Consider the following 72089-nt stretch of genomic DNA (forward strand, 5'->3'; position numbering starts at 1 on the left):
GCTGAACAATTAATCAAATGGCCACCCGGACTAATTACATTGACCCCCCTCCTTTTGTTTTTACACAGCTGCTACTTACTGTTTATTATCTATGCATACTCACTTCACCCATATCTACATGTACAAATTACCTCAACTAACCTGTGCCCCCTCACATTGACTCGGTAACGGTACCCCCTGTATATAGCCTTGTTTTATTTGATTTCCTTTCTCAAACAATTTCTCAAACAAATGATCAATCTTTACTCCATTTACCAGCTGCCCTTGCTTTCCGTGCCCAAATGAGTAGATCTTATTGGAGGGCCCCACAAATGCTAAAATATTTCTCAACAGTTAATTCTAAAAAGGTCTTATGCTAAGATGAAAATAACCAAACAGATATTAGATATATCAGGGGTCTCCAGCTACAGCCTGAGGGAGCTACTGGGTGTGAAGGCTTTCGTTTAAACACAGCACACGTGTTTGAAACAATGTACTGTTCATGGTCTTCGGTCCGGACCTTGATTTACTTAAATATATTTAACTACAGACAACATATACATTGTATAATGTATACTGTACCTGTTGTGTGCCCTAGTCCCAGTTGCCCGGCGGTGTTCTTGCTCCAGCTGAACACAGCTCCAGAAAGGGACAGAGCAAAGTGAGAACATTGCACAGGATTACACTTGTTGAAAGGTTAGACCATTTTGGTTAAGTTGTATTGTGAAACTTGAGTGATTAGTGGTGTGTTCATGGTCATTTAACCTGTGTTAGTGAAATTGAATGCTGGTCTCCACATGCAACCTGAGTTACCTGTCGGTTACATAGGTTATCCAATGGTCTGATAGAAAAAAAATAATTAAAGAAAGAAACTGATGAATCAGATTAGCTGGCCCATTTGAATGAATTAAATGACGAATAAATAGTTGTTATACTTTAGCTATTTGAATGTGGGGGTGGCTAAAAGGTCAATCAAAACATTGACACAGAATTACTATAAGGTATTGCTCACATTTTTTAGGGTAAGCTATGTATAAATGCATCATTATATGGAATGGATCCCACCTGGGAATATTGGCTTTGTCCAAGCAGAGAACCCGGCCCTCTTCAGACAGTAAACCGGTATGAGAATCGCCGCAACTCAGAGCCCGAATCATCTCCTTGCAGTTCACAATCTCTAAAGCACATAAAACATATGATTCCGCAACTCAGAAAAATATTTTATAAAAATTGATTGGAAAGGAGATTAGACCTACTCAGTTTCCCTATGATTATTATCCCATCTTGGTCCTCTTGAATCCGCGCGACTGACACGTCTCCCATTATTTCTGATAAACGAGACCACACAGTTACCTGAGGACAGATCCTGAATTTTAGATTTTAGATTGAGGTGTATAAAATCAATGCAACTAATATCAGTTTTGGTCGTATCTAAACCATTCGGCTTCACTAAACCAAAGCCAGTATGACTATCCTCTCCCCATGAAATCACTGTTGTGTTATATTCTTAAACTAGTCCATATAGTTTCTAACACTTGAAGGACAGCACTTGGCGATGCTCCGTCTCAATGATGGGTATGTGATCAATATCATGCCAAATGTATTCACAAATGTAAATCACCAATCCACAAATGTAAATCACTTTCCACAAATGTAAATTAAGCATTTCACTGTAAGGTCTACCTACACCTGTTGTATTCGGCACACGTAAGCTTTGATTTGAATCACCAATCTACAAATGTAAATCACCAATCCACAAATGTAAATCACCTTCCACAAATGTAAATCGCTATCAACAAATGCAATTCACTATCCACAAACAAACACCTTTTGATTTGTATTTGTAAATCGATATATTGCATTTGATTTTTTTTTACAACTGCAGATATGCAGGTCATTTCCAAAGGCCTTCTCACGCATAGAAAAAAAGTTATCACGCATAGAAAGCGATTTGTATTCTTTGAAAAAAACTTTTGTAGCCATTGAAAGCGATTTCAATGGATCCTGCAGGAATTATAGTATGGTAACTATATGGGGTGGCAGGGTAGCCTAGTGGTTAGAGTGTTGGACTAGGAACCGGAAGGTTGCAAGTTCAAATCCCCGAGCTGACAAGGTACAAATCTGTTGTTCTGCCCCTGAACAGGCAGTTAACCCACTGTTCCTAGGCCGTCATTGAAAATAAGAATTTGTTCTTAACTGACTTGCCTAGTTAAATAAAGGTAAATAACGAAAGTATATTTGCAAACCAAAATTGCGGTATACACTCGTTAATCACCCAAATAGTTGAATTAGCTGGCCAGTGTGATATCACCACTAAATGTGAAGGATATGTCATACATTTTAAGTGATTATAATCCATCCGCTGTCTCATGTTGCACAGACCATTAATAACGCTTGAAATAGTCGATACCTATTACCTATATGCATTTCAACTGGCTGCTTCACATTCTTTATGCTATCAAGCATTCTGAACTGAAAATTGTTTCTGTTACGTACACGCTGGGAGTCGGGAAGCAAGTTCAGGAAGTGACTTTTAATAATAAATAACACAAGGCACAAAACAAAAACACGAGTAGCGTACAGACATGGAACAACGGAACAGAAACAATAAGGCCTAGGGAGAGTACGAAGGGAGTGACATATATAGCGAAGGTAATCAGGCAGATGACTTGAGTCCAGGGGAGTCTGATGAGGCCCGGAGAGGGAGAATATGTTATACGTGACAGTTTCGGAGTTTGAAAAGAGCCATGCCTCAGAGACCTTCAGATTTGCCGTGTTTTCTTGTTTTTTTTTCTTCAGATGTTATAATAATTACCAAACTTAATTTTTAAGCTCACGTTTATCATGATTATTTCTAAAAAGGTCTGTCAGCAGTGTTTTGCAGAGGGTGTTGTACACTGACTGGACCAGGCAAAGAGTAAAGAAAATACTAAAATTGCTTACATTTTTGGGGTTATTCTACTTTATACCAGTGTGGCAGTTGTACTAAACTTCTAAGGCATAAAAGTTCTTAAAAAATCCATGTGCATAATTAATTAAAATGACAATTGAACAGGTGAAGAGGTATATGATAACCTATGCAGAAAATAGGGATGGGAGATTGAAATTATTTTATTATTCGAATAGTATCATACATTTTATTTTCTTATATCTGGACATGTGTTTTTTTTTAAACATACGTTTAAAAGGGAGAAGGGAGAAGCTGGCACTTTATTGTTGCAGCTGGAAAGAACAGGCCAAGAGAGAATTCGGAGGGAGAGAGAGACGCCAATGGAATTCGGCTACAGCCAAGACTAGCTAGCTAATTTGCAGCAGCAACGATATTATTTATTATCATTCTATATAACAGTGCCTGTCTTGACTGGAGTAGCCTATTGGATTCGACAACACTTCCTGTAGCTACTTACCCCAACGCAGAATCCAATGGGCTGCTATAGCATGCTGACGAAAATACCAGTCATTAAAAACTAGCAGTATTTCAATCTTCTCGATTTGACAGTTGGGCCGTATCTCATCCCTCAATTGAGGTTTCTGAGACATACAGTGCCTTGCGAAAGTATTCGGCCCCCTTGAACTTTGCGACCTTTTGCCACATTTCAGGCTTCAAACATAAAGATATAAAACTGTATTTTTTTGCAGTATTTAGCAGTATTTCAATCTTCTCGATTTGACAGTTGGGCCGTATCTCATCCCTCAATTGAGGTTTCTGAGACATACAGTGCCTTGCGAAAGTATTCGGCCCCCTTGAACTTTGCGACCTTTTGCCACATTTCAGGCTTCAAACATAAAGATATAAAACTGTTTTTTTGAACGACATTTATTGGATATTTCAAACTTTTTTAACAAATCAAAAACTGAAAAATTGGGCGTGCAAAATTATTCAGCCCCCTTAAGTTAATACTTTGTAGCGCCACCTTTTGCTGCGATTACAGCTGTAAGTTGCTTGGGGTATGTCTCTATCAGTTTTGCACATCGAGAGACTGAATTTTTTTCCCATTCCTCCTTGCAAAACAGCTCAAGCTCAGTGAGGTTGGATGGAGAGCATTTGTGAACAGCAGTTTTCAGTTCTTTCCACAGATTCTCGATTGGATTCAGGTCTGGACTTTGACTTGGCCATTCTAACACCTGGATATGTTTATTTTTGAACCTTTCCATTGTAGATTTTGCTTTATGTTTTGGATCATTGTCTTGTTGGAAGACAAATCTCCATCCCAGTCTCAGGTCTTTTGCAGACTCCATCAGGTTTTCTTCCAGAATGGTCCTGTATTTGGCTCCATCCACACTTTTTATGGATATCTTTAAGAAATGGCTTTCTTCTTGCCACTCTTCCATAAAGGCCAGATTTGTGCAATATACGACTGATTGTTTTCCTATGGACAGAGTCTCCCACCTCAGCTGTAGATCTCTGCAGTTCATCCAGAGTGATCATGGGCCTCTTGGCTGCATCTCTGATCAGGCTTCTCCTTGTATGAGCTGAAAGTTTAGAGGGACGGCCAGGTCTTGGTAGATTTGCAGTGGTCTGATACTCCTTCCATTTCAATATTATCGCCTGCACAGTGCTCCTTGGGATGTTTAAAGCTTGGGAAATCTTTTTGTATCCAAATCCGGCTTTAAACTTCTTCACAACAGTATCTCGGACCTGCCTGGTGTGTTCCTTGTTCTTCATGATGCTCTCTGCGCTTTTAACGGACCTCTGAGACTATCACAGTGCAGGTGCATTTATACGGAGACTTGATTACACACAGGTGGATTGTATTTATCATCATTAGTCATTTAGGTCAACATTGGATCATTCAGAGATCCTCACTGAACTTCTGGAGAGAGTTTGCTGCACTGAAAGTAAAGGGGCTGAATAATTTTGCACGCCCAATTTTTCAGTTTTTGATTTGTTAAAAAAGTTTGAAATATCCAATAAATGTCGTTACACTTCATGATTGTGTCCGACTTGTTGTTGATTCTTCACAAAAAAATACAGTTGTATATCTTTATGTTTGAAGCCTGAAATGTGGCAAAAGGTCGCAAAGTTCAAGGGGGCAGAATACTTTCGCAAGGCACTGTATCTGTCGCTGGCTCCGCGCTGTCTTGATCATGGCATAGCCGCCTTCCGACTAGAGAGAGAATGTAATAAACGCCTCGTCGGATTCTGGCTAGGCTACAATGCCTTCAGAAAGTATTCATACCTTCTGACTTATTCCACATTTTGTTGTGTTACAGCCTGAATTCAAAATTCAATAGATATTTGTTTTCTCTCACCCATCTACACACAATACCTCTTAATGACAAAGTGAAAACATGTTTTTAGAATTTTATTGCACATTTATTGAAAATTATATACAGAAATATTTAATTTACTTAAGTATTCACACCCCTCAGTCAATACTTTGCAGAATCACCTTTGGCAGCGATTGCAGGTGTGAGTCTTTCTGGGTAAATCTCTAAAGAGTTTTCCACACCTGGATTATGCATCATTTGCCCATTATTCTTTAAATAATTCTTCAAGCTCTGTCAAATTGGTTGTTGATCATTGCAAGACTACAATTTTAAGGTATTGCCATAGATTTTCAAGTAGATTTAAGTCTAAACTGTAACTTGGCCCCTCAGGAATATTCACTGTCTTCTTGGTAAGAAACTCCAGTGTAGATTTGGCATTGTGTTTTAGCTTATTGTCCTGCTGAAAGGTGAATTCATCTCCCAGTGTCTGGTGGAAAGCAGACTGAACCAGGTTTTCCTCTAGGATTTTGCCTTTGCTAAGTTCCATCCTATTTATTTTTCATCCTGAAAAACCCCCAAGTCCTTGATGATTACAAGCATACCCATAACATGATGCAGCCGCCACTTAAAAATATGGAGAGTGGTACTTACTAATGTGTTGTAATGGATTTGCGTTCAGGAAAAAAATTGTAATTGCTTTGCCACATTTTTTGAAGTATTGCTTTAGTACCTTGTTGCCAACATGATACATGTTTTGGAATTTTTAAAATTCTGTACAGGCTTTTCACTGACAATTAGGTAGTATTGTGGAGTACCTACAATGTTGTTGATTCATCCTCAGTTTCCTCCTATCACATCCATTAAACTATGTAACTGTTTTAAAGTCACCATTGGCCTCATGGTGAAATCCCTGAGTGGTTTCCTTCCTCTATGGCATCTGAGTTAGGAAGGACACCTGTATCTTTGTAGTGACTGGGTGTATAAATACACCATCCAAAGTGTAATTAATAACTTCACCATGCTCAAATGGATATTCAATGTCTGCTTCTTTTCATTTTTATCCATCTACCAATTGGTGCCCTTCTTTGCAAGGCATTGGATAACCTCCCTGGTCTTTGTGGTTGAATCTGTGTTTGAAATTCCCTGCTTCAACTGAGGGACCTTAAAGATAATTGCATGTTTGGGATACAGAGATGAGGGAGTAATAAAAGACAGTACTGTGCAGCCGTCTTCATCGACCTTGCCAAGGCTTTCGACTCTGTCAATCACCATATTCTTATCGGCAGACTCAGTAGCCTCGGTTTTTCGGATGACTGCCTTGCCTGGTTCACCAATTACTTTGCAGACAGAGTTCAGTGTGTCAAATCGGAAGGCATGCTGTCCGGTCCTCTGGCAGTCTCTATGGGGGTGCCACAGTGTTCAATCCTCGGGCCGACTCTTTTCTCTGTATATATCAATGATGTTGCTCTTGTTGCGGGCGATTCCCTGATCCACCTCTACGCAGACGACACCATTCTATATACTTCCGGCCCGTCATTGGACACTGTGCTATCTAACCTCCAAACGAGCTTCAATGCCATACAACACTCCTTCCGTGGCCTCCAACTGCTCTTAAACGCTAGTAAAACCAAATGCATGCTTTTCAACCGTTCGCTGCCTGCACCCGCACGCCTGACCAGCATCACCACCCTGGATGGTTCCGACCTTGAATATGTGGACATCTATAAGTACCTAGGTGTCTGGCTAGACTGTAAACTCTCCTTCCAGACTCATATCAAACATCTCCAATCGAAAATCAAATCAAGAGTCGGCTTTCTATTCTGCAACAAAGCCTCCTTCACTCACGCTGCCAAACTTACCCTAGTAAAACTGACTATCCTACCGATCCTCGACTTCGGCGATGTCATCTACAAAATTGCTTCCAACACTCTACTCAGCAAACTGGATGCAGTTTATCACAGTGCCATCCGTTTTGTCACTAAAGCACCTTATACCACTCACCACTGCGACTTGTATGCTCTAGTCGGCTGGCCCTCGCTACATATTCGTCGCCAGACCCACTGGCTCCAGGTCATCTACAAGTCCATGCTAGGTAAAGCTCCGCCTTATCTCAGTTCACTGGTCACGATGGCAACACCCATCCGTAGCACGCGCTCCAGCAGGTGTATCTCACTGATCATCCCTAAAGCCAACACCTCATTTGGCCGCCTTTCGTTCCAGTTCTCTGCTGCCTGTGACTGGAACGAATTGCAAAAATCGCTGAAGTTGGAGACTTTTATCTCCCTCACCAACTTCAAACATCTGCTATCTGAGCAGCTAACCGATCGCTGCAGCTGTACACAGTCTATCGGTAAATAGCCCACCCATTTTTACCTACCTCATCCCCATACTGTTTTTATTTATTTACTTTTCTGCTCTTTTGCACACCAATATCTCTACCTGTACATGACCATCTGATCCTTTATCACTCCAGTGTTAATCTGCAAAATTGTAATTATTCGCCTACCTCCTCATGCCTTTTGCACACATTGTATATAGACTCCCCTTTTTTTTCTCTACTGTGTTATTGACTTGTTAATTGTTTACTTCATGTGTAACTCTGTGTTGTCTGTTCACACTGCTATGCTTTATCTTGGCCAGGTCGCAGTAGCAAATGAGAACTTGTTCTCAATTAGCCTACCTGGTTAAATAAAGGTGAAATAAAAAAATAAAAATTCAAAAGTCATGTTAAACACTATTATTGCACACATAGTGAGTCGATACGACTTATTATGTGATTTATTAAGGACATTTTTTACCTCTGAACTTATTTAGGCATGCCATAACAAAGGGGTTGAATATTTATTTTTAATTTTGTATTAATTTATTTAAAAAATCATAGAACGCAATTCCACTTTTACATCATGGGGTATTGTGTGTAGGCTAGTGACCAAAAATCTAAATTTAATACATTTTAAATATAGGCTGTAACACAACAACATTTGGAAATAGTCAAAGGGTGTGAACAATTCTGAAGGCACCGTAATTGAGGCCACATAATGCGGTTTCTCCCCAGACCAATTCAGATAAAACAACAGCCTACCAGTTGGTTGCTCGTTGTAGCCTACTCCTCATTTCATCAACCTTTCTTCTTATATATATATATATATTTATTTTTTTACATAGAATTAAGCATAAAGATTATGGCTCATAGCAAGAAAGGGTATGTGTGTATGTGAGAGAGAGAGATTATGTACAGTATCTAATAGAGTGGAAGAGGAAGAGGAAGAGAGGAAGAGGAAGTGTTATACAGTCCTCTGAGGAAGTGAGACCATTCAAAGGACTGTTAAACAAGTTCAGAAGGTGAGATTGAAAATCTAACAGATAATTATTTGGATATTCAATTTCTTATGGGTATTTCCGAATCAATGGAATAGTGCAAAGTTCTCTGTATCGAGCATAGCAAAAGCTTTCTCAAACAAGGAAATTAAATAGGCTAGTGGCAACTTAAGAAACAATATTAATGTGTCATGCAATCAAGGTATGCACTTAAGGAAATATACTGCTAAAGTATCTGCTGACAAATTAACAATATGTTTGCAGTGTACATGATTATTCTGTAGCATAATTAACTGTACAGCAACATTATATTTTAGCAACCTTTGACCAGAAATAAGAAGCAGGAAGTAAAGTTCTAGATGTGGGGAGACTACAGTAAAGAGGAACTATAATGTTTCAGGAACTTGGGTGGTTTTCTTAACCTGATTTGAGTTGATTCTAGTGACTAATTATAGAGTCATAATGTAAGGTAACATTGTAATATACAGTGGGGAGAACAAGTATTTGATGCACTGTCGATTTTGCAGGTTTTCCTACTTACAAAGCATGTAGAGGTCTGTATTTTTTTTAATCATAGGGTACACTTCAACTGTGTGAGACGGAATCTAAAACAAAAATCCATAAAATCACATTGTATGATTTTTAAGTAATTCATTTGCATTTTATTGCATGACATAAGTATTTGATACATCAGAAAAGCAGAACTTAATATTTGGTACAGAAACCTTTGTTTGCAATTACAGATGATCATACGTTTCCCGTAGTTCTTGACTAGGTTTGCACACACTGCAGCAGGGATTTTGGCCCACTCCTCCATACAGACCTTCTCCAGATCCTTCAGGTTTCGGGGCTGTTGCTGGGCAATACGGACTTTCAGCTCCCTCCAAAGATTTTCTATTTGCTTCAGGTCTGGAGACTGGCTAGGCCACTCCAGGACCTTAAGATGCTTCTTTCGGAGCCACTCCTTAGTTGCCCTGACTGTGTTGGCCAAGATCTCACGATACATGGCCCCATCCATCCTCCCCTCAATACGGTGCAGTCGTCCTGATGTTTCCACCACCATGCTTCATGGTTGGGATGGTGTTGTTGGGGTTGTAATCATGCTTCTTCTTCCTCCAAACACGGCGAGTGGAGTTTAGAACAAAAAGCTATTTTTTTTGTCTCCTCAGACCACATGACCTTCTCCCATTCCTCCTCTGGATCATCCAGATGGTCATTGGCAAACTTCAGATGGGCCTGGACATGCGCTGGCTTGAGCAGGGGGACCTTGCATGCACTGCAGGATTTTAATCCATGACGGCGTAGTGTGTTACTAATGATTTTCTTTGAGACTGTGGTCCCAGCTCTCTTCAGGTCATTGACCAGGTCCTGCCGTGTAGTTCTGGGCTGATCCCTCACCTTCCTCATGATCATTGATGCCCCACGAGGTGAGATCTTGCATGGAGCCCCAGACCGAGCGTGACTGACCGTCATCTTGAACTTCTTCCAATTTTTAATATTCAACAATGAGCGGTTTGTAAGGAATCAGTGCCTAACTGCAAGCATTGCAAAGCAATTATTAGCCTGCTATTCAGTGGAATGGCTGTGTTGTACCAAGTCTAAGATTAAGGGTCTCTCCTAGTTTAAAATGATAAACATTCAACATTTGTGCCACGCTCAAAACAACTGTTAACTCGGAGCTGCAAAATCTGACTTTAGTGAGTTCAAGACAACTGGGAACTCGGGAAAAACAAGCTACGACTTTCGAACTTTCATCCAACTCGGAATTGTAAATCCGGGACTTGGGCCTCTTTCTAGAGCTACAACCTGAAGATCACTGACTTCATCATGATTTGACCTTTTTTTCTTCTAGTTCCCAGTTCTTTTGAAAGCACCATAAATCCAGAGAATGGCAGACTTTGATGACAAAGTTTGATGACAAAATTTGCCCACAAAGGACTGCCGCGCCACCTTCCTGTTCAAGTGAGCACCTCAAGGTGAGTCCAAACATGTATTGTATGCTGCTGCATAAATTATGTAATATGCCAGGGAGATATGTATACTGTAGCTAATAAAGTAATACTAAGTGTATGTTGTGTAGTAAGCTGTTGGTAGCCCATGTGCCTCACCCAAATAATTTGGTATTTTTTCACCACTTAATTTCGCCTACGGTTCTGACTTGGTGGTGCACATGTAGCCTATAACCTGTTTTTGAGAAATGTAATCATAGAATATTGTAAGAACTTTAATTGTCTGCTTAAATGCCCCCTTTATTTCTCCTGCGCTTCTGACTTTGTGTACAGGGAGAATAATCTAAGAACAGCCCATGTGCTAAATTCTGTCTGTCTGTACATCTCAAAAGTGCTGAACAAATAGTTTTATTGACTACGTCCTTCCTAGCTCACTCATTGTCTTAATCGAAGTTACGGATTGCCTCTTATCCGCTTGTCATCCCCTTATTTCATAGTTTGTACATCTCAATTGTCTGTAGAAACCACATTTGTTTAAGCAAGTCAGCCATATCAGCTATGTTTTTTGAAAAGGCAGTAAATGAGGCTGAATGAACTGTTTCGCTGTCAGACAAAGCTCCACTGATAGCCAGGTGTAGCAGTGGTAAGGTGTTGGGACTGCTGTTGGAACTCTGCTGTTGGGACAGCTTTATGTAGGCCCTAACAGTTTGTGGGCACCGTAAAACAGTGCCCACAGTAAAATGTTTGGATTCAGGTGGATTGCTGTGTCCTCACCTTTGTTCTGATCATTTCCTCATAGTCTCCAAAGTGTTCCGTTTCAGTTTTTATTATGGTTATGCGTAGGCATCTCATATTTCTTCAGTTAAAAACATTTCAATTCGGCCCTCTCCATATAGGCCAATTCCCATGAGTGTAAAGGGTTAAAATCAAATAAATAATTTTTAATTTTTAATAATTTTAAATAATATGTTCAACTACTCTCTATTCTTTAGATTACTGCTGTGGTAAAGCAACTGGACATTGCTCCTAATGTAGTGGATGACCAGTATATTCAATGTCGAGAGCAGATGCTAAAGAAGGGCGTTTATTGAAAGCAGAGCTGAATGCCAGTATGGAATATCATGCTGCATGGGAGGCAAAGCAATGTACAATGTTAATCCCAGGAAGTGTCAAGGAACACACGGCTGCTTGGTGGCTTACGGACACGGGGAAAGGATTTACCAAAGACTTTCAACGATGCAGTGGAGACTCAGGGTGGGAGTGTCAATCTCTAAAACAGTGACTTCCGGTTATAATCCCTCCATTTCCTGCTGATGGATGCCATGAGGCTTTTGAGGACAGAGAACCTAAAACTGTATTTCGTTGCTCAAGCCAAAAGTATGAGGCACATTTAAGGTCAGAAGTGCGAATTGGGAGGTTTACCTCAAGCGAGGCCAAACGTTCCAACTCGGAGGAAACTGCTACAGACAACGGGACCCTTTTCAACATCACTTCCTGCACTGTAGTCGATGTGGATGCCCACACTTGTGACTCAGAATGCACTGAGCAGCTGTTTTCTCCAGCAAGGGTCTTTAGTATGGCTGAAGTATATGAAGTAGTGAACAACAATGATGAGGAGAAGTACAGCGAGATTGTTTTTGACAAATTCAAAGATTCACGGCAATCACAACTGCTACCTCTTTTCCAGGTAAGACCCGGCTTAGTTTCTAGTGTGTGAAAGGTTCAGATTCAACTCTGTTCAGCATGTACAGCAATCTTGCTCATTGGAAATGAACCCCCTTCCATAACCCCCAGGTCTCTCTCTCCCTCTCTCTCCCTCTCGTTCTCGCTTTTATCTCTTACACCAGGTCTTCTTTAAGCTCTGAAGGCTCCTCTAATAGGTTGCTGAGCAATGGCTGCATTTCTCTGTTTTCCTGACCGTTGGGACTGACCTATAACAAACTGAAGGTTTGCAAGACATGCATGCATGCACACACAAACAAACAATTGCGTGTATGTAGATTAGGTACTAATTCACAGACAATTGCATTTGTATTTATTCCGGATCCCCATTAGCTGTTGCCAAGGCAGCAGCTACTCTTCCTGGGGTCCAATCGCAATTACATACAATACAACAATACATAACACAAGACATTATTACACGCTACTCTACCATAACACATCTTCAATACAAAATCAATATTACAGCAAAATGACAATATTAAAATGTATGTGTGCACAGTGTTCAGTCATCAGCATACATATACATAGACACACAGGCTTCACTCAGTGCCAGTGGCAAGTGTGTTAGCGTGTGTTTGAGAATGCTGTGTGTGTGCCATTGTGTGTCTCTTCGTAGTCCGCGCTGTTCCATCAGAATCCATCTGATTTTACTGCTTGACTGAGTTACGTGATGTAGTCATGGCTCTATCTAGTACTGCGCATTTCCCGTAGTCTGTTCTGGTGGCACATCTTGTGGGGCATGTATGGGTGTCTGAGCTGTGTGTTAGTCACTTAAACAGACAGCTCGGGGATTTCAACATGTCAATACCTCTCACAAAGACAAGCAGTGACGCAGTCAATCGTTCTTCCACCCTGAGCCAGGAGAGATTGACATGCATATTATCAATGTTGGCTCTCCGTGTACATCGAAGGGCCAGACGTGCTGCACTCTTCTGGGCTAATTGTAATTTGCATGTTCCTCTTTGTGGCACTTGACCATATGTTTTTTTGAAAAGGCAGTAAAGGAGGCTGAATGAACTGTTTCGCTGCCAGACAAGGCTCCGCTGAGAGCCAGGTGTAGCAGTGGTAACGATGGTGCTGAAAGGAAAGCTCTGCTGTTGGGCCAGCTTTATGTAGGCCCTAGCAGTTTGTGGGCACCATTTGTCACCGTTATAGTGCAACTAATGTGATGTTTAGTGTTGTGTAGTGTAGTGGCTTTGCTGGCATGCATCCTCCATTTTAATTTATTTTTTTGCCCCACCAAGAATCACATTCTAAAATGCGCCAGTGCATAACACACGTTTTTCCAGCAGCAGACTATGATCGATAATATCAAAAGCTGCACTGAAGTCTAACAAAACAGCTGCCACAATCATCTTATTATCAATTTCTTTGTCCGAGTGCCGTACATGTTGAATGCCCTTCCCTATAAGCTTACTGAAAGTCTGTTGTTATACTGAACAAAAATATAAACGCAACATCCAAAGTGTTGGTCCCATATTTCGTGTTTCATGTTTGGAGCCAGTAAAGGGTGCTGTTGTTGGCAGAGAGGTTTGCAACTCTCGTTGTTATTGGTCCATTCACTTATCTACCACCTGGTGAAGGAAATTACGTGAACGTGTCTCGTCATTTTTGGCAATGCAGACTGCTGAAACAATGAGATGAAATGTCATTCTAAGCAGAACATTAGTTGTATCCAGGTTTCCAGGAAGTGTCTCGTTCGTATGTGGAGTTTGTCTGTAGGTGATTGCCTGGTAAATGACGTGGGAACAATAGTTGCTTTCTGGTACCTCAGAGAACAACTGGTAACTACCTGGTTCCAAACGATGCCCAGTGGTGCTTGTTTAAATGAATTTAAAGAGTAATTGATGACTAAATATTATGTAATAACCACTTCAGAATGTAATTTCTTAGTAAATATCAGGTAAACAGTGTAACTGATTAATCAATTCCTTGCAGGGGTAACAAATCAAATTTTAAAAAGTAAAATTACATGCACCAGCTTTAAGTTGCTGGGACCTCCTAATAACGTTTGATTCTATTTGACATCTCGATAAAAGCAACGGCTTCACCCTGCCTCTTGTTATTATTGGTTGCGTGCGTGTATGTGTGCGTGCGTGTTGGTGTTGTGTATGTGTGTGTGGTATTTTCCGAAGAAGAAGACAAGAGAATCGATGCAGTGAGTCCGAGAGCAGTTCTGGTGTTTCCTCAACATTCTTTTTTTTTAAACTTGCAACATCAACAAAACGAGTGAGTCAGGATCACAATGCAGCTGTTTTTCACATCAATAATTAGATAATTGAAGTAACAATTAAGTAGCCTACCTTACTGTAATAGTTTTCTAGTAAAATGGTCAAAATAATCAAAAATAGCAAAAATTTTAGCAACAACCAAAAATCTCACCAACATTTAAACAAAAATGGATTGCAACAATAACAATGTTACACATTAATACAGGGACATACCAGTGAAAACAATGAATAAATTAAATAGTAGAACACCCCTTCCCCCCCTCCAAAAAAATAATAATTCAGGACATCATTTATATGTGACAAGGCAATGAGACATTTAACAGACATTCAGAGACATGACTTCTAATAATTTTTCAAACTTTTTAAGTTTCACAAATAAAATTGTACAAAAGAAGGAATTGTTCCACCCCATTGACATATAAGTATTCCTGTCACGTCTGCCCTCGCTTTCCCTCGAGCGCCAGGCTGCCCTTCATTATGCACACCTGTCACCATCATTATGCGCATCTGCGCTCATTGGACTCACCTGGACTCCTTCAAGTTTTGATTGCTTTCCCTATATCTGTCTGTTTCCTCTGTTTCATCCCCGTGTCAGCATTATTGTCATTTTGTTTTCCCCTGTCAAGACGCTGTCCGTATTCTGTTCCTGTCCGTGTTTCATTAAATGTTCACTCCCTGTACTTGCTTCTCGTCTCCAGCTTCTGTCCTTACAATACCCAACATCAGGCTGTAATCATGGATGACACACTGACACTCTATAGTGGTTTATTCGTATAGGGGAGAGCTTGTTGGGGGCCACTATAGCGTGAGCAATGATTATAGGGGAGAGAGTGTTGAGGGCCACTAGAGCGTGAGCAATGATGATCAACTGTATAGACTGGTGTGTGACATTGTGTTGAAATACAGTAGCCTTGCCTTTGCACTTAATTAAGAGCTTCTCGAAGCAGATCTCAATAACTAGTAGTTCTTCATAGTCCAAATGGACCTCTCAGATATGCCATTTGGAGCAGTTTGGAGAAACATCATCACCCACGTTCCTGTCTTTTCTTGAACAGTGAATAAATCAAGTGAATGATGAACACCTGAAAAATGAGGAAGTGCAACTTTTTAAAGTAGGGATTGAAGATAGTGTTAAATCACAAGCATTGGACAACAAACACCTTTATTCAATCAATGCATACTCACACAGTAGCCAGCATAGGCAAATAGACTAGAGGCATTCTGTAATTAAAAAATAGCAGTTTTAACAATTATTTGCACAATTTATATACTTGGGTACATTCATGAATATGCAAGCTAGCATGAGTTTTACATCAAGTGTCTGTGTATGAAAAATACATTGATTGGTGCTAAATGACAATTTTGAGAAAATACAATATTATCCAAATGCTGTTGTGCCTCTTTAAATAAATGTAAACATTGCAATATGCACACTGCCTTAAAAAGCCAGTAAACACTATATGATTGAACTCTGCACCCATCAAAGCTGCACAACACAAACTTGAACATTTCTGACAAAGCATTACAGTAGCTGAACCTAAAATATTCACTATAATGAAGACAAACACATTTTCTTTTCAAATAACCTTGAAAATAAAGTCTTTACAGATGTTACGTTTTGGAAAATACATGCACTTTTTTTTTTTTTTTTTTTTTTTTTTTTTTTTTGTAGCATTACTTTACAATCATACGTGTAGAGAACGAGAGAGAATCAGAGACAGGAATGTGAGGAAGAAAGAACCTTCATATCTATACTGCTTGTTGAGCATCTCATTCCAAAATCATGGGCATAGGCCTCCCTAGTGGCGCGGTAGTCTAAGGCACCGCATCACAGTGCTAGCTGTGCCACTAGAGATTCTGGGTTCGCGACCCGGGAGACCCTTGGGGCGGTGTACAGTTGGCCCAGCGTCGTCCGGGTTAGGGGAGGGTTTGGCCGGCAGGAATGTTCTTGTCCCATCGCGCACTAGCGACTCATGTGGCGGGCTGGGCGCAGTGCATGCTGACACGGTCGCCAGGTGCACGGCGTTTCCTCCGACACATTGGTGCGGCTGGCTTCCGGGTTAAGTGGGCATTGTGTCAAGAAGCAGTGTGGCTTGGTTGGGTTGTGTTTCGGAGGACGCACGGCTCTCTCTACTTTCGCCTCTCCCGAGTTCGTACGGGTGTTGCAGCAATGAGTCAAGCCTGTAACTGCCAATTGGATACCAAGAAATTGGGAAGAAAAAGGGCTAAAAATAACAACAACAAAAAACATTTCTGAATGGACCTCACTTTATGCACAGGGGCATTGTCATGCTGAAACAGGAAAGGGCCTTCCACAAACTATTGCCATAAAGTTGGAAGCACGGAATCATCTAGAATGTCATTGTGTGCTGTAGCGTTAAGATTTCCCTTCACTGGAACTAAAGGGCCTAGCCCGAAGCATGAAAAACAGCCCCAGACCATTATTCCTCCTTCACCAAACTTTACAGTTGCAACTATGCATTGGGGCAGGCAGCGTTCTGCTGGCATCCGCCAAACCCAGATTCATCCGCCAGACAGCCAGATGGTGAAGCGTGATTCATCACTTCATAGAACATTTCTACTGTTCCAGAGTCCAATGGCTGCAAGCTTTACACCACTCCAGCCGACGCTTGGCATTGCACATGGTGATCTTAGGCTTGTGTGTGGCTGCTCGGCCATGGAAACCCATTTTATGGGTTTGGAACTTGGTAGTGAGTGTTGCAACCGAGGACAGAGGACTTTTACGCGCTACGCTCTTCAGCACTCTGCGTTCCTGTTCTGTGAGCTTGTGTGGCTTACCACTTCGCAGCTGAGCCGTTGTTGCTCCTATAACTTTCCACTTCACAATAACAGCCCTTACAGTTGACCGGGGCAGCTCTAGCAGGGCAAGAATTTGACGAACTGACTTGTTGGAATCCTATGACTGTGCCACGTTGAAAGGCCATTCTATGCAAATGTTTCTCTATGGAGATTGCATGGCTGTGTGCTCGATTTTATACACCTGTCAGCAACGGGTGTGGCTGACATAGCCGAATACACTCATTTGAAGGGGTTTTGTGTAATATATAGTGTACAAAAATAGTAGGGGCGTGGATCAGAAAACCACCATCTATCTCATGCAGCGCATCTCATTCACACGTCTCCTTCACATTGAGTTGATCGGGCAGTTGATTGTGGCCTGTGGAATGTTTTCCTGCTCCTCTTCGATGGCTGTGCGAAATTTTGAATATTGGCGGGAAATGGAACACTGTCGTACAAGTCAATCCAGAGCATGCCAGACATGCTCAATGGGTGACATGTCTGGTGAGTATGCAGGCCATGGAACAACTAGAACATTTTCAGCTTCCAGGAATTGTGTATAGAGCCTTGTGACATGGGGCTGTGCATTATCATGTTGAAACATGAGGTGATGGTGGCGGATGTCAGAAAACCCGCCCGCCCACACAATGCCATACACGTGGTCTGCGTTTGTGATGCCGGTTGGACGTACTGCCAAATTCTATAAAATGTCCTTGAAGGTGGCTTTTGGTAGAGATTGGAACATTGAATTATCTGGCAACACCTCTAGTGGACATTCCTGCAGTCAGCAAGCCAATTGCATGCTCCCTCAAAACTTGAGTCATCTGTGGCATTGTGTGATGTGACAAAGCTGCACATTTTATTGTGGCCTTTTTTATTGGGTTCAACTCATTTGGTAGGTGAACCTAATATTTGGTCTAATCAGTGTATCAGTGGAGGCTGCTGAGGGGTATAAGGCTCATACTAATAACTGGAACAGAGTGAATAAAATGGCATGTATTTGATGCCATTTCACTTATTGCTCTCCAGCCATTACTACAAGCCCATCCTCCCCAATTAAGGTGCCACCAACCTCCTGTGCAGTGTACAGTATATCTGACTTGACTAGTACTTTTTCTGTTAGACTCTGCAATCATAACCGGTCAACCCTTTAATACGTAACACTGCAGGTTAAGCATGACCAATAACTAGCAGTATTTTGTAGTACTACGCCAGAAGGACCTATATTGCCAATTGACATTACAGTGATAATCCCACTGCACAATAAATAACTGCAGCATACTTTCACTGGCATTGTGTGTGTGTGTGTGTGTGTGTGTGTGTGTGTGTGTGTGTGTGTGTGTGTGTGTGTGTGTGTGTGTGTGTGTGTGTGTGTATATATATATATATATATATATATATATATATATATATATATATATATATATATATATATATATATATATATATATATATATATGTATATATGTATATATGTAACCATGTATATATGTAACCCACGCGTGGGTGTGTGTGCGCTTGCCCATGCGAGTGTGTGCATGTCTGAGCGTGTGCATGTGTGTGTCTGCGTTTATCCCTCAGTGATTAAAGTGCTAAAAATTGCCTTAACCACAGTAAGTATACACCACTGTACAGTGGGGAGAACAAGTATTTGATACACTGCCGATTTTGCAGGTTTTCCTACTTACAAATCATGTAGAGGTCTGTAATTTTTTATAGGTACATAGGTACACTTCAACTGTGAGAGACGGAATCTAAAACAAAAATCCAGAAAATCACATAGTATGATTTTTAAGTAATTAATTAGCATTTTATTGCATGACATAAGTATTTGATACATCAGAAAAGCAGAACTTAATATTTGGTACAGAAACCTTTGTTTACAATTACAGAGATCATATGTTTCCTGTAGTTCTTGACCAGGTTTGCACACACTGCAGCAGGGATTTTGGCCCACTCCTCCATACAGACCTTTTCCAGATCCTTCAGGTTTCGGGTCTGTCGCTGGGCAATACGGACTTTCAGATCCCTCCAAAGATTTTCTATTGGGTTCAGGCCTGGAGACTGGCTAGGCCACTCCAGGACCTTGAGATGCTTCTTACGGAGCCACTCCTTAGTTGCCCTGGCTGTGTGTTTCGGGTCGTTGTCATGCTTCTTCAATGCTCTTACTGAGGGAAGGAGGTTGTTGGCCAAGATCTCGCGATACATGGCCCCATCCATCCTCCCCTCAATACGGTCCAGTCGTCTTGTCCCCTTTGCAGAAAAGCATCCCCAAAGAATGATGTTTCCACCTCCATGCTTCACGGTTGGGATGGTGTTCTTGGGGTTGTACTCTTCCTTCTTCTTCCTCCAAACACGGCGGGTGGAGTTTAGACCAAAAAGCTCTATTTTTGGTTCATCAGACCACATGACATTCTCCCATTCCTCCTCTGGATCATCCAGATGGCCATTGGCAAACTTCAGACGAGCCTGGACATGCGGTGGCTTGAGTAGGAGGACCTTGCGTGCGCTGCAGGATTTTAATCCATGACGGCGTAGTGTGTTACTAATGGTTTTCTTTGAGACTGTGGTCCCAGCTCTCTTCAGGTCATTGACCAGGTCCTGCCGTGTAGTTCTGGGCTGATCCCTCACCTTCCTCATGATCATTGATGCCCCACGAGGTGAGACCTTGCATGGAGCCCCAGACTGAGGGTGATTGACCGTCATCTTGAACTTCTTCCTTTTTTCTAATATTTGCACCAACAGTTGTTACCTTCTCACCAAGCTGCTTGCCTATTGTTCTGTAGCCCATCACAGCCTTGTGCAGGTCTACAATTTTATCCCTGATGTCCTCACACAGCTCTTTAGTCTTGACCATTGGGGAGAGGTTGGAGTCTGTTTGATTGAGTGTGTGGACAGGTGTCTTTTATACAGGTAACGAGTTCAAACAGTTGCAGTTAATACAGGTAATGAGTGGAGAACAGGAGAGCTTCTTAAAGAAAAAATAACAGGTCTGTGAGAGTCGGAATTCTTACTGGTTGGTAGGTGATCAAATACTTATGTGATGCAAAAAAATGCTAATTAATTACTTAAAATCATACAATGTGATTTTGTGGATATTTGTTTTAGATTCCATCTCTCACAGTTGAAGTGTACCTATGATAAAAATTACAGACCTCTACATGCTTTGTAAGTAGGAAACACTGCCGATTTTGCAGGTTATCAAATACTTGTTCTCCCCACTGTATATCACATAGCAAAAAACAATCCTCGCTTACATATGACATATGTCTCATATATTTAAAAAAGAAATGTCACTGTATACTTCGTATAACGATAAAAGCAGCTTATGAGACAAATTTTAATAACAAAATGGAACATCCTATCATTCTCATTTATACTCAGGAAATTGCGGGCTGACAGAGAAACACTGAATACTCTATATTTCCCCAGGTGCCTCTCTCTCTCTCTTTCTCTCTAAAAACAATATAATATCAGGACATACAGTTCACAGCTATTTCCAGCTGTGTGGTATCAGTCTTCTGAACTGACGACAAGCTGATAAAGGATGTATGATTATGGTACAGAAAGACACATTAATAAACAATCTTCCCTTTTCATTATTTTGTGTTATATACACTACGGCTCAAAAGTTTGGGGTCACTTAGAAATGTCCTTGTTTCCCATGAAAAGATACATGAAATGAGTTGCAAAATGAATAGGAAACATAGTCAAGACGTTGACAAGGTTATAAATAGTGATTTTTAATTTAAATAATAATTGTGTCCTTCAAACTTTGCTTTTTCGTCATAGAATCATCAATTTGCAACAATTACAGCCTTGCAGACTTTTGGCATTCTAGTTGTCAGTTTGTCGAGGTAATCTGAAGAGATTCCACCCCATGCTTCCTGAAGTACCTCCCACAAGTTGGATTGGCTTGATGGGCACTTCTTACATAAGCTGCTCCCACAACAGCTAAATAGGGTTGAGATCCGGTGACTGTGCTGGTCACTCCATTATAGACAGAATACCAGCTGACTGCTTCTTCCCTAAATAGTTATTGCATAGTTTGGAGCTGTGCTTTGAGTCATTGTCTTGTTGTAGGAGGAAATTGGCTGCGCCGTCCACAGGGTAGGGTATTGCAAAATGGAGTGATAGCCTTCATTCTTCAAGATCCCTTTTAAATCAAATCAAATTGATTTATATAGCCCTTTGTACATCAGCTGATATCTCAAAGTGCTATACAGAAACCCAGCCTAAAACCCCAAACAGCAAGCAATGCAGGTGTTGAAGCACGTTGGCTAGGAAAAACTCCCTAGAAAGGCCAAAACCTAGGCAGAAACCTAGAGGAACCAGGCTATGAGGGGTGGCCAGTCCTCTTCTGGCTGTGCCGGGTGGGGATTATAACAGAACATGGCCAAGATGTTCAAATGTTCATAAATGACCAGCATTGTCAAATAATAGGTCTGGGACAGGTAGCACGTCCAGTGAACAGGTCTTGATTCCATAGCCGCAGGCAGAACAGTTGAAATTGGAGCAGCAGTTTTGTACTGTGTACAAATTTCCAACTTTACCACCACCAAAGCACCCCCAGACCATCACATTGCCTCCACCATCCTTGACAGATGGAGTCAAGCACTCCTCCAGCATTTGTTTTGCATCTCACGGATGTTCTTCTTTGTGATCCCAACACCTCAAACTTAGATTTGTCTGTCCATAACACTTTTTCCAATCTTCCTCTGTCCAGCGTCTGTGTTCTTTATCCCACCTTAATCTTTTATTTTTATTGGCCAGTCTGAGATATGGCTTTTTCTTTGCAACTCTGCCTAGAAGGCCAGCATCCCGGAGTCACCTCTTCACTGTTGACGCTGAGACTGGTGTTTTGTGGGTACTATTTAATGAAGCTACCAGTTGAGGACTTGTGAGGCATCTGTTTCTCAAACTAGACACTCTAATGTACTTGTCCTCTTGCTCAGTTGTGCACCGGGGTCTCCCACTCCTCTTTCTATTCTGGTTAGGGCCAGTTTGCGCTGTTCTGTGAAGGGAGTAGTACACAGCGTTGTACGAGATCTTCAGTTTCTTGGCAATTTCTCACATGGAATAGCTTTCATTTCCCAGAACAAGAATAGACCGAAGAGTTTCAGAAGAAAGTTCTTTGTTTCTGGCCATTTTGAGCCTGTAATCAAACCCACAAATGCTGATGCTCCAAAGAAGGCCAGTTTTATTGGGTCTTTAATCAGAGCAGTTTTCAGCTGTTTTAACATAATTGCAAAAGGGTTTTCTAATGATCAATTAGCCTTTTCAAATGATAAACTTGGATTAGCTAACACAACGTGCCATTGGAACACAGGAGTGATGTCACGTTCGTCATAACGAGGAGACCAAGGCGCAGCGTGATTAGAATACATTCTTCTTTATTTACACGAAGGACACTAAACAAACTAACAAAACTAATGTGAAGCTATATAAACCGAGTGTTGACACGCAACTACACATAGACAATAACCCACGAAATACCCAAGGAATATGGCTACCTAAATAGGGTCCCCAATGAGAGACAACGATAAACAGCTGCCTCTGATTAGGAACCAATCTAGGCAACCATAGACATATAAATACCTAGATATACAAAAAACCCTAGACAATACAAAAACTACACAAACCACCCTCGTCACACCCTGACCAAACTAAAATAATAAAGAAAACAAAGATAACTAAGGTCAGGGCGTGTGATGGTTGCTGATAATGGGCCTCTGTACGCCTATGTAGATATTCCATACAAAAATCTGCCATTTCCAGCTACAATAGTCATTTACAACATTAACAATGTCTACACTGTATTTCTGATCAATTTGATGTTATTTTAATAAACCAAAAAAAGTGCTTTTCTTTCAAAAACAAGGACATTTTCTAAGTGACCCCAAACGTTTGAACAGTGGTATATATGCCAAACCACCAACCCCTCCTAACAATCTTTCAGTGGGAGACTGCCTGAGGCAATAGCCAGTGAGTAATAGATGTGCGCACAAACACACACACTGGTAACTACTGGTAAGCTCTGCCTTCATTGCTTAGTCCAGATGTCACAAATCTGCCCACGAATCTGCCTGTTGAGACAGCAGCCTACCAGATGTCCAGTCAGTGTCGTGAGATGGGGGTGCGGAAATGAGAAAAGGCAGGAATAAATGCTTTTGAAAGCTAAGCAAATCGGGGGAAAAAATTGAATGATTCTCACTGCATCAAAAAACAACTGCGTTTGCAGCAAACTCAGAGAGAAATACTTGTGTTTGGTAAAATAAAAAAATATGTAAAGGCTTGCTTGGAATGTTTGAGGGACAGTTCAGAGGGCGAAACGTTGACAACGACTTTCCAAACCACTCGTGAACATTCTAGAAGTTGGTTGTGGTCGTCATCAACATCTCACGAGAACTGATCGTCGGCCACATCATCGGGGTCACTGCAAAGGTTGGACTTGGCTACCGCCGGTTGGTTGCCATGGGTACCATTATTATCTCCGTTAACACTGGCATTGCCATGGCTGCTGGAGACGGCCTTTTTGAAGCTGTGGTGGCGATGGTTGGGAATGTTGGTCCTGGTGTTCACGCGGGAGAGGGTGCACATGCTGCCCTGGTGACCGGATTGGTGGCGGGTGGTGTTGTTGCGCAGCTCCAGCTCGTCATAGCTGGATACCCGGACGAACGGGCACCAATAGAATACCCGCTTGAAGCCCGCCCGGAACCTTTATCCAAACCACAACCCAAACCAGACAGATATACAATGAATGCATGGTCAGATATTTGACATTTGAGGGGTGGCTAATGAATTCTAAAGAAGGTACACTGGTAGTTTTCTCATCTGGTCTCATCTGTTCAGTAGGCACAAAGAAGAAAACATTTTTAAACTGAAAATCTAAATGAGTTATGGGTAAGGCTTAACTTCATCGTATGTTTTAGTGCCTACTGAACAGCACTCAGGTGCTAGATCCTACCTGCTGTTGAGGCAGCAGTAGATAATGGGGTTGTACATGGTGGAGCTCATGGCCAGCCACAGCACTGACAGGTAGACCTGCTGGATGGACTTCCACCTTATCAGAGCCTTGTTGAGGCCCGTCGCGATGAAGTAGACATGGTACGGCAGCCAGCAGAGAGTGAAAGTCACCACCACAATGATCATCATCTTCACCACCTGGGAGTTAGCAATGGAGATAGTAGAAGGATTGGAGGAATAGAGAGACAGGGAAGGAGGGGGAGACAGGGAGTTGGAGAAAGCAATGAGAAAAAGAGAGTAGAGAATAAGAAGAGAGAGAGAGAGAGAGAGAGAGGAAAAATAAAGTGTATTGTCTTTATTCTGTGTAGCTTTGAGACTCGATCAAAAATCAACAGCTGGTCGGCCACCTCTTGCCAGGTTTCACAGAGAGCCTGTTTCTGAGATGGACAGAATGTGTGATGCTCAATATATTCTCACAAGCGTGGGCACCATGATTGATTCATCATCAGGTTGGCATTTTCATTCCGTCCTGGAAGCCACAGCAATTTAGGATATATTTTTTTCATCACGACAACCCCTTTCAAAAGAGCCATTCACACAACCTCAAAATATAATTGCTTCATTTGCACATAAATGGTCAGGACAACCATTGGTGGTCCAATGGTCCATACATTGGCGATGGTAGAGCCACAATAGAATTAGGTGCATTCTATAACCTGACAATCTAGAGCCATCACAAAGGAAGCAGCTCACTTCAAAGATCCTGTGAAATTCTTGAACTGATTGTGTCAATTAAAATCCTCCAAGAGCATTACTAAACTTGAAATCAGATCTGCATTCGCAAAACGTTCGCACTTTGTTGCCTTGTATGGAGGAGTTCTGACAAATTTCATCGAATAGAATTTGACTTTTGTTTCTTTACACCGAATATCAAAGCTCAGACACGCCTGAACCATGCAAACTGCTCTTTGTCCATCTTGTCAGTGACGAAGATTTCTGTCCATGTACAGTTGAAGTCGGATGTTTACATACACCTTAGCCAAATACCTTTAAACACAGTTATTCACAATTCCTGACATTTAATCCTAGTAAAAATTCCCTGTTTTTGGTCCGTTAGGATCACCACTTTATTCTAAGAATGTGAAATGTCAGAATAATAGTGCACAGAATGATTTATTTCAGCTTTTATTTCTTTCATCACATTCCCAGTGGGTCAGAAGTTTACATACACTCCAATAGTATTTGGTAGCATTGCCTTTAAATTGTTTAACTTGGGTTAAAGGTTTCGGGTAGCCTTCCACAAGTTTCCCGCAATAAGTTGGGTGAATTTTGGCACATCCCTCCTGACAGAGCTGGTGTAACCGAGTCAGGTTTGTAGGCCTCGTTGCTCGCACACGCTTTTTCAGTTCTGCCCACAAATTTTCTATAGGATTGAGGTCAGGGCTTTGTGATGGCCACTCCAATACCTTGACTTGGTTGTCCTTAAGCCATTTTGACACAACTTTGGAAGTATGCTTGGGGTCATTGTCCATTTGGAAGACCCATTTGCGACCAAGTTTTAACTTCCTGACTGATGTCTTGAGATGTTGCTTCAATATATCCACATAATTTTCATTCCGTCATGATGCCATCTATTTTGTGAAGTGTACCAGTCCCTCCTGTAGCAAAGCATCCCTACAACATGATTCTGCCACCCTCGTGATTCACGGTTGGGATGGTGTTCGTCAGCTTGCAAGCCTCCCACTTTTCCTCCAAACATAACGATTATGGCCAAACAGTTCTATTTTTGCTTCATCAGACCAGAAGACATTTCTCTAAAAAGTATGATCTTTGTCCCCATGTGCAGTTGCAAACTGTAGTCTGGCTTTTTTATGGCGATTTTGGAGCAGTGGCTTCTTCATTGTTGAGCAGCCTTTCAGGTTATGTCGATATAGGACTCGTTTTACTGTGGATATAGGTACTTTTGTACCTGTTTCCTTCAGCACCTTCAGAAGGTCCTTTGATGTTGTTCTGGGATTGATTTGCACTTTTCGCACCAAAGTACGTTGATCTCTAGGAGATGGTGTTTATACTTGCAAACTATTGTTTGTACAGATGAACGTGGTACCTTCAGGCATTTGGGAATTGCTCCCAAGGATGAACCAGACTTGTGGAGGTCTACAATTTTGGCTGATTTCTTTTGATTTTCCCATGATGTCAAGCAAAGAGGCACTGAGTTTGAAGGTAGGCCTTGAAATACATCCACAAGTACACCTCCAATTGACTCAAATTATGTCAATTAGCCTATCAGAAGCTTCTAATGCCATGACATAATTATCTGTAATTTTCCAAGCTGTTAAAACTTCTTAGGGCTGAGATCCCGTTAACAGGATCAAAATGACAACAGCCAGTGAAAGTGCAGGGAGCCAAATTCAAAACAGAAATCTCATAAATAAAATTCCTCAAACATACAGGTATCTTATACCACTTTAAAGGTCATCTTGTTGTTAATCCCACCACAGTGTCCGATTTCAAATAGGCTTTACAGTGAAAGCCCCACTAACGATTATGTTAGGTCAGAGCCATATCACAGAAAAACACAGCCATTTTTCCAGCCAAAGAGTGGAGTTACAAACATCTGAAATAGCGATAGAACTAATCACTAACCTTTGATGATCTTCATCACTAGACACTCATAGGACTTCATGTTACACAATACGTTTTGTTCGATAAAGTTCATAATTATATAAAAAAATCTCAGTATACATTGGCACGTTATGTTCAGTAGTTCCAAAAACATCTGGTGATTTTGCAGAGAGCCACATCAATTTACAGAAATACTCATTATAAATGTTGATGAAAATACAAGTGTTATACATGGAAATATAGACAAACTTCTCCTTAACCTCTTGCTCCTACTTGAGACGCAGATGTCCCAACTAGAGCTCTGGAAATGCAAATGCGCTACGCTAAACGCTAATAGTATTAGTTAAAACGCAAACGTTCATTAAAATACACATGCTTGGTATTGAATTAAAGCTACACTCGTTGTGAATCCAGGCACCAAGTCAGATTTTTAAAATGCTTTTCGGCGAAAGCATGAGAAGCTATTATCTGATAGCATGTAACACCCCAAAAGACCCGTAGGGGATGTAAACAAAAGAATTAGCATAGTCGGCGCTACACAAACCGCACAATAAAATATAAAACATTCATTACCTTTGACCATCTTCTTTGTTGGCACTCCTTGATGTCCCATAATCAATACTGGGTCTTTTTTCGATTAAATCGGTCCATATATAGCCTAGATATCGATCTATGAAGACTGTGTGATAAACGGAAAAAAATAGCGTTTCATAACGTAACGTCATTTTTTAAAAGTTAAAAAGTCGACGATAAACTTTCACAAAACACTTCGAAATACTTTTCTAATGCAACTTTAGGTATTAGTACACGTTAATAAGCGATAAAAATCATCAGGAGGCGATGTAAATTCGATAGCTGGTCGTCTGGAAAAAATGTCCGGAAAAACACCGGGCCAATACATCAAGTTGGAGGTCGGAGGGAATCGGTTCCCTTTGGTCGGTTCTACCAAGAATCAAATCCGAATCAAATGAGAAGACTCTATACATCCTGTGGAAGCTGTAGGTACTGCAACCTCGGCCTCATTTAATACGGTTCACCTTTAACAATGGGTTGAAGTGGCGCATGGATATTTTTTTTTCCATTTTCAGTGATCAGATTTTCCTGCGCTTTTCGATGAAACAGACGTTCTGTTATAGTCACAGCCGTGATTTAACCAGTTTTAGAAACGTTAGAGTGTTTTCTATACACACATACTAATCATATGCATATACTATATTCCTGGCATGAGTAGCAGGACGCCAAAATGTTGCGCGATTTTTAACAGAATGTTCGAAAAAGTAGGGGGTAGGCTTAAGTTAATGCAACCGCTGTGTCAGATTTCAAAAAAGCTTTACGGAAAAAGCAAACCATGCAATAATCTGAGTACGGCGCTCAGAGAACCAACAAGCCAAAAAGATATCCGCCATATTGTGCAGTCAATAGAAGTCAGCAATAACATTATAAATATTCACTTACCTTCCACAATAAATGTTTGATTAGTTCGATAATGTCCATCATTTATGTCCAAATAGCTACTTATGTTAGCGCGCTTGGTAAACAAATCAAAACTCACAAAGTGCGTTCACTAGTTGCAGACGAAATGTCAAAAGGTTCCGTTACAGTCCGTAGAAACATGTCTACCGATGTATAGAAGCAATCTTTAGGATGTTTTTAACATAAAACTTCAATAATATTCCAACCGGAGAATGATTTTGTCTTCAGAAAAGCAAATGGAACGGGAGCTACCTCTCATGTGAATGTGCGTGACCAGCTCGTGACTGCTGGCAGACCTCTGACTCATTCCCCTCTCATTCGGCCCCACTTCACAGTAGAAGCCTCAAACAAGTTTGTAAAGACGGTTGACATCCAGTGGAAACCTTAGGAAGTGCAAGAGGACCAATATCCCACTGTATCTTCAATAGGGGCTGAGTTGAACATCAACCAACCTCAGATTTCCCACTTCCTGGTTGGATTTTTTCTCAGGTTTTTGCCTGCCATATGAGTTCTGTTATACTCACAGACATCATTCAAACAGTTTTAGAAATGTCAGAGTGTTTTCTATCCAACTATACTAATACTATGCATATATTAGGAACTGGGACTGAGGAGCAGGCAGTTTACTCTGGGCACCTTATTCATCCAAGCTACTCAATACTGCCCCCAGCCATAAGAAGTTTTAAAGGCACAGTTAACTTAGTGTATGTAAACTGCTGACCTACTGGAATTGTGATACACTGAATTGTAAGTGAAATAATCAGTCTGTAAACAATTTTCAGAAAAATTACTTGTGTCATGCACAAAGTAGATATTCTAACTGACTTGCCAAAACTATATTTTGTTAACAAGAAATTTGTGGAGTGGTTGAAAAAAGAGTTTTAATGACTCCAACCTAAGTGTATGTACATTGCCGACTGTATCTTCACTGTTGTGTTCACTATTGTGTTACTACTGTGTCATCACTAAACCAGGTACAGTAGGTCATCTCATGATATAGTCTAATCAACTATACTATGTTCACAATGTCATGTGACAAGATGGCTGCCAGCCATAGAGCAATAGTGAATGTAATGAATGGTTAGTCTGTCAGTCAAACAGTCTGAGAATCTCCCCAAAGCCTTTCACATAGATTCCATTCTGTCACTTTTCTCTTTAGATTTAACCTACATTCGCTAAACTTTTGAGATTCTCCATTGAGCATGCCTTTAAATCCAGCACTAGACTTAATCTAGAAAAGGGTAGAAAAGTGTTTATATAGCGATATGACATCCAACAGATATAGACATCCTAAAGACTTAAATTTAACTACAGTATGTCTCTGGGCTTGGTCATGTTTAACATATGATACACGAAAAATGCTAACATCAGGGATATTTACTTGCATTGGTTTTGGGCCAAGAATGCAAAATAAGTTAGCATTTGGAGATGGTGGCCATACAAACACAACCAGGATTGCTCTTTTTACCTTGTACATAGGCTGCTTACAGGGTAAGGAAACTAATATGTCACTTTGTTATTTGGCTGAACCATCCTTTTAACTCCTAAGTAGAAAATGAATACAAATACAGCAGTACTTCAGCCCCATAAGGTCGGAATTAAATTACCCTTGATGTAGGAGCTCTGAAGTCAATCTCACTTTGGTGGAGAAGACTCACAGCTGGTGTTAAGCCCTTCATCACAGACTAAGGATAGTCATACAGAGAACAACAACAACAGCATCTGACGATGAATGATTTTGTCGTGATTGCAGTCTGTTGGGGCACACACGAACACAACTCCATAAAAGGCAACAACAAAAAAACATTTTACGACAGCTGCTTGGGTTAAACAAGTTAGGCTAATTGAATGAATTAGAAGGTGCTCTTTAGAGGGGTTCATAGTTCATGTTTTCATGTATGAAAACATTCCAAAGCACTCTTCGGATACGAAATCAGCATTTACATTCTTTAGCTTTTCTAAAGTGGTTTCACAGCTTTGACAACGGATCACATTGAAACGCGGGTCAAACTTTATTCATTAACTTCCAACATGAAAAGGATAATCAAGTGATCAATCAAGCTGTCAGTTACCTTGTTTATGAACAATAACAATTAGGATCTTATAATGAAGGATCAACTAGCTCTACCTGCATTATCTTCTGGACGGTTAATAATGTGGCATAAAGCTTATGAAGCGGTGGCATCTCTTTGTATGTACGGTGTGTCTGGGACTCTGGGTCTAATGACGAGCAAACGGTGTCTGGTAGAATTCTCTCCGGAGCTACATAAAGCAGGAGAAAGGGTATCCATGACGCATGACACTCGGGAGCACTGGTGGTCTACCCGAAGCCGTCACAGCATGGGTAAATTGAGCTTGGTGGGAACAGATCGCTGACCTCATGAACAACTACTTTTAAACTAACCGCCGAGTAGGACCTGGCGGTTTGACAATGGGTGACATGCAGCCTAATGAACCTCTCTCAGCACTCTTCTAGCTAAGGTTAAAAGGGTTTGGCAGGGACGTTAATGGCAGACATTTAAGCAGGCGCTTTTATCCTAAATGACTTCTAGTCTGTATTTATGGCCCATTCAAACCCACTGACTAATTGGAACGGTGTATAAGTGCGAGGTTAACTAACCCTCCATCCACTGCGTTGCTCAAACTAAATCAAATGAAATCAAGTTTATGTGAGATGCATTTCACACAAAAAACCATCAAGAACAACAACAACAAAAACTATAAAACAAACCAGTTCTGAAATAAGAGCAAGTAACAACACCAAACATGTGCTGGTGCCCAGATCAAATGTCAGGCAGGATCACAGGGGTACATCCCTGGTTGAAACTGTAAATTATTATGGTTTCATGGCCTCAGCCATCTGTCCTAAACAAAGAACTAGGTGTGCTGATCCCCCCGTAATCTGAGTGTAATCCTCATGAATAAAACAATAACAACCCTGAAATATAGACTGGGTTTCCTCACAGGGTGTCCTTGAGTAATCCCATATCCCAATAATTCCCCTATCTAGTAGACGTGTCATATTGGCCACTGCCTTTCTATAATCTGTGCTTCTGTAATGTTAAACCCACATCTGGCCTAATAGATGTTAGTCATACGGGTTCAAATGACCTGAATCCTTATGGATAACTGTGGGGACCAGGGTCAGTATGTATCAAGCATTTCAGAATAGAAGTGCTGATTTATGACCAGTTTAGCTTTTTAGATCACAATGAATGAGGTAACATGGACAGGGGGAACCTGATCCTAGATCAGCACTCCAACTCTGAGACGTTTAAGACATACGGCGCCTGGACTCCAAGCAAAGATGAATGAAGAGATAGACTGTGTCCAGTTAATATAATGCATTTTCATCTCTAAAGAGGAGACAAATCTCTGTTGTTTCCCTGCGTAATGTTGGATTACCTGATGGGTAGCCAAATCCAGTGGGGAATACAGAGAGATCATTGTCTCATGATTGTGCCAGTTAAAGTGAATGGCTGAATCTACTGAATTCAATTAATGGTTGACGCGTTGGTTTACAAATGGAATACACATGCTTTACCAATTGACCTTATGTGTATAATGGAGTTGTACTTTTGCGTTTACCTTCCTCTTGGCTGTGAGCTGGCTGTGGTAGTTGTCTGATGCTTCCCCTGGGATCTCTCCTCCCCACAGCGTCACCCCCACAATGGTGTAGGTGATACCCATCACCACTAGGGGAAGCACATACACCAGCACCGTCACAATGATATGATACCTGTATGCCAGAGAAGAATAGATAGCTGTAAGAGGAAGGAAAAGCAGAGCATTCCTGTGAATGTAATGGAAAACATGGTAATTTAGCAAATTATAGTTAATCTATTTCACATTCATATTCATTAGTCTAGTTTGCTCTCCTCCTTAACTAGTCTGCACTGGTTGTGACAGGAGAGCAGATACCTGATAAATAGATAGATTGATCTCGATCTATCTAACTAATCTCATTATCCTGTGTGTAGTAAATTCCCATATTCATACGGACTGACTTTCCAATTACCCAATCGCCACCCAGTTCTTCCTCCAGAAGCAGGACACTCACCACCTTAACTTAACTCACCTGTATGCAATCAATGTGGCAACCTTTGAACTTTGAACAAACCTTCAGTTAATTCCAGTTTTTGTTGATACAAACAATTATTCAAGGATGTGTTTATTCAAAGTACACTGAACAAAAAATATATACTCAACATGCAACAATTTAAAAGATTTTACTGAGTTACAGATCATACAGGGAAATCATTCAATTTAAATAAATTAATTAGGCCCTAATCTATGGATTGCACATGACTGGTAATACAGATATGCATCTGTTGGTGGCCACAGGTATCTTTAAAAAAAACGGTAGGGGCGTGGATCAGAAAACCAATCAGTATCTGGTGTGACCACCATTTGCCTCATGCAGCGCGACACATGTCCTTCGCATAGAGTTGGTCAGGCTGTTGATTGTGGCCTATTGAATGTTTTTCCACTCCTCTTCAATGGCTTTTTGCGAAATTGCTGGATATTGGTGGGAACTGGGACACGCTCGTACATGTCAATCCAGAGCATCCCAAACGCTCAATGGGTGACATGTCTGGTGAGTATGCAGGCCATGGAAGAACTGGGAGTTGTTCAGCTTCCAGAAATTGTTTACAGATCCTGCTGAAACATGAGGTGATGGCAGCGGATGAATGGCTCGACAATTGGCCTCAGGATCTCATCTTGGTATCTCTGTGCATTCAAATTGCCATTGAGAAAATGCAATTGTGTTTTGTCCGTAGCTTATGCCTGCCCATACTGTAACCCATCCGCCACCATGGTGCACTCTGTTCACAACATTGACATCAGCAAACTGCTCCCCCACACGATGCCATACACTCTGTCTTCCATCTGCAGTTGAAACCGGATTCATGCGCGAAGAGAACACTTCTCCAGCGTGCCAGTGGCCATCGAAGGTGAGCATTTGTCCACTGAAGTCGGTTAGGACGCCACAGTCAGGTCAAGACCCTGGTGAGGATGACGAGCACGCAGATGAGCTTCCCTGAGACGGTTTCTGACAGTTTATGCAGAAATTCTTCAGTTTCATTAGCTGTCCAAGTGGCCGGTCTCAGATGATCCCACAGGTGAAGAAGGCGGATGTGCAGGTCCTGGGCTGGCGTGGTTGCACATGGTCTGCGGTTCTGAGGCCGGTTGGACGTACTGCCAAATTCTCTAAAATGACGTTGGGCATACATACTGCCAAATTCTCTAAAATGATGTTGGGAGGTGGCTTATGGTAGAGAAATTAACATTTAATTATCTGGCAACAGCTCTGGTGGACATTCCTGCAGTCAGCATGCCAATTATCGACTCTCTCAAAACTTGACACATCTGTGGCATTGTGCTGTGTGACAAAACTGCACATTTTAGAGTGGCATTTTATTGTCCTCAGCACAAGGTTCACCTGTGTAATGATCATGCTATTTAATCATCTTATTGAAATGCCACGCCTGTCAGGTGGATGGATTATCTTGGCAAAGTAGAAGTTATGACAAACAGGGATGGCGCCGGAGCGTGCCGGATGGGATGGCGACCAAATTATCGGCTCTTAACCAACCATGCTATTTTGTTTGTTTTTTCGCGTTGTTCGTAACTTGTTTTGTACATAATGTTGCTGCTACCATCTCATATGACCGAAAAGAGCTTCTGCACATCAGAGCTACGATTACTCACCTCAGATTAGATTTAGAGTTTTTCTTCAATGAGTCAGACGGGAGGGATATACTACACACACCCGACCAGGCACAAATCCCCATCAATCGCTGGAGAAGGAAACTGAGATTTTGCGGAAAAAGATCAGGGTGCCTTGTGAGGATCAGGTGACGAGTGGATAATCTTCCCTTGCCTTCCGTCCTGCTAGCTAACATTCAATCCCTGGTAAAAACAATGGGACGAACTGAAAGCACGTATATCCTACCAAAGGGTCATTAAAACTATAATATCTTATGTTTCACTGAGTCATGGCTGAACGATGACATTAATAACATACAGCTGGCGGGTTATACACTCTATCGGTAGGATAGAACAGCAGCCTCTGGTAAGACACGGGGCGGGGGCCTATGCATATATGTAAACAACAGCTGGCGCACGATATCTAAGGATGTCTAGGTTTTGCTTGCCTGAGTTAGTGTGGTCTACAGCTTATCATGAGATACTCTATCTACCTAGAGAGTTTTCATCTGTATTTTTCATAGCCGTCTACATACCACCACAGACCGATGCTGGCACTAAAACCACACTCAGTGAGCTGTATACCGCCATAAGCAAACAGGAAAACGCTCATCCAGAGGCAGCGCTCCTAGTGACCAGGGACTTTAATGCAAGGAAACTTAAATCAGTTTTACCTAATTTCGATCAGAATGTTAAATGTGCAACCAGAGGGAAAACATTTTTAGACCACATTTACTCCACACACCGAGACGCGTACAAAGCTCTCCCTCGCACTTCATTTGGCAAATCTGACCATAATTCTATCCTCCTGCCTACAAGCAAAAATTGAAGCAGGAAGCACCAGTGACTCGCGTTTATACAAATGTGGTCAGATGAAGCAGATGCTAAACTACAGGACTGTTTTGCTAGCACAGACTGGAATATGTTCCAGGATTCTTCCACATCGAGGAGTACACAATATCAGTCACTGGCTTTATCAATAAGTGCATGGAGGACGTAGTTCCCACAGTGACCAAACATACATACCCCAACCAGAAGCTATGGATTACAGGTTAAGGGCTTGTAAGTAAGCATTTCACTGTTGTATTCGGAGTATGTGACAAATGATTTGATTTGATTCTTATTTTTTTATATAAATAAGCGTTTTGTGCATATGGAACATTTCTGGGAACTTTTATTTCAGCTCATGAAACATTGGACAAACAGTTTACATGTTGCGTTTATATTTTTGCTCAGTAAAGGTTTGTGCTCCTTTATAGTTGTCACGACTTCTGCCGAAGTTGGTCCCTCTCCTTGTTCGGGCGGCGTTCGACGTCACCGGTTTTCTAGTCACCACCGATCCACGTTTCATTTTCCATTTGTTTTGTCTGCATTGTACACACCTGTTTTCCATTCCATAATTTGTTCCCTATTTAACCCTCTGGTTTCCCCCTTGGTTTTGTGCGTGTTTGTTCATGTTACGTTGTCTCGTATATGTGAACTGGTATTTTGTCTCCTTCTTTGAATTTGGTATGAGTAAAGTTACGGTATTTACTCATCTCTGTGTCCTGCGCCTGACTCCGCCTTACCTGCATCACCTAGACTCTTAACAATAGTGTAGCTTTGATTTGAGCCCATTTGATGTGTTTTTCTATGTGCCATTATTCATAGTTTTATTTGTTGGTTTCTAAGTAGGTTTGTTTGTATAGATATTGATTATGTTACTTAGATCATTTTTCATATTGTAGTTACTATTGAGTTTTGAGTATATTTGGATGTATTTGCTTTTGACTAAGTACCTGCATAATTGGCCATGTTAATTGCCTTACAATGCTGTTCTTTGAGAGCTAGTTGTAACTAACCTGATTAATTTTATCAACCAGCTAATTATTCAAATCAGGTGCGCTAGATTAGGGTTGGAGCAAAAATCTACGGGACGGTGGCTCTCCAGGAATTAGGGAAAGAGCTCTGCCTTACATTGATATGTAAGGTGATTCTATTGTTGATTCCTAGAGAGAAGGATACTTATCCTAGCAACATTCTTTAATCTATTAATAAATGGGGAATTAGCCCTTTTGAAGTGTATCTCCAACTCCCAGTGTTCTATTTGATACACCACCACGGTAGCCCACACCCAAACCACCAGCAGCAAGGTGAACACCTTATACAGTTTCATTACCAAAGAAACCCAAAACTGTTTTCAGATCAGTGAAGATGAACAAGAGGAGGTGAGTCAAGGTAGCCACTTTAGACTATTGAGATGTACCCGGAGTGTCTCACTCACATGAAGGAGTCATCCGAGGGCCGGGGCCAGGCCACGTAGCATATGGTCCGGCGGGGAAGGATACGGATGGTGGAGTTGAAGCAGAGGGGGAAGGCCAGCACCACGGCCAGCGCCCAGATACACACAATCACCACCTTGGTAGCTGTGGCTGACAGCCGTGGTTTCAGCGGGTGGATGATGGCCATGTACCTGCAGGGATGTCAAATCAAATGAAATCAATCTTTATTTAATAGCACATTTCAGACATGAATGTGACGCAATGTGCTTCACAGGAAGAAAAAAAACATAAATAAAAAAACAATAAGTAGAAACAGAAATATTTACTACACAAACAAACATAAGAGTATAAAAAACTAAAGAACAACAATTAAAACTGAAAGTCTAAAAAAAGCACCTTTTTTTTTTTTTACCTTTATTTAACTAGGCAAGTCAGTTAAAGAACAAATTCTTATTTTCAATGACAGCCTAGGAACAGTGGGTTAACTGCCTGTTCAGGAGCAGAATGACAGATTTGTACCTTGTCAGCTCAGGGGTTTGAACTTGCCACTAGGCTACCCTGCCGCCCCTAAGGAAAAGCAAAACTAAAAAAGGTGTGTTGTAAGATATATTTTAAATATGTCCACAGTTTCGGCTCCTCTCAGGTTGTCTGGCAGACATTTCCAGAGGCTGGGGTAGTAGTAACTAAAGGCTGCCTCTCCATGCCTCTTGGTCCTAGGCTTTGGGATAGTTAAAAGGCCAGCGCCAGAGGACCTGAGGGACCTCCTGGGTACATAACTCAAAAGCATGTCTGACATGTATTGTGGTGCACAATTGTGGATTGATTTAAAAACCAATCGACTCTTAAAATGTATTCTTAAACGCACAGATAGCCAGCGCAGAGATTTTAAAACATGTGTAATGTGTGCTCTTTGTCTGGCCATGTTGCTGCAGTCTGTATGTTTTGCAGTTGGCCAAAGGCTTTCTTGGGTAGAGCAGACAGGAGAGCATTATAGTAGTAAAGCCTGCTGTAATAAAAGCATGGATGAGTCTCTCTGTATCAGCCTGAGATAGAAATGGCCGCAACTTGGCAATGTTCCTCAGGTGGTAAAAGCTATTTTGGTCACATTCCTAATGTGTGATTCGAAATTGAGTTCAGAATCTAAAATGACACCTATGTTTTTTAGCTAGTGTTTTATCTTATTTGACAGTGAATTAAAATATTAATTAAATATATATAGATTCTGTGTGCATTGGCTCCAATTATAAGTACCTCGGTCTTGTCTTGATTTAGCTGAAGGAAGTTGTGAGCCTTCCAAGTATTTAAATCACTAATACAGTCTAATAATTTATCTGTGGAGCTAAAAATGCTCTGGTGACACAGAAATGTAAAGCTGTGTATTGTTTGTGTAGTTGTGAAAATCAATGTTGTGCGTTCTGATAACAGTACTGAACCCAAAATTGAACCTTGTGAACCTTGTGGAACGCCACATAGGATATGACATTTGACTCTCGACTAGGTCCTAAACCAATTTAGAACTAGAGGGAAGAGACCAACCCACCTCTGCAGTCTGTCCAAAAGGACAACATCATGCAGCGCTTAAATCAAAGAGTACATGGAAAGAGAGCTGTTCAGCATCTGTGTTGGCTCTAAGATCATTTAACACTTTAACTTAGGCTGTCCCTGTGCTTTAGCGGGCAAGACAACAATATTGGATTTTTTCAAAAATAATTAAGCTGTTTAAAAAAAAAACAATTTCTGGAAGGTTGGAGATTGGCCAAAAATTGCTAAGAGCTGGAGAATCTAGATTACATTTCTTCAGAAGGGGTTTCACCATGGTAGTAGTTAGTGGAGTGGGGAAAGTGCCTGTGAAATAGGGAGTGATTAACCATATAAAATAACTCCATAGTGCCTTTGCGTTGTAAGCTAGGGCACATACCATCACACTTCTCATCAGGTCTTGCTTGACTGATACCCAGCCTAATGTTTATTATCTTATCTCTGAAATATGCCACAAACTCATCACATTTAGATGTGGAGGAAAGTTCATATAGGTTTATGAGGGTAGGATTTATCCGGCCATCAATGGTCGAGAATAGCACTAGCACTATTGAATTATTCTGATTATTAGTGATAAAGTTAGAGAAATAAGCCTGTCTAGTGTTTCTAATTGCCTTGTTTTATAGGCCAAGTTTCTCTCTCAGAATATCATAATAGACGTGCAACTTTGACTTTCTCCACTTCCGCTCTGCGTTTCTGCAATTTATCTTTAGTCTATTTGTTTCCTCACTCATCCAAAGAGCTCTCCATTTGGATGTGGCCTTTTTCAACCTTACTGAAGCTATGGCATCAACGGTAGCCCTTAATTTGCTATTAAGGTAATCGACTAAATCATCACAAGAGGAAGGCAGAATAGGTGATGGTGTATTGTTCATACTCTTAATAAAATCTGTAGCAACTTCAGAGCTAAGATAGCGTTTCTTAAAAATGCATTCAGTGTAACCTAGAGTTTGGCCGCAGTTAAGGGTGGGCCCAGTCACATGTTGGATAAAGTTCATAGGGCTCAAAAGATTAATCAATTCAATGGCCTTGGAGTCAGTTTCTTTGACAACATGAATATTAAAATCGCCCAACACAATGATTTGTATCATAGTTCTCAAGAACAACAGTCAATTGTTCAGAGAAATCAGTCAAAAAAAAAGTGGGCAGTGCTTTGGTGGCCTAAACAGGGTTATAGCCAGCACTGGTGACTGACATTTAAACAGTATAGCATAATGAAATTATATGTCCTTACAGATGAGAGCATTTGTAAAAATGGAGGCTGGCCCCCCCAGCTGTAGTCCAGGGGGAGGCTTCAACAAGAGTGGCACTACAGTCTGAAGACTGCCATGTTTCAGTGAAAAAGATGCAATCAACTTTGCGCCCAGCAATGAGTGTGGGCCACTCTGCCCCTGGGGCATCTGCCTCGAGGTAACCAATAGAATAACAACCAAATTATTAACATTACAACCACGTTTTTCTCCAGTCTATCAGAATAGAAGACATGACAATTTGTATGAACTCACTAAAAGTCAAACTCACTACAGCAGGCTTCACGGTCCACCCCTCCTTCACCCGGTCCCAGCGGGATTCGGCTCACACTCCCGAGGGAGTATGATGGGACGGCTGCCGGATGCCAGGGGTTACTACTCCAGCTGGAGCTCTACCTGGCGACCGTCCACCCGGCTCCTTCGGGACGTGAGAGCGTGTCCGCCCTCATCTCCTGCCTCTCAGGCAAAGCCCTGGAGTGGGCCAACGCCGTATGGAGTGAGGGAGACTCCATTACGCAGAATTCACTCGCCGCTTTCGGGCAGTTTTCGACCACCCACCTGAGGGTCAAGCGGCAGGTGAATGTCTGTTACACCTGAGGCAGGGGACGAGGAGCGCGCAGGATTTCGCTTTGGACTTCCGGACCATGGCCACCAGCACGGGGTGGAATGACAGGGCCCTGATCGATCACTACCGGTGAAGTCTGCGCGAGGAAGTCCGTCGGGAGTTGCCCTGCCGAGACACCACCCTCACGTTGGACCAGCTGGTGGACCTGTCCATCCGGCTGGACAAACTGCTGGCCACCCGTGGACATCCGGATCGGGGTCCGTCAGTTCCATCCCCCTTATAGGTGCGGGAGGTTCCTCCTCCACCTCTGGACATCGAGGGGGCCCCGTTGTATGCTGTTCGAGCCATCCTGGACTCGAGGCGTTGGGCGAGGGGCCTTCAGTACCTCGTGGAGTGGGAGGGTTACTGTCCGGAGGAGAGATGCTAGGTGCCGGTGGAGGACATCTTGAACCTTTCGTTGCTGCTGGAATTCCACCATCTCCATCCGGATCGCCCTGCGCCTCGTCCTCGAGGTCAGTGTCGGCGCGCTGCTGGAGCCGCGCGTCAAGGGGGGGTACTGTCACGAGTTCCGCCAAAGTTGGTCCCTCTCTTTGTTCGGGCGGCATTCAGCGGTCACCGATCCACTTTTCTAGCCATCACCGATCCACTTTTCATTTTCCATTTGTTTTGTCTTTGTCTTACACACCTGATTTCAATTCCCCAATTACTTGTTCATTATTTAACCCTCTGTTCCCCCCATGTTTGTTTGTGAGTAATTGTTTATTGTATTGGGGTCCTTATTTGTGGCTTTGTATTTATACGACGTGTATTGTTATATTATGGAGTAAAATTGCTTTCATTGCTCATATCTGCTGTCCTGCGCCTGACTCATCTCACCAGTTACACACAGACGCATTACAGGACTGGAGCACTACCAGACCCTGTCAGTCAGTCTCTAAAACAGTTCAAGAGGTCGAGAGGTCAGTCAGGGGGTGAAAGCAAAGATGGTGGATAAATGAAGAAAATGATTCAAGCCCCATTTACCATTAAAAAACAGTTCCGGTCTCCTTAAGGGGTGGCTCTCCCATAGACACCAATGCGATCGCCTCCTGGGTCTGGTCTACTTAGTTCATTGACTGTATTTGAACCAGAAAAAAAAGGACCCAGTGAGGTGTCTCGCTTCCTCTTTCATCTCTGGTGAAAGGTTATTAGGTCAAAGTTCAAAGGTCATGGTTGATTGGTATTTTGTTCCTCCATACACTGCTTACTTGAGAGGTTTGACTTTTTTATTTTAAGTTGCGCTTTTGCCCTGACTAAAGTTAACGCATACAATTTAGTATGCAGGACCCACTGGGCACACACTGGTTGAATCAACGTCATTTCCAAATCATTTCTATGTAATTACGTTGAACCAAAGTGGAATAGACATTGAATGTACATCTGTACCCAGTGGGAAATGTCTTGTTGTACAACTGCATTTTCCCCCGAACGTGAATAAAACAAGCTCCTCTTGACAAAAGCCAGAGGGCAGGTTGAAATACTACAATGTCAAATCAAACAGTAAATAAAAGACCAATCTTCTCTGGAGCAGCCATCATAAGGATAGTGATGTGTGTGTCTGTGTCTGTGCCCAACTTCAGATTGCTTTCAGGTACTCAAAACAAAGGATGCCCCATGTGGAGCTAGTTATGATTGTTTGACTCTTCCCAGTATATCTTTAATTGGATTCAACAGTGCTGTTTGTTTGGTTTTCGGTAAACAAAGATTCCATTTCCCCAGAACTCACTGCTAGACTGTCAGGTTTCATCCTGTCCTTACCTTACCTTACCTTACCTTACCTTACCTTACCTTACCTTACCTTACCTTACCTTACCTTACCTTACCTTACCTTACCTTACCTTACCTTACCTTACCTTACCTTACCTTACCTGACTGTCTGTCTGTCTGTCTGTCTGTCTGTCTGTCTGTCCGTCCGCCCGCCCGCCCGTCCGTCCGTCCGTCCGTCCGTCCCTCCCTCCATCAAAGGCCCACAAGTAGTCAGGTCATGCAGGTGCAGATTAACTCCTTTGATTAACTTCAAAGTGAGATGTTGGACCTTAGTCCTACTATGCAACACAACTTGTAAAGGTATCGAATTGACCTCCAGACACCTGGGACCTCATTTATTTATGTTTTGATGTTAAGGCTATAAAACTGTCATAAATAATGCACTGTGCCAAATTATTAGCAGGCTATAGTTATGTGAGTGAATTCTGAAAAAGTGGAGCACTTTTTGCATTTCTGTCTTCTGTAATCTCTTCAGACATCTATCCAACACATGATATGTTGCTGAAATCCTCAGATGTTTCTGTAGAGGTGTGGGCAGAATGTTTAGACTTTTTAAACCTCTACAGGATCGGTGCACCCCGCCATGGGGGTTAAGCTAGCGTAATGTGATTAGCATGAGGTTGTAAGTAACATGACCATTCCTGGACATAAACATACAGTTGAAGTCGGAAGTTTACATACACTTAGGTTGGAATCATTAAAACTCATTTTTCAACCATTCCACAAATTTCTTGTTAACAAACTATAGGTTTGGCAAGTCGGTTAGGACATCTACTTTGTGCATGACACAAGTCATTTTTCCAACAATTGTTTACAGACAGATCATTTCATTTATAACTCACTGTATCCAGTGTATTCCAGTGGGCCAGAAGTTTACATAAACTAAGTTGACTGTGACTTTAAACAGCTTGGAAAATTCCATTAATAAATCAATTAGGCACATTTGGGCAGTCTTATACAGCATTTTGAACAGATATGTTCAATGGTTCATTGGATCAGTCTAAAACTTTGCACATACACTGCGGCCATTTAGTGGGCAGAATCTAAATTGCACCTGGAATGGAATAATACATTATGGACTTTCTCTGGCATTTCAAAGATGATGATACAAAAAAACAACAACAACAAAAACATTTTTTTTCTTTGTATTATCTTTTACCAGATCTAATGTGTAATATTCTCCTACATTCATTTCACATTTCCACAAACTTCAAAGTGTCTCCTTTCAAATGGTATCAATAATATGCATCTACAGGCGGTTAGATTATGGGTATGTCATTTTAGGAAAACATTTTAAAAAAGGGTCGGACCCTTAAACAAAAAATCCATGCCTAATCCGCCTATAGCGAGTGGCAAACACTGGCCACACGTTCTGCAAGATTGTCCATTGAACAATTTAAAAGTACATGCTGCCTACATTCCACACTTCTATGCAAAAGATAAATTGTCGTTCAATATTTTGTTTATCAACACATGATTGTGTTTCTATCTCCTGCCTTGGTATAAACTCTGAGATTAAAATGTATATGTTATGCTCCTATCGCACAGCCATACTAAAGCCTACCGTTACTGTCATAGGCTACCGGTCTATTTACTTTTGCGCATGGTTGGCTATTAAATGAGCGACGGATAAATGGTAGCCTAATATTTTCTTGTATAGAGGGAATAAACCAGTTATGTCAGAAAAGTAGAGATTTAGGCCTATATAATTGAAGTAAATATAGGCTATTAGGTGAGATGCTGCTATGTCATCTTCTTACCAAAGCCAAATGCATCTGTTTTATATAGGCCTACGTTTTAATGTTTTTATTAGCCTACCATTAATTATTAGAATTTCCGTGCATCAAACACCTCCATTTCCCCCAAAATAACAATATTTGTTTTCAATACAGTTGATCAACCAACATAAGTGCTGAGTATGCATGGTCTTAGACACCTTCCCATCAAGTTCAAAATAGATAAATACAAACTTTTGTAGGAAAACTGGCACAGCAGGGTAAATCAAGTGTGTGCTTGTGTGTGTACACACTTGCTTGCTTGTTTGCATGTGTACGCACATGTGCGTGTGTGTATGTGGGGCCGCTTGCTCGCTCGTGTGTGTCTGTGTGTTGGTGCGAGTATAGCTTTCATATAAGCACTCTTGGCACTTAAAGACATTATTTCACTGCAGGTACTCCATTTTAATTATTTAATCAGCACTTCCCTCCATAATGATAGGTTGTCTGCACAGTGGAGCTCATTAGAAGTAATCTGGCTCTTTTATACACCAACTGAGTAATGAAATGCTTGATCAAATCCTCAACAACCTCAATTGTTTTCTCATTTTGTCTGCCTCCCAAATGGCACCCTATTCATTTTATAGTGCAGTACTTTTGCCCAGCACTCATAGAGATCAAGTGGTGAAATCAAATAGGGAAAGGGGTGCCATATGGGATGCACGTTGTGTTGCCGTTCTTTATTGGTTAGATTAGTGCATTAAAAGCTACATTCTTACATTCTCATTTTGACAGAATGTAAGGAGAGGGTTGGTTTCCCGTGTGTGTGTGTGTGTGTGTGTGTGTTTTGTGTGTGTGTGTTAATAACCTGTATGCATACATAACATGCATAACAGGCTACTATGATGATGTATGAAAATGATGGTATCTGAGCAACATCAGGGTACCTTGTTAAACCGTTAGGCTTACCTTTTTCTTATTTAATTTAAGGGGTTTGATTATAGAATCTGTACATTAGGCTATTATTCATGAAACCGGCCTAGTATTAAATAATGAATAATAAATTGTCACATTTAATATGTAATAAAATGTTAGAGATTGAAGTTGATGTCTCCAGAGCTCACCTGTCTACTGCGATTGCGCACATTGAATAGATGCTTGAAAACACTGCTGTGACAGGGAAAAAGTTGTGGAACTTGCAGTATGATTCTCCAAAGTACCAATTGCCGTGAGCAGCGTATATGAAATTAATCAACGTGTTGAACGCGGCCATTAAGGCGTCAGAGAAAGCCAAGTTGAGTAAAAAGTAGTTTGTCACGGTTCGCATCCTTTTGTGCGCTAATACGATCCAAATCACTATCAGGTTCCCAAAAACCGCTACCGCGAGCACAAGGCTGTACGCGACCGACCATAGCACGATGCGCCAAGCCGGTTGTACGAACTGATTTGTAAAGGTCCTAGTTGTGTTTGATCCGTTGTTTGCCGCAGCCATTCCTCTAGTCTCCCTGCCGAGATTTACTTGGATTCAATGCCTGGAGGTGGCATCAGTTGTATTGGCACACAACTCCGCAGCGCACCAAGACGCGCAAATGCTCTGCTCAATATGGTCACGTTGTCCCTCTTCATTTATGTTGCTGTTCCCGTCAATACAGGGCCAACGCGTTTGGGAGACAGTCGTAACAAAATGTCCAGTGACAACTCCAATAAATAATTGACACTTGAGGAGCGCGGAACTTCTGACCCACAGGATAGGCTACTACTTAAATAGGCGACCGATTATATTCGAACAGTTCTTCTTTCTAATAGCATCCTCAGTCATTCACTTGAATGCATCCGAATGCAACTGCGCAACACTTTGAAAACGGTAGATCCTTCAGCTACGCTTCCATACAAATAAGACATAAACATATGGCAAGCATGGAATTTGATGGCGAGTCAGTTAGAAATGCCTTACATAATCCTGATAAACGACATGCATGCATCAGGAACTGATGAAAGGTCTGCCGCATCTGTCGCCTCCATTGACTGAGTCATTAATTTCACTCATGGGACATCTCCGGGATCAATGCTACTTTGTCATTGTCACTGCAAGTATTGAAAATACAAGTTACTTGACTAAGTTTATTAAACAATCATATTTGACAAAGGTGTCAAGTATCTCCAAAATGTGTTGTTTTTACCCTAAATAACTCTTAATTTCCAAGATCGATTTTCAATAGATGGATCTGCCAAGGCCTTACCACCTAAATGAATTCAGTTCCCAATTGGCCTATGTCAACCTTTTCGCGATGGACTGACTCTATGATCCTAATGCACTCACTCAAAACAATCAATCAAACTTTCAGGGTACCAAACCAAGATGTGTTTTTGAGGCTTTAGCTTTGCAGATCTTGCTCCGTTGTGACTGATCAACTTGTTTCTCAAAACGAAAGTCACATTATCCAAAAACTACACAGCCCCCCTCTGTATTCAACAGCATCCAAACCACCGAGCATCCTCATTTGTGTCACCTAAACAGTATGGAAAGGACATATAGGCTTCATCCCAAACGGCACCCTATTCCCATTATAGTGCATTACTTTGGGGTCTCTGGTCAAAAGTGGTGCACTATATAGGGAATAGTGTGTTATTTGGGACACACTCAGGGGCAAGTGGGGAAGTGCCTTTGATCCACTGATCTACATGCTCAGTATCAAAAGTATAAAATATGACGCCACACCGATGTTAAGACATTAATGTCCCCGACCACAGGTGTTCACTGCTGAGGGAGTCAGGCCAATTAGGTTTCTCTCTCCCCTTCTCCTGGTGGGTTCCCCTAGCAATTATGCAGGATTACACCTGATGGATTCCCCTAGCAATTATGCACGATTACACCTGATGGGTTCCCCTGGCAATTAGGCAGGATTACACCTGATGTGCCCCTTTTAATGAGTCATTTAACAGTCTACGCCCCTTTCTAGCTGGATTACGTATGGGGAGCTTTAAGGGCCATCTTCTGGTAGTGTGGAAATAGTGGGGGTGACTTACACACACACGCACACACAGTGGGTCATCAGATATTCATTGTCTGCAGGCATCCTTGTCTCCGCAATAACAATGGGACCATTGACACAAAGGCGGAAAGGCAGGTAGGAGGAAGCGAGATCAGGTGGGGACATTCTAACCAATGAGAGGGCAGATATGTGTGTGAACAACAGACACAACTCCGAGATAAAATAGTTTTTCTCAAAGTTGCCGAGATGCCAAGTGCGTCCACTTATATCAGTGCATTTGTAACAGCCTACAGATTCCGAAACTTCTATTAGATCAAATAAGCCTCACTTAGCAAATTAGTAATACACATTTTTGACGACCAAATTCTACACACAAAAAAATCACCACTTGGTCTGCCTCTCACTTAGTCTCTTCACCTCTGCCAATAGGTTAGTGATTATCCCTCATCCCCTTCTCAAGGACCACTCCCCAATTTACTGTTTATGAACCACTACAAACAAGAAGTTCTTAGCCGCACAGGAAAAATAATGCTATTTTATTGTGTTCTATTGTAACGGCTGTTGGTGGAAGAAGGTGAGGACCAAGGTGCAGCGTGGTACATGTTCATCATTATTTAATGGAACAGAACACTGAATGACAAAACAACAAAGAGAACAACCGAAACAGTTCTGTCTGGTGCAGACACAAAAACAGAAAGCAATCACCCACAACTAAAATAGGGAAAACAGGCTACCTAAGTATGATTCTCAATCAGAGACAACGAACGACACCTGCCTCTGATTGAGAACCATACCAGGCCAAACACATAAACACAACATAAAAAAAAGAACATAGACTACCCACCCCAACTCACGCCCTGACCAAACTAAAACAAAGACATAACAAAGGAACTAAGGTCAGAACGTAACAGTACCCCCCCTCCCCTAAGGTGCGGACACCTGAACCTATAGGGGAGGGTCTGGGTGGGCGTCTGTCCACGGTGGCGGCTCTGGTGCGGGATGTGGACCCCACTCCACCATAGTCTCGGCCCACTTAAGTGGCGCCTTGGGAGCGGCGACCCTCGCCGCCGACCTCGAACTGGGGACCCTTGCCGCGGGTCCCGAATGGACGGGAGATTCCGGCAGCACCGGACAGGTGGGAGACTCCGGCAGCGCCGGAGTGAAGGGCGATTACGGCAGCTCCGGAGTGAAGGGCGATTCCGACAGCTAAGGAGTGAAGGGCGATTCCGGCAGCACCGGAGTGAAGGGCGGCTCCTGACTGACGGCGGCTCTGGCAGCTCCTGACTGACGGGCGGCTCTGGCAGCTCCTGACTGACGGGCGGCTCTGGCAGCTCAGGACAGACGGGCGGCTCTGGCAGCGCTGTACAGGAGGAAGACTCTCGAGCACTGAGACTGCACAACCTGTCCTGGCTGGATACTCCCCGTAGCCCGGCCAGTGCGGCGGGGTGGAACAGACCACACTGGGCTGTGCTGGCAAACCGGGGACACCGTGCATAGGGCTGGTGCCATATACCCTGGGCCGAGGAGACGCACTGGAGACCAGATGCGCTGAGCCGGCTTCATAGCACCTGGCTCGATGCCCAATCTAGCCCGGCCGATACGAGGCGCTGCGATGTAGCGCACCGGGCTATGCCTGCGCACTGGGGACACTGTGCGCTTCACGGCATAATACGGTGCCTGCCCGGTCCACCTCTCTCCACGGTAGGCACGGGGAGTTGGCTCAGGTCTCCTACCTGACTTAGCCACACTCCACGTGTGCCGCCCCCCAATACATTTTTGGGGCTGCCTCTCGTCCCTGTTGCGCTGCCGTGCTCCTCCAGCTCTTCCCGGGGGCGACGATACTCCCCAGCCTGTGCCCAGGGTCCCTTTCCGTCCAAAATCTCCTCCCATGTCCAGGAGTCCAGAACCCTCTGCTCCTGGTTACCACGCTGATTGGTCCGGTTGTGTTGGGTGATTCTGTAACGGGATTCGTCCTCCTCTGATGAGGAGTATGAGAGATCGGACCAATGCGGACAATGCCCTCTGATTGGGAACCATACCAGGCCAAACACCTAGGAATATAACACACAGAAACAAAACATAGAATGCCCACCCCAACTCACGCCCTGACCAAACTAAAATAGAGACATAAAAAAGTAACTAAGGTCAAGACGTGACAGTACCCCCCCCCCAAAAGGCACCGGATGGAACGGGCTGTGCGGGAGCTCTTTTGCGTAGCCTTGGCACCACTCCTCCAGACTGGATGACCACTTTAGCCCGGACCATCCAGAGTGCAGGCACAGGTTGAACCGAGATGTGGGGGAGCACTGGAGATCTGGTGCATACCACTCGTACCTCTCCCTTAGGCTCAATGCCCACATTTGCCCGGCACGGGCGGAGCGCAGGCATAGGGCGAACTACACCCTCCCAGCGCCACGGAGACACAGCATGCAGAGCATGCAAATATTTACTGTCATGTGCTGACCTTAGTTCCTTTTTTATGTCACTATTTTAGTTTGGTCAGGGCGTGAGTTGGGATGGGCATTCTATGTTTTGGTTCTGTGTGTTATATTTCTAGGTGTTTGGCCTGGTATGGTTCCCAATCCGAGGCAGCTGTCAATCGTTGTCTCTGATTGAGAACCATACTTAGTCAGCCTGTTTTCCCACTATGGGTGGTGGCTAGTTGTTTCCTGTTTTGTGTTGTGTCACCTTTCAGGACTGTTTCGATTTTTTGTTGTTTCACTTGGTTATTTTGTATTTAGTGTTCAGTTGATTTCTTAAATATTAACATGGACACATACCACGCTGCGCATTGGTCCGATCTCTCATACTCCTCGTTAGAGGAGGACGAATCCCGTTACATCTATTCGATTATATTCCATTCTCTAAAAGGGACTGATGGAACAGTTCAAATCTCTCACACATTCTATACTTCACTCAAAAGGCTGAAAAAGGCGACACATATGAACATATTAGGATGCTCAATGTCTATCTATTCTCTCTTTTCCCTCTTCTTCAAATGCATAATACAATGCAAGCTTAACCATAAGGCTCTGCTCTGTTTTTAATGGCTTCATCTATTCCTCAACTATTCTTAATGTCTGTCATTCTACAGATTGCGACAGCAGGGGAGTTGAGTCTGATTCTGCCTGGTCCTGAATTCTGTTTGCCAGAGGGGTTTCACACAATGACTGTTCAAACGATCCTTTTCAGTCCACTTGGTATAAGTGGCATGGTCTATCAAGGGAGAACGATAGCTAGGCTTGGGAGAAAATGGAGTTGGAATTGGATGGCTGGTAAGAGGTTGTTACCATAGCCTTTGACCTGCCTCATTTCTAGAACTGTGTAGGAGAGGAGTAGAGATTCGTCTCTCGCCAATAGAATATTACAGTTACCCAATTGCTTTGGCTAATTTTTTGAAACATTCTTAACATTCACTAAACTGTAAGTGCAATTGTCACAACTGTTTTATGGGACATCACAACTCTATTTACATGTCTGCAAAATGTAGTAACTCACCCAAAACATTTAATTCATGCTTCAAAACCTAGTTATTTTGTCAGTAAATTGGCCAATGCCACCAAAATGAAAAGGTTTTTTGTCATCATGTGAGCCGTACTGGTCAAAATGTTTAGGCGTTTTTTCACCATGGCAGTTAGCGCTGGAAATGCTTGTTATGTACAAATGCGAGTTTTGTTCTACTTTTTTTGTTGACATTGAATGCTTACTGTACTATACAAGAAGGTCAGTTTTGTCTAGCTGAATGCTATTGTGTATCACATTGAGCTTTTTAGATACCGATTTCAACAGTAGGTAAAAGTTTACTGGGAAAAGTCGATACTGTACAATACCGTACTACACAGAAAAGGAATATGCACATATGTATGTATACAGAACATTTATTTTTGTAGCAATGTGCTACATGTAAACAGAAAATTCACATTTGCTTGTCCATTTTGACATATTTCTTACTTGTAAAGTCATATATAGTGAACAGATGAAAAAAAAAGTGCGGTAGTTTTGTAAAAAACTATACATTTTACCTCCTCACACTCCGTAACACTACAAGTTCCCATCTTCTTGGTGGACATCCTGTCACTCTTGTTGGTCTGGCTAGAGGTTTTCATCATCATCACATCTGATGTTTTCCCTTGTGATACACCTGGGGGAAAAAATCTTCTTGTGTGGCGCAACCGTCCCCTGCAGTGATCGCCTGTCATGTCCTCACAAGCAGTATTCATGGCATCTATCAGAGACATCTGATCTAGTGCCTGATAGAGTCATATACTTTCCACCTCCATGCTGAAAAAAACTATTCTATCAGATTCAGGAATGGGGAGGATGGTGGAAGGAACTCCCTTGTTATCCTTTCATGCGCAGCAAACCATTCCCTAACAATGTTGGTTCGGTGGAAGCTTACATTATTCCACACAATTGCATAATTTGGCAAATCTGGTCTAACTAAACCTCTTTGGTGTTCTGTTATTAGGTCTCTGTAAAGTGTATTTAGGAAGGACAGGAGAAGTTGGGTGTTATAGGGCCCAATGTATGGAATATGTGTGCTCTCAGCATTCTCAGAAATGGCAGCACACATTGTAATATTGCCCCCATATGTTGGCCTGGTGTGCCAATTGTGGCTCGGCGGCCAATGAGATTGCGTCCACGTCTCCTGCCATTGGCCAGATTGAACCCAGCCTCGTCCACGAAAACTAGAATGTGGGTCAATTCATGTCCTTCCATTATTCTCCATATAGTAATGCAGAAACAAAATAAAAGGTTTGTTTTTACTACTTTTTTACATAGCCTATTCTAGAATCAGACAGTTCAGTGAAGTATAAATGTATAAATAGGACCCGCAAAACAGGGAAGAGGCGACTCTGGGATGCTGGCCTTCTAGGCAGAGTTGCAAAGAAAAAGCCATATCTCAGGCTGGCCAAATAAAAATATAAGATTAAGATGGGCAAAAGAACACAGATGCTGGACAGAGGAACTCTTCCTAGAAAGCCAGCATCTCGGAGTCGCCTCTTCACTGTTGATGTTGAGACTGGTATTTTGCGGGTACTATTTAATGAAGCTACCAGTTGAGGACTTGTGAGGCTTCTGTTTCTCAAACTAGACACTCTAATGTACTTGTCCTCTTGCTCAGTTGTGCACCTGGGCCTCCCACTCATCTTTCTATTCTGGTTAGAGCCAGTTTGCGCTGTTCTGTGAAGGGCGTAGTACACAGCATTGTATGAGATCTTCAGTTTCTTGGCAATTTCTTGCAACGAATAGCCTTCATTTCTCAGAACAAGAATAGACTGACGAGTTTCAGAAGAAAGTTATTTGTTTCTGGACATTTTGAGCCTGTAATCAAACCCACAAATGCTGATGCTCCAGATTCTCAACTAGTCTAAAGAAGGCCAGTTTTATTTCTTCTTTAATCAGCACAACAGTATTCAGCTGTGCTAACATAATTGCAAAATAGTTTTCAATTATCAATTTGCATTTTAAAATTATAAACTTGGATTAGCTAACACAGTGATGGTTGCTGATAATGGGCCTCCGTACACCTATGTAGCTATTCCATTTAAAATCTTTTAAAGTCTTGATCAATTTGATATTATTTTAATGAACAAAACATGTAAATGTGCTTTTCTTTCAAAAACAAGGACTTTTCAAAGTGACCCAAAACTTTTGAATGGTAGTGTATATTATAACAAATGTCACCATTCCATTTCATTGGCCCCCAGAAAACACTTTGATCTTTGCTGCTCTACTGCCCCTATGTGGTTTAAAGTAGCATCACTACAGAAGAGTGCACAGGATCAATCCAATATCTCCTTATCTCTCCAAATCAGGGCTGCAGGCAAACACGTGGTGAGCAGGCATTTGCCAGTGTGGCTGGAGTGACTTTACTCAGCAGGCTAGGAGAACTAACGCAGCAGGTTAGGAGATCTAACGCAGCAGGTTAGGAGAATGAGGTTAAGGTTAGGAAAAGGGTTACTATGTTCCGTCTTAGCTGAAATGCTACAGTTGTCCCCAACTCGACATCTACATGGGGTTATACTCCATCAAGCCACAACTGTAGAAGCCATCAGTTCCGAGAAACCATCAGTATCTTAACACCCCAACATTTTGGGGTGTTAGACTGACTTGCCTTGCCATGTGATTAGTCAAATAATGCACAATTAGTAGCCTATGTCTTTCTCATCAGAGTGCTGCAGGTTGTGTGTGTGTGAGGCACCATCCGCAACTGCAGGGCTCTCTAGAGGGTGGTGGGGTCAGCCCAACGTATCATCGGAGGCACACTGCCTGTCCTCCGGGACATCTACAGCACCCGGTGTCACAGGAAGGTCAATAAGTTCATCAAGGACCTCAAGCCACCAGAGACACGGCCTGTTCACTGAGTCACCCACGGCACGGCCTGATCATCCCGTAACCATCTATAAGGAAGAGACAGTACTGGTACGTCAAAGCTGGAACTGAGAGACTGAAAAACAGCTTCTATTGCCCAGTACCCTGTCCTGAACCTTGGTCACTGTCACTAGCTGGCTACCACCCTGTACCTTAGAGGCTGTTTTGCCCTACGTACATAGAGTCATTGAACACTGGTCACTTTAATAATGTGTACATAGTGTTTTACCACTGTTTTCCAGTCATGGCTGATCCTATATAACTACTACTGTAAACACCTTTTCAATTCATTTACTGTCTACACCTTGTAGAGTCCATGCCCCAATGAATTGAGGCTGTTGTGAGGGAAAAAGGGGGTGCAACTCAATATTAGGAAGTTGTTCCTAATGTTTTGTACACTCTGTGTATACACACACAGGCACAGACACATGGATGCACAAATACAATAACATACACACTATACACATACACACACATGGATTTTATGCAGATATGTGGCACAAGAGTAGTGGCCAGAGGGCACACACTTAATGTGTTGTGCCCTCAGGCCACATATTTTTCATCTGAGCCTAGAGGAAAGTCTTTGTCCTCAGGCCTGGAGGGAAGCCAAAGTAATTCCGCTACCCAAGAGTGGTAAAGTGGCCTTTACTGGTTCTAACAGCAGACCTATAAGCTTGTTGCCAGCTCTTAGCAAACTGTTGGAAAACATTGTGTTTGACCAAAACAATGATATTTCTCTGTAAACAAATTAACAACAGATTTTCAGCATACTTACAGAGAAGGGCACTCACTGACACAAATGACTGATGATTGGTTAAAATGAATTGATAATAAGAAGATTGTGGGAGCTGTACGGTTAGATTTCAGTGCCGCCTTTGATATCATTGACCCTAACCTGTTGTCGAAAAAACGTATGTGCTATGGTTTCTCAACCTTTGCCATAATGTGGATTCAGAGCTACAGTTGAAGGTCGGAAGTTTACATACACATAGGTTGGAGTCATTAAAACTTGTTTTTCAACCACTCCACAAATTTCTTGTTAACAAACTATAGTTTTGGCAAGTCGGATAGGACATTTACTTTGTGCATGGCACAAGTAATTTTTCCAACAATTGTTTACAGACAGATTATTTCACTTAAATTCACTGTATCACAATTCCAGTGGGTCAGAAGTTTACATACACTAAGTTGACTGTGCCTTTAAACAGCTTGGAAAATTCCAGAAAACAATGTCATGGCTTTAGAAGCTTCTGATAGGCTAACTGACATAATTTGAGTCAATTGGAGGTGTACCTGTGAATGTACAGTGCCTTGCGAAAGTATTCGGCCCCCTTGAACTTTGCGACCTTTTGCCACATTTCAGGCTTCAAACATAAAGATATAAAACTGTATTTTTTTGTGAAGAATCAACAACAAGTGGGACACAATCATGAAGTGGAACGACATTTATTGGATATTTCAAACTTTTTTAACAAATCAAAAACTGAAAAATTGGGCGTGCAAAATTATTCAGCCCCCTTAAGTTAATACTTTGTAACGCCACCTTTTGCTGCGATTACAGCTGTAAGTCGCTTGGGGTATGTCCCTATCAGTTTTGCACATCGAGAGACTGAGATTTTTTCCCATTCCTCCTTGCAAAACAGCTCGAGCTCAGTGAGGTTGGATGGAGAGCATTTGTGAACAGCAGTTTTCAGTTCTTTCCACAGATTCTCGATTGGATTCAGGTCTGGACTTTGACTTGTCCATTCTAACACCTGGATATGTTTATTTTTGAACAATTCCATTGTAGATTTTGCTTTATGTTTTGGATCATTGTCTTGTTGGAAGACAAATCTCCGTCCCAGTCTCAGGTCTTTTGCAGACTCCATCAGGTTTTCTTCCAGAATGGTCCTGTATTTGGCTCCATCCATCTTCCCATCAATTTTAACCATCTTCCCTGTCCCTGCTGAAGAAAAGCAGGCCCAAACCATGATGCTGCCACCACCATGTTTGACAGTGGGGACGGTGTGTTCAGGGTGATGAGCTGTGTTGCTTTTACGCCAAACATAACGTTTTGCATTGTTACCAAAAAGTTCAGTTTTGGTTTCATCTGACCAGAGCACCTTCTTCCACATGTTTGGTGTGTCTCCCAGGTGGCTTGTGTGCAAACTTTAAACAACACGTTTTATGGATATCTTTAAGAAATGGCTTTCTTCTTGCCACTCTTCCATAGAGGCCAGATTTGTGCAATATACGACTGATTGTTGTCCTATGGACAGAGTCTCCCACCTCAGCTGTAGATCTCTGCAGTTCATCCAGAGTGATCATGGGCCTCTTGGCTGCATCTCTGATCAGTCTTCTCCTTGTATGAGCTGAAAGTTTAGAGGGACGGCCAGGTCTTGGTAGATTTGCAGTGGTCTGATACTCTTTCCATTTCAATATTATCGCTTGCACAGTGCTCCTTGGGATGTTTAAAGCTTGGGAAATCTTTTTGTATCCAAATCCGGCTTTAAACTTCTTCACAACAGTATCTCGGACCTGCCTGGTGTGTTCCTTGTTCTTCATGATGCTCTCTGCGCTTTTAACGGACCTCTGAGACTATCACAGTGCAGGTGCATTTATACGGAGACTTGATTACACACAGGTGGATTGTATTTATCATCATTAGTCATTTAGGTCAACATTGATCATTCAGAGATCCTCACTGAACTTCTGGAGAGAGTTTGCTGCACTGAAAGTAAAGGGGCTGAATAATTTTGCACGCCCAATTTTTCAGTTTTTGATTTGTTAAAAAAGTTTGAAATATCCAATAAATGTCGTTCCACTTCATGATTGTGTCCCACTTGTTGTTGATTCTTCACAAAAAAATACAGTTTTATATCTTTATGTTTGAAGCCTGAAATGTGGCAAAAGGTCGCAAAGTTCAAGGGGGCCGAATACTTTCGCAAGGCACTGTATTTCAAGCCCTACCTTCAAACTCAGTGCCTCTTTGCTTGACATCATGGGAAAATCAAAAGAAATCAACCAAGACCTCCACAAGTCTGGTTCATCCTTGGGAGCAATTTCCAAACGCCCGAAGGTACCACGTTCATCTGTACAAACTATAGTACGCAAGTATAAACACCATGGGACCACGCAGCAGTCATACCGTTCATAAAGGAGACGCGTTCTGTCTCCTAGAGATGGACGTACTATGGTGCGAAAAGTGCAAATGAATTCCAGAACAACAACAAAGGACCTGAAGATGCTGGAGGAAACAGGTACAAAAGTATCTATATCCACAGTAAAACGAGTCCTATATCGACATAACCTGAAAGGCCGCTCAGCAAGGAAGAAGCCATTGCTCCAAAAACCTCCATAAAAAAAGCCAGACTACGGTTTGCAACTGCACATGGGAACAAAGTTCGTACTTTTCGGAGAAATGTCCTCTGGTCTGATGAAACAAAAATATAACTGTTTGGCCATAATGACCATTGTTATGTTTGGAGGAAAAACGGGGAGGCTTGCAAGCCGAAGAACACCCTCCCACCCGTGAAGCACGAGGGTGGCAGCAACAGGTTGTGGGGGTGCTTTGCTGTAAGGAGGGACTGGTGCACTTCACAAAATAGATGGCATCATGACGGAATGAAAATTATGTGGATATATTGAAGCAACATCTCAAGACATCAGTCAGGAAGTTAAAGCTTGGTCGCAAATGGGTCTTCCAAATGGACAATGACCCCAAGCATACTTCTAAAGTTGTGGCAAAAAGTCTTAAGGACAACCAAGTCAAGGTACTGGAGTGGCCATCACAAAGCCCTGACTTCAATCCTATAGAACATTTGTGGGCAGAACTGAAAAAGCGTGTGCGAGCAAGGAGGCCTAAAAACCTGACTCAGTTACAGCAGCTCTGTCAGGAGGAATGGTCCAAAATTCACCCAACTTATTGTGGGAAGGTTGTGGAAGGCTACCAGCATTTAAAGGCAATGTTACCAAATACTAATTGAGTGTATGTAAACTTCTGACCCACTGGGAATGTGATGAAAGAAATACAAGCTGCAATAAATCATTCTCTCTACTATTATTCTGACATTTCCCATTCTTAAAATAAAGTGGTGATCCTAACTGACCTAAAACAGGGAATTATTACTAGGATTAAATGTCTGGAATTGTGAAAATCTGAGTTTAAATGTATTTAGCTAAGGTGTATGTAAACTTCCGACTTCAATTGTATCTATGTAATAGAACTCAAAGGGTTTTCTTTAATGGAAGCTTCTCCAATGTCAAACATGTGTGGTGTACCGCAGGGCAGCTCTCTAGGCCCTCTACTCTTTTCTATTTTTAGCAATGACCTGCCACTGGCATTAAACAAAGCATGTGTGTCCATGTATGCTGATGATTCAACCATATGTGCATCAGCAACCCAAGCTAATGAAGTCACTGAAACCCTTAACAAAGAGTTGCAGTCTGTTTTGGAATGGGTGGCCAGTAATAAGCTGGTCCTGAACATCTCTAAAACTAAGAGCATTGTATTTGGTACAAATCATTCCTTAAGTGGTAGACCTCAGCTGAATCTGGTAATGAATGGTGTGGCTGTTGAACAAGTTGAGGAGACTAAATTACTTGACATTATCTTAGATTGTAAACTGTCATGGTCAAAACATATAGATTCAATGGTTGTAGAGATGGGGAGAGGTCAAGCCGTAATAAAGAGATGCTCTGCTTTTTTGACACCACACTCCAAAAAGCAAGTTCTGCAGGCTCTAGTTTTGTCAAATCTTGATTAGTGTCCAGTCGTGGGATCCTAGTAAAATACCAAATACCAAATCTGTTTTGTAATGTAATGAAATGTTTAAATTGTATATATTGTATATTCCAGACTCTGAAATGGCTCCTTCTGATATTTCTTGCTTTTTACTTTTTGGATTATGTGTATATTTCTTTGTATTGCTAGGTATTATTTCTGCGCTGTTGGAGCTAGAAACATGAGCATATCGCTGCACCTGCGATAACATCTCCAAATGTGTGTATGCGACCAATAAACGTTGATTTTTGTTTGTGTGTGTTTGTCCAGACCAATTTGATTCACGGAAATCACATGCCGGCCGGACATGACGCACATCTACAAAGAAAGCAGAAGGCTTTCCGTGGGGCAACCAAAGTTTCAATGGGGCAACCACACTTCTTCACTTTCCATAGGACAACCGCAGAATAATAATAATAAGAAGAAATCTCCACCACTCGGGTACATGTGGTGCCACCCTCAGCTCCTAATCTCTCCTGTCCTGTTTGAGTCTTATGTGTGATTGACTAACCCAACAGGATTAGTGGGCTAATTACAGCTTCTGGAGGAAGAGTGAGAGAGAGGGGACAAAAGGAAGATAGAAAAGGAGGACAAAACAGGCAAAGAGGGAAGGCAATGAGGAAGAAAATGAAGAAAGCATTAGAGGTACAGCACACCCACTTTAGAATGCTATTAGTTGACACAGGGAAAGTATATGTTTGGTAGCACTTTATTGTACGGTACAGACATTACGAAGTATTTACTCAAAATTACACTAAAAAGGTAATTACACAGTAACAACCTATGAATTACAAGCACCACTAGACACCAATTGTGTTGCTAAAGATATGTTGATTGCTGAATTTGCATTTTGCTCTGGGACCGTTTTCGTCCAAGAAACTGCTCTTTCTCATCCATTCCTACCTTTCCCGTACCCCCCCACAAACCTTCTATTTCTCGTCCATCCCTTCCTTTCCCCCACCCCCCACAAACCTTCTTTCTCATTCATCCCTTCCTTTCGAGAACCCCCACAAACCTTCTCTTTCTAGTCCATCCTTTCCTTTCCCGCACCCCCCACAAACCTTCTCTTTCTCGTCCATCGCTTCCTTTCCCCCACACCCCCACAAACCTTCTTTCTCATCCATACCTTCCTTTCCTCCACCCCCCACAAACCTTGCACCTAACAACTTATGAAAAATGTATGAATGATGGCTAAGATCACGACCAATGTCTTACCTCTCTCTTTCTCTATCTCTCAGCACTTTGTACTGCAGTAGTTTAGGACAAGCAGAGGGAGTTCCTATTACATCATAAATGTTGCTAACTGAAATCTGATCTGAAAATTACTTTAACGGGAAGGAGGCACCAGAAAGAGAAGGGAGGGATAGATCAATGAAAGTTCAGTCTGTGAAAATTGGGGGTTTGCGCTTGTTTGTATGTGTGTGTGTGTGTGGTGTGTCTGGTGTGTGTGTGTCGGGTCTTTCTTGCCTCTGGCATTGAAAGGTCCTGGTGTAGGTTACAGATTGTGAAATTTGGCTCACACGTGTGCCGGCTAATAAAAATGTTCAAAGGTTGCTGACTGCTCAGCATGACTTGGTCAGGCAGGACAAGGGAGACTGTAGTCCCAGCCAGGAAAGGCACTTTCACCTACACCGCAAGGTAAGACTTTTCCAGAGTGGCTGGAAAACACATACTGGCATATCAGCTGTTACATATCCTGCTAGCCTGTTTCTCTGGAATGTTGATTTCCCCTGCTTTCTGACACAGTGAAGACAAACAAAGTGGGTCTGTTTATATGACAGAGTGTTAAAGTTCAGGACACGTTATTGTGATGTGGTGAGGTTGGATCCAGGTGCAGAGAAGAGACAGTAACCGCAGGATCACACAGGAAAAAACCCCACTAAGTCTTGAAAACTCACTCAGGAAACAAACGCACAGGTTAACAATTCAAGCCTCGGCAATGGACAACGGAAAACACACAGTTAGATTTGGGTATGTCATTCTAGGAGAAAATTGGGAAAAAAGGGTCGGACCCTTAAACTAAATCAGAGGAGGTGAGAAGTGCTGAGGCAAATGCCTGCTCACCATGTGTTTGCCGGCAGCCCTGTAAATGAGTGATGTGATAGAGAGCTCAAAGATTACTCTATGGATACACTTTGGCTATTATTTTACTATATGTCTCTCTCCTTCTACCCCCCCCCCTCTCTCTCTTTCTCCCTCTCTCTCTCTCTCTCTCTGTCTCTCTCTCTCTCTCTATTCAATTCAATTTGCTTTACAGGCATGACGTGATAATGTACATTTTGCCAAAGCTTATTTTGGATATTTACAATATAAAATAAAAATGAGAATCAAAATTGTCAACGGGACAACAGTAACAACAATAACCAAGTGTTAAAATAACCATACATTCAACAATAACAATAAGCACAATAACAATAAGCACAATAAGCATTGAGTACATGTGCAGGTTGATTGGTTTGTCAGACACTGTCCCTCAACTTATGGCAGGCAGCAATGTAGTGTGCTGCCAACCCACAGCTCTCTGCGTCCTCCCCCAACAGTACGGGTAGCCTACTCTCATCAGAGAGGTCTTTGAAACCTTGAATAAGGGTTTCAAATTTGGGGAAAGGACACTCTCTAATTTTTTAATATTTTTGACATGTTTTTTTTTGTTGACATTTTTTGACAGGAAATGCAGCTCCGTCTCAGGTTCTGCTGTTGTGCAGTGGTTGCACAGCCTTTCCTCTACAGGGAGCCAGGTTTTCCTGTGTCTACCCTTCTCAATGGCAAGGCTGTACTCACTGAGCTGTGCTCACTCTCTCTCTCTCTCTCTCTCTCTCTCTCTCTCTCTCTCTCTCTCTCTCTCCCTCTGTCCCTCTGTCCATCAGATGGAGCCAGTCTGTCTCCCAGCGCTGTCCCGAGTTGCCATCTGCGGCGGTACCCATGGCAACGAGATGTCGGGCGTGTACCTGGTGAGGGAGCTGCAGAGGCAGAAGCTGGAGAAGGCAGGGTCAGCGACCTTGACCACGGTCATATCCAACCCACGTGCCGTCCAAGTGTGCAAAAGATACACCGACATGGACCTCAACCGCTGTTTCACTGACGCCATACTTAGGTAAACGTTGCCATAAGAACAAATGAAACTGTACATACAATCAGTGTGATCCATAAAGGGATTGTTCACCTCATCTACAAATGTACAAGTATGGACCTGTCGGAAAATGTACTATTCAGGTGTGAACTGTATGAATCAGAAATGAGATCTTACCACTATGTAAAGAAGCCAATAATTACACAATGCGTTGTGAGAATACACAATATAGCATACACAATATAGCATACACAATATAGCTTTCATGTAATATATCCCTCCACCGTGGAGTCCGTTAATTAATAATGTGGTCATGGCAACATTTCCAGATAACTTTGGATATTGTTTTGAAACATTCTGAATCTTGCAACCTGGCCTGGTATGTACCTGGCCACCAAGGCCACTACCTATCTGAACAGTCTATTCCAGTTTTTGCATAAATGGGACTATATCATAATTAATATTCATTCTTGGTACTTAATTGATACTCCAGATTTACTTAACCCTACAGAGCTAAGGGATGGCATCCCAAAGAGTTGGTGGCATTTACTTCCTCATCTCAGTCTCTCACCAGAAAAGATGAGTAGTTTGCATTCTGCCATGCCAAGGCGATGCACCTACCTTCTTGTATGTACACTCGTTCACTCTCTCTTTCTCCCTCTCCCACTCTCTCTTTCTCTGTCTCCCTTCTCTCTTACTCTCTCTATATCCCTCCCCCTCTCTTTCCCTCCCTAGTTCACCTGTGACGGACGCCACCCCGTACGAGGTGAGGCGAGCCCAAGAGCTGAACACACTGCTTGGGCCCAAGGGCAACGTGGGGGCCATGGACCTGGTGTGTGACCTCCACAACACCACAGCCAACATGGGCCTCAGCCTCATCTCCTACTCTGTCCAAGACTGGGTCATCATGCACATCTATAGACAAGTCCAGGTGACCACAGGTTCAGTTCAAGGACAAGGGAAACTGATCCAAGACCTGAACTTTGAAACAACGTCCCCTTGTCCTTAGTACTGCTAGCCCCGCAATGTGGGCCATCAAATATGCTCTCTATGTCACGCCTTGGTCTTAGTATTTTGTGTTTTCTTTAATTATTTGTTCAGGCCAGGGTGTGACATGGGTTTATTGTGTTGTCGTATTGGGGTTTTTGTAGGCATTGGGATTGTGGCTGATTAGGGGTGTGTCTAGCATAGGCTTGGCTGCCTGAGGCGGTTCTCAATCAGAGTCAGGTGATTCTCGTTGTCTCTGATTGGGAACCATATTTAGGTAGCCTGGGTTTTACTGTGTATTTTGTGGGTGATTGTTCCTGTCCTTAGTGTCCTCTGTGTTAGTTTGCACCAGTTTAGGCTGTTTCGGCTTTCACATTACGTTTATTGTTTTTGTAAAGTTCGTGTTTCTTTATTATTAAATAAACATGGATTGCAATAGCCACGCTGCATTTTGGTCCGATCCTTGCTACACCTCCTCGTCCGAGGAGGAGATAGAAGAAACCCGTTACAGAATCACCCACCACACACGGACCAAGCAGCGTGGTAACAGGCAGCGACAGCAGGAAAAGCGAAATGAGGAATGGACATGGGAAGACGTGTTGGATGGCAAAGGTTGTTACACTTGGGAGGAGATACTGGCCGGAAGAGATCACCTCCCATGGGAACAGGTGGAGGCACTTAGGAGAGCAGAGGCAGCCGGAGATAAGAGCCGACGATACGAGGGAACACGGTTGGCAAGGAAGCCCGAAAAGCAGCCCCAAAAATGTATTGGGGCGGGCTCAGGGAGAGTGTGGCAGAGTCAGGGTTCAGACCTGAGCCAACTCCCCCTGTTAATCGTGAGGAGCAGCGATCAAAGGACTTCTGGACTTGGGAGGAGATATTGGACGGAAAAGGACCCTGGGCACAGCCTGGAGAATATCGACGCCCCAAAGAAGAACTGGAGGCAGCGAAAGTGGAGAGGCGCTGGTATGAAGAGGCAGCACGGCGACGCGGATGGAAGCCTGAGAGTCGGCCCCAAAAATTTCTTGGGGGGGGGCTCACAGGGAGTATGGCTATGCCAGGTAGGAGACCTGTGCAAACTCTCTGTGCTTACTGGGGGGTTAAAGAGACCGGGCAGGCACCGTGTTATGCTAGTGTGCGCACGGTGTCTCCAGTGCGGGTGCATAGCCCGGTACGGTACATACCAGCTCTTCGTATTAGCCGGGCTAGAGTGGGCATCGAGCCAAGTAAGGTTGGGCAGGCTCGGTGCTCAAGAGCCCCAGTGCGCCTGCACGGTCCGGTCTATCCAGTGCCACCACCACACACCAGTCCTCCGGTAGCAGCTCCCCGCACCATGCTTCCTGTGCGTGTCCTCGGTTCAGTACCACCAGTTCCAGCACCACGCACCAGGCCTTCAATGCGCCTCGCCTGTTCTGCGCAGCCAGCGCTTTCCTCCTCTCCTGCGCTGTTGGAGTCTCCCGCCTGTTCAGCACAGCCAGAGCCATCCTTCTCTCTAGCGCTGTCGGAGCCTCCCGCCTGTTCAGCGCAGCCAGCGTTTTCCTCCTCTCCTGCGCTGTTGGAGTCTCCCGCCTGTTCAGCGCTTCCAGAGCCTTCCTCCTCTACAGCGCTGCCGGAGCCTCCTGCCTGTTCAACGCAGCCAGAGCTGCCAGTCTGCATGGAGCAGCCAGAGCTGCCAGTCTGCATGGAGCGGCCAGAGCTGCCAGTCTGCATGGAGCAGCCAGAGCTGCCAGTCTGCATGGAGCAGCCTGAGCTGTCAGTTTGCATGGAACAGCCTAAGCTGCCAGTTTGCATGGAGCAGCCAGAGCTGTCAGTCTGCACAAAGCTACCAGTCTGCATGGAGCAGCCAGAGCTGTCAGTCTGCATGGAGCAGCCAGAGCTGCCAGTCTGCATGGAGAAGCCAGAGCTGTCAATCTGCATGGAGCAGCCAGAGCAGCTAGAGTTGCCAATCTACATGGAGCAGCCAGAGCCGTCAGTCTGCATGGAGCAGCCAGAGCAGCTAGATCCGCCAGTCAGCCATGATCTTCCAGATCTGCCAGTCAACCAGACTCTTCCAGATCTGCCAGTCAACCAGACTCTTCCAGATCTGCCAGTCAACCAGACTCTTCCAGATCCGCCAGCCAGCCAGGATCTGCCGGAGCCAACTACCTGCCTGAGCTTCATCTCAGTACTGGGCTTCCTCTCAGTACTGGGCTTCCTCTCAGGACTGGGCTTCCCCTCAGTACTGGGCTTCCCCTCAGTCCCGGGCTTCCCCTCAGTCCCGGGCTGCCCCTCAGTCCCGAGCTTCCCCTCAGTCCCGAGCTTCCCCTCAGTCCCGAGCTTCCCCTCAGTCCCGAGCTTCCCCTCAGTCCCGAGCTGCCTCAGTCCCGAGCTGCCCCTCAGTCACGAGCTGCCCCTCAGTCCAGTGGGGTTCTGGGTGAGGACTACGAGGTCATGGTCGGCGGCGAGGGTGGACTATCCCAGGACGCAAGGGGAGGAACTAAGACATTTATGGAGTGGGGTCCACGTCCCGAGCCGGAGCCGCCACCATGGACAGACGCCCACCCGGACCCTCCCTCTGGTTTTGAGGTGCGTCCGGGAGTCCGCACCTTGGGGGGGGGGGTGGGGGTTCTGTCACGCCTTGGTCTTAGTATTTTGTGTTTTCTTTAATTATTTGTTCAGGCCAGGGTGTGACATGGGTTTATTGTGTTGTCGTATTGGGTTTTTTGTAGGCATTGGGATTGTGGCTGATTAGGGGTGTGTCTAGCATAGGCTTGGCTGCCTGAGGCGGTTCTCAATCAGAGTCAGGTGATTCTCGTTGTCTCTGATTGGGAACCATATTTAGGTAGCCTGGGTTTTACTGTGTATTTTGTGGGTGATTGTTCCTGTCCTTAGTGTCCTCTGTGTTAGTTTGCACCAGTTTAGGCTGTTTCGGTTTTCACATTACGTTTATTGTTTTTGTAAAGTTCGTGTTTCTTTATTATTAAATAAACATGGATTGCAATAGCCACGCTGCATTTTGGTCCGATCCTTGCTACACCTCCTCCGAGGAGGAGGAGATAGAAGAAAGCCGTTACACTCTAGGGTCAAAAGTGTATCTTATTCTGTTTTGGTGTGAGAGCATTAGATTAAAAGGGAATAAAGATGGGTCTGTTTTAAAGGGGAAGTGGATGGTTCATGGAAACAGGAAGTTTCAGTACAAATTATAAATGCCGACAGATCATTTGTTCCCTCAATGTGATGGGATCTGATGGGATACCCTTTAATGCGCAAATATTGATATATTAACCATCATGTCTAAGTAAAATTGGAGTCACACGGTGACATGGTGTGTGGTCCTCCCACTACCACTCGGAAAACGATGCAGTTTTTTAGGTTACAGATGAAATAAATGATGATGAACTTCACAGGTTGGTGAATGATGATCGATGCTTGACAGCCATTGGACAAAATAAAATATTCTCGCTCTTATCCATAATAATCTCATAATGTAGACTAGCCTACAGTTTGTATCTGTACCTACAAACTGTTGTGCAGTGCTGTTGGCGCGAGCGCAATTGTCAAGAACAGAGTAGGTACATTTGCTATTTTACAGAAGGTTTTGTCACAAAAAAACTATCTGTAGAGTTGAAAATGTGATGGAAACACATTGCGAAAAAGTAAAACTTGTCTGTGCTATGTCATCACACACTGATTTTTATCTGTAACAAGTCTGTTTGGTGGGAAATTGGTGTAACCGATGTCAAATGGCTAGCTAGTTAGCGGTGGTGCGCGCTAATAGCGTTTCAATCGGTGACGCCACTCGCTCTGAGACCTTGAAGCAGTTGTTCCCCTTGCTATGCAAGGGCCGCGGCTTTTGTGGAGCGATGGGTAACGATGCTTCGAGGGTGGCTGGTTCGAGCCCAGGTAGGGGCGAGGAGAAGGACGGAAGCTAAAACTGTTACATTGGCATAGTTTCTTTATGCGGATTTTATAATATTCGTATGACAGTCTGTTGCCAATTGGATGGAAATGTAGCTACAAATACAATGCTGGTTGGACTTTAATAATCTGATTGGAGTGTATAATTTCAACATGACTCGATTGCTGTCTTAAAGGGGAAGTGCATGCACCATCTGACCCAGTTTCTATGAGGAGAAGGGCTTCATCTGACTACTATAATCTGGGTTCTACTGGAGTGTAAAGAGTTCATCTGTTGTGTTCTCAGAGGAAGATAACCTCAGCGCCCGTGAGGTTTATCCTGCTGGATCTACCCCTAGCTGATGCCTACTCTCAGGACTCCCTGGGCAAGCATGGCTTCTGTAAGTGTTTGTGCTCGTGCGTGTGTTGTGCGTTCATTGGAAACACACCATGCAATCTTCTTCCTGTCATAAGAAACCAGTGTATTTTCAGTATGTTTTCCCATTTACATGACAAATGTATTCATTCTGATGCTGTCACTCCACAGCGATAGAGGTGGGACCTCAACCCCATGGTGTGGTCAGAGCCGACATCTTCAACATCATGAAGGAGGCGGTCGACCAGACACTAGATTGGGTCCAGTGCTTCAACTCAGGTACTTGAACTCCCATCAACGGTAAACATTGCTGACCCCTCACATCCTCTACACACAGAATACACAACCCTCGATCATCGCGACCAAGTCTACTGCCTTGGTCAACAACAAGAATAGCATGAACATAATTCATACCTACAAGCATCTAGCTCCCCTGTACCAGGAACAGATACAATGAGATTTTCTTCATGCACATGGGCCTACCATTCAACACTATGCTGTTGGTCTTCACTGCATTTATGGTTATTGTATTTTGAATATTTTTTCCTGTCTTGTGTTCTGTAACTGTCCTGTGCTCTTTTATATAATGTATATGTACAGTACCAGTCAAAAGGTTTGGACCCACCTACTCATTCAAGGGTTTTTCTTCATTTTTACTATTTTCTACATTGTAGAATAATAGTGAAGACATCAAAACTATGAAATAACACATATGGAATCATGTAGTAACCACAAAAGTGTTAAACAAATCAAAATATATTTGAGATTTGAGATTCTTCAAAGTAGCCACCCTTTGCCCTGATGACAGCTTTGCACACTCTTGGCATTCTCTCAACCAGCTTCATGAGGTAGTCACCTGGAATGCATTTCAATTAACAGGTGTGCCTTGTTATAAGTTCATTTGTGGGATACGCAATCCCATCTGGTTTGCACTTAGTGGGACTATTATTGTTTTTTCAACAGGACATTGAACCAAAACACACCTCCAGGGTGTGTAAGGACTATTTGACCAAGAAGGAGAGTGTTGGAGTGCTGCATCAGGTAACCTGTCCTCCACAATCACCTGACCTCAACCCAATTGAGATGGTTTGGGATGAGTTAGACTGCAGAGTGAAGGAAAAGCAGCCAACAAGTGCTCAGCATATGTGGGAACTCCTTCAAGACTGTTGGAAAAGCATTCCTCATGAAGCTGGTTGAGAGAATGCCAAGAGTGTGCAAAGCTGTCATCAAGGCAAAGGGTTGCTACTTTGAAGAAACCAAAATATAAAATATATGTTTTGATTTGTTTAACACTTTTTTTGGTTTCTACATGATTCCATATCAAGACAAGTTCCCCTTCAAGAGAAATGACATTTTAGATTCTATTCTAGTCATTAACCAATTACAAACCTTCTCTCATCTTATCTCTACCAGGAAGTGCCTTTGAAGGTGGCGAGGTGGACGATGTGTACACCTTTGTGAAGAGTGTATACTACCCAAGAGACCCAGAGACCAATCAAATCACTGCTGCCATACATCCCCAAGTACAGGTTCAGGAACATTCTGCACTTGTATATAATTGAATCTTAATTAACTGCAGTCGGTTAAAGTCCTGTACATGAACCCTTTAATGCATATCTGCGGGAAGTAGGGGTGCCTGGGGTGCTGCAGCACCCTCTGATAAATTGAAATAATTCAACCATAATTAGGCAACCAACAAAAAATATATAATACACCTGTCTGGACAGACAAATTAAATTATTCAAAATACTAAATCAGAGAGCATAATTTAGCTACAGACGATAACTAGCTTCTAAAAAATGGAGCTGTGGATTAGGTTTTATCACAAGCACTTACAGTTGGGAGGTATGCAATTTGGGCAGCATGCGAGCCAAGTATAAAACAACTTTTTGAGTTGTGGCCATACTGTAGATATAATCCATAGAAGGATTTTGGAACCTCTAACCATGGCACTTTGACTGTTAAACTCTAGCAATGACTGCCAGTCCTGACATGAATGGGAACTGTCATCATTGGATTATATTTCTATGGTTGGTCACAGCTGCCAGTTTGCCTTTCACAATTTTCAAAATACAATTTTGAGAAAAACATAGGTCTAACCGTTCGAAAAGGAATGCCTGTTGAAAAATTCCTAACAACGTTTGAGTGATTCTGAGTGAACAGCACTGTTTTTCAAAGTATCTTATCTTGAGATATTGGCACGAGCTCATCGGCCATCACCAGTGAGTAGCCTCTGCTTCATATTCATATTTGGGTGAATCAGTGTCACTGGGAAGTTTATTTTGTAGCCTACTGTAGCCTATACTATATACTGTATACAGTATACTACATATCAGGGTTTCCGATTATGATCATTTTGCACCGGACAAGTAATTGGGAAGATTTTTCATTTATCGGACATTTAAGAAATGTACGGGTCATTCATATATATGCATTGGGTGCTTAACGCATTAGATCGTCCACCCACGCAGCCAGCGCCATCAATAAACGATGGATATTGGCCAAATGAGCCACATTACATGTCCTTAAAAACAGCCTATAACAAATGACAAAAACACTATTCCTTGTGTTTCCATTTTTAGAAAAATGCTAAACTTTATAGCATGTTGTTTTATTGGTTTTAACTTATCTTAAACAATAATTGTCCACCTCACGGTTCAGCTGTCGGAGATTTGTGCACTAAACACATCAGAGTATTGCATAGGCTTAGGTGTTCACTGTATGATATGATATTTTAAAAAGCTAGTGTTAACCTTCACAGTCTATATTGCAGAAATGACCAAGAAAGGCTAGTGCCTACTGTACTCAACACATGACAGCAATAGGCTAATGATATTTATTTGACAAAAGGCTTACTTATAACATATCTTTAACTAAATACTGAGCACATAATTAAAAAGACAGATCAAACTTAATTTAGCCAACATAAATGTCTCAACAGAATGAAACAAAACACATTTAGCATATTTTAAAGAACTTGTTTAGATGAATAAATAAGCCTACAATAATAACAATCATATACAATAATGATAAAATAAATTCTTATAAAAATGAAAAAAAAGTTCCAAAATTGAATACCTGAATAGCGTGTTGCACAGTAGCCTGAATTTGGACATTTGTGGGGAATTAAAGAAATATTCTGCATGAAAATGATTTAATGTATTCTATCATGCTAAAAAATGATTTAAAACTGTGATTAATGCATAAAATGATCCCCCCCCCCAATTCCAGCACCCCCAACTCAAAATATCTTCCCACAATAGGCCTGTAGGGAATTATTGAAATGTAACGCTGTGAACTTCAGGACACTGCCATACACCCACACCATACATGACAGGTAGGCCGATGGGGTACAATGTTCTTTAGGTTTTTAACTGATTCCCCCTCAGGAGACTGAAAAGATTTGGCATGGGTCCTCAGATCCTCAAAAGGTTTTACAGCTGCACCATCGAGAGCATCCTGACGGGTTGCATCACTGCCTGGTATGGCAACAGCTCAGGCTCCGACCGCAAGGCAGTACAGAGGGTAGTGCGTACGGCCCAATACATCACCGGGGCCAAGCTTCCTGCCATCCAGGACCTCTATACAACGCGGTGTCAGAGAAAGTCCCTAAAAATGATCAAAGACTCCAGCCACCCTAATCATAGCCTGTTCTCTCTGTTACCACACGACAAGCGGTACCGGAGCGCCAAGTCTTCCAAACAGCTTCTACCCCCAAGACATAAGACTTCTGAACAGCTATTCTGTTATTATCTATGCATAGCCACTTTAATAACCCTACCTGCATGTACATAATTACCCCAACACCGGTGCCCCTGCACATTGACACATTCACTCTGAACTGGTACCCCCTGTATACAGCCCCGCTATTGTTATTTACTGCTGCTCCTTAATTATTCGTTTTTCTTATCATTTACTTTTTGTTGTTTTTCTTAAAACTGCATTGTGCAGGTTAAGGGCTTGTAAGTAAGCATTTGACTATTTTATTCGGCGCATGTGACAAATAACATTTGATTTGATTATGGTCTATAGATGCCCAAACTATCAAATGTTAGGGTTAGAGTAAGGGAACAGTTAGCATTTGGTTAGTGAAAATCAGCATAGACCTAGTCATTATCTAAATGCAAAGCATGCTGATGTGAATCTTTCTCTCCAGGACCATGACTTCTGCCTCCTCCATCCGGGAGATCCCATGTTCCTGATGTTTTCTGGGGAGATAGTGAAGTACGAAGGGGAAGAAGTCCTCCATCCCTTCTTTGTGAACGAGTGTGCATACTATGAGAAGAGTATTGCCTTCCACCTGGCACGAAAGATGACAGTCACTATACCCCCCTTGCAAGTGAAGAGAGATTGATGAAGGGAGAGGGGGAGGAAAAGAGAATTTAAAGAGTGGGATAATTAAAGGGAAAACACACACAACCTTAAGAAGCACTAACTAGTCTAACCTCATTTTCAATTGATTTTGAATTCCACTGTTTTTTTATCATCAACAAATAACATCAGGCATACCTGTATGTGAAATTATGCAATTCAATCCAATAATCTAGTATGTCAATTAAACATTTACATTTTTTGTTTAATTAGTTGTCTTCATAGTGATGTAATGTTGCATTGCACTGCTCCATTTAATCTTGTGTTTTCTAGGTACAGACGACACCTTTGAGATAGTTTAATGCAGGAAAAGCTTACAACGGTATGAATGCAGAATGACGTCGTGCAGAAAGGAGCTCGAGTTTGCCAGGAAGTTGGATGATTGATAGGTGGTTGTAGAATGGATCTCGATAGGCATAGTCAGAGATGGTGTCGCAGCATTGAGAGGAACCCTGGATGATTAAAGGAGCTTAATGGTTTGCAGTGGTTGAAAGGGCATTATGGTTCAGGATGGTTGATGGGAAGTGATGGTTCGGGAGGATGACTGCTCGGTCGTCAAGGTATCGTCAGATGACGACTGAGTGTTTGGGGTGGGAGTCCCGGAGGCATCTTCTTCTTGGTGCATAGTTAATGTATCCTGGGGGGGAAAAAACAAGAAGAGCAGAGAGGGGAGGAGACGGGGGTGGTGAAGGGATCCGAAATGCTACAGAAGATCACGAATATATACAGCCATTGATTGGCGAATGAAGTAAATTGGTTTCAGGTGTGGTCTTTCCTCCTGAACTTGAGATGTGTGTAACATAACACCATTTAATGATCTAAAAGACACTCCCACACACATACAATATTAACACTCAGACAGGAGGTCAGCATAGGTGAACTTTATTCTTATGGAAACAGGTATGCAGTGTGCTTTAGGTATAGTCACATAAAAATGCTTACAAAAGCCACAAATAGTTTCAAAACATTTAGACACCCTTCATAAAATGGTGTCCCAGTAAACAATATCTGTTGAGTGCTCATTTACCAAGTGTACTTGGAAGTTAGTGCCAGTTGTCTTGTCATTGGTAGTTTCAAGCTGGCTTCAAACACTGTAGGCTTCAGAAAAGCTATGTACTGGAGCTACATTTACTTCAACATAACCAAACAAAATATCACGAGCATCAAGAGGAAGATCAAAACACAGGTTAGCTATAGTGGTGTCAAAACAACCCAGGATAACATGTCTTTACATTCAAATAAATGTCAATAAATATGGATGACAATGGGAAAGAAGTGGTTACATTCCAAAACATTCAATCAACATATGACACAAAATTAAACTGAACATTCTCATCAGCTGAAATTTAAAAAAAAAGGGAAATGTAAACAAACGGGGTCAAAAGTCACTACAACGCTCTATAGATAACATAATACAAAACTTCAAAAGCAACAAACCATTTAGTTTAGGAAAACCTAGAGAAAAAAAGGCTAGGATTGCAAAAAGCGTTCATTCATAAATGGTAGAGATGGCAACAGAAACAAAGGCAAAATATGACTCCAATCGCTGTTAACTTGAATTTTAAAAAGCCTCGTTAAAAGATTCACCCACAAACAGGTTTCAAGAAAAACAAACGCACTTCACCTTCTCATAATCAACCACAGGTGTTGTTAAACATTATAGACATACAGTACGTGCGGCTGGGGACAAATTCATCTTAAAAGTAAAATCAAATTAAACACTTGCCTATACGACAGTGAGAAGCTCTTAGGATATGTTTATACAGGCGATGTCTCGTTTGAGGTTAGATTGGCTAGTGTGAGCTGTCGAACAGTTGTGCTTAAGGTGGAGAGATTGTTTAGGCCACCCCCGTGGGGTGGAGTTAAGGTGTCGAAGGTTTAGTCACCCTAAAATCTGTCAATCAGGTAAGACGAGTAAGAAACGTCAGCTCTAATGATCACATTTCTATTTGCAATGTTTCAGTACGTTGCAACCCTCTGAACGTGACCCAGATTCTACTTACAAACAGGACGGTTAACAGACGCAAACACACATAGGCCTTTCAAGAGCAGAGGAGTATCCTAGGAAGCAAGCTAAAACTACTCAGGGTTTTCCAAAATGAACCAACCGTCTTTATTTATTTTTTTATTCTCATGAATGCTGACTTCGGTGTGCTTATCA

General features: G+C 42.5%; 3 protein-coding genes and 1 long non-coding RNA gene across 5 annotated transcripts in view; 1 reads left to right on the forward strand and 3 right to left on the reverse strand.

Moving 5' to 3' along the window:
• Positions 1 to 574: 574 nt before the first annotated feature.
• LOC121847815 lies at positions 575 to 1352 on the reverse strand. The gene is made up of 3 exons (XR_006084679.1): positions 1236 to 1352; positions 1045 to 1156; positions 575 to 820 (listed from the first exon to the last, which is right to left on the reverse strand). It is a non-coding gene; the product is annotated as an uncharacterized LOC121847815 (long non-coding RNA).
• A 22256-nt stretch (positions 1353 to 23608) lies between these two features.
• Positions 23609 to 44616, reverse strand: LOC112262409 (neuromedin-K receptor-like). Its single transcript, XM_024438065.1, has 5 exons — positions 44243 to 44616; positions 36246 to 36434; positions 31862 to 32012; positions 24177 to 24373; positions 23609 to 23927 (listed from the first exon to the last, which is right to left on the reverse strand). Exons 1-5 carry the CDS (start codon positions 44608 to 44610, stop codon positions 23609 to 23611), a joined length of 1224 nt encoding a protein of 407 aa, XP_024293833.1. The 5' UTR covers positions 44611 to 44616.
• Positions 44617 to 57790: 13174 nt separating this feature from the next.
• On the forward strand, positions 57791 to 70137 carry LOC112261397 (N-acyl-aromatic-L-amino acid amidohydrolase (carboxylate-forming) B). Of its 2 annotated transcripts, none has more exons than XM_024436693.1 (7): positions 57791 to 57893; positions 60116 to 60342; positions 61054 to 61249; positions 65489 to 65582; positions 65729 to 65836; positions 66971 to 67086; positions 69714 to 70137. In XM_024436693.1, exons 1-7 carry the CDS (start codon positions 57864 to 57866, stop codon positions 69909 to 69911), a joined length of 969 nt encoding a protein of 322 aa, XP_024292461.1. In that variant the 5' UTR covers positions 57791 to 57863; the 3' UTR covers positions 69912 to 70137. The 2 variants fall into 2 exon arrangements, with proteins under 2 accessions (XP_024292461.1, XP_024292462.1); XM_024436694.2 differs by lacking the exon at positions 57791 to 57893 and adding an exon at positions 58628 to 58886.
• Positions 70138 to 70794: 657 nt separating this feature from the next.
• Positions 70795 to 72089, reverse strand: part of LOC112261398 (claudin domain-containing protein 1-like) — a 6483-nt gene continuing 5188 nt past the window's right edge. Inside the window, exon 4 of the mRNA XM_024436695.1 lies at positions 70795 to 72089. This exon is cut by the window's right edge and continues 924 nt beyond it. The gene's annotated coding sequence lies outside the window, so the exon portion shown is untranslated.

The sequence above is a fragment of the Oncorhynchus tshawytscha genome, linkage group LG11, assembly GCF_018296145.1.
Source record: "Oncorhynchus tshawytscha isolate Ot180627B linkage group LG11, Otsh_v2.0, whole genome shotgun sequence".
NCBI lineage: Eukaryota > Metazoa > Chordata > Actinopteri > Salmoniformes > Salmonidae > Oncorhynchus > Oncorhynchus tshawytscha.

What these genes read in the sequence shown, in the direction of transcription:
- LOC112262409 (XM_024438065.1), bottom strand. Translation starts at nt 44,610, where the DNA reads ATGGCTGCGGCAAACAACGGATCAAACACAACTAGGACCTTTACAAAT. An exon ending in TGCGCAATCGCAGTAGACAG is followed by an intron (nt 36,435 to 44,242) that starts GTGAGCTCTGGA and finishes ACATCCCTGCAG; the next exon opens with GTACATGGCCATCATCCACC. An exon ending in CCCTCGGATGACTCCTTCAT is followed by an intron (nt 32,013 to 36,245) that starts GTGAGTGAGACA and finishes TCTGGCATACAG; the next exon opens with GTATCATATCATTGTGACGG.
- LOC112261397 (XM_024436693.1), top strand. Translation starts at nt 57,864, where the DNA reads ATGAGGAAGAAAATGAAGAAAGCATTAGAG. An exon ending in ACATCTATAGACAAGTCCAG is followed by an intron (nt 61,250 to 65,488) that starts GTGACCACAGGT and finishes TTGTGTTCTCAG; the next exon opens with AGGAAGATAACCTCAGCGCC. An exon ending in CCATACATCCCCAAGTACAG is followed by an intron (nt 67,087 to 69,713) that starts GTTCAGGAACAT and finishes CTTTCTCTCCAG; the next exon opens with GACCATGACTTCTGCCTCCT.